General features: G+C 36.4%; 4 protein-coding genes across 4 annotated transcripts; 1 reads left to right on the top strand and 3 right to left on the bottom strand.

The window, feature by feature from the left end:
- Nucleotides 1–5,329: 5,329 nt before the first annotated feature.
- On the top strand, nucleotides 5,330–9,287 carry LOC114165963 (TMV resistance protein N-like). The gene is made up of 5 exons (XM_028050610.1): nucleotides 5,330–5,896; nucleotides 5,983–7,069; nucleotides 7,163–7,366; nucleotides 7,487–8,215; nucleotides 8,704–9,287. The coding sequence occupies exons 1-5, from the start codon at nucleotides 5,385–5,387 to the stop codon at nucleotides 9,082–9,084; spliced, it is 2,913 nt and encodes a 970-aa protein (XP_027906411.1). The 5' UTR covers nucleotides 5,330–5,384; the 3' UTR covers nucleotides 9,085–9,287.
- Nucleotides 9,288–42,262: 32,975 nt separating this feature from the next.
- LOC114166412 (probable LRR receptor-like serine/threonine-protein kinase At3g47570) lies at nucleotides 42,263–45,942 on the bottom strand. The gene is made up of 3 exons (XM_028051145.1): nucleotides 43,234–45,942; nucleotides 42,777–43,121; nucleotides 42,263–42,592 (listed from the first exon to the last, which is right to left on the bottom strand). The coding sequence occupies exons 1-2, from the start codon at nucleotides 45,890–45,892 to the stop codon at nucleotides 42,979–42,981; spliced, it is 2,802 nt and encodes a 933-aa protein (XP_027906946.1). The 5' UTR covers nucleotides 45,893–45,942; the 3' UTR covers nucleotides 42,263–42,592; nucleotides 42,777–42,978.
- Nucleotides 45,943–57,447: 11,505 nt separating this feature from the next.
- LOC114165141 lies at nucleotides 57,448–61,659 on the bottom strand. The gene is made up of 4 exons (XM_028049808.1): nucleotides 61,158–61,659; nucleotides 58,607–61,053; nucleotides 57,573–58,489; nucleotides 57,448–57,463 (listed from the first exon to the last, which is right to left on the bottom strand). The coding sequence occupies exons 1-4, from the start codon at nucleotides 61,657–61,659 to the stop codon at nucleotides 57,448–57,450; spliced, it is 3,882 nt and encodes a 1,293-aa protein (XP_027905609.1).
- Nucleotides 61,660–66,663: 5,004 nt separating this feature from the next.
- On the bottom strand, nucleotides 66,664–70,774 carry LOC114166845 (TMV resistance protein N-like). The gene is made up of 5 exons (XM_028051708.1): nucleotides 70,202–70,774; nucleotides 69,027–70,107; nucleotides 68,706–68,930; nucleotides 67,870–68,595; nucleotides 66,664–67,203 (listed from the first exon to the last, which is right to left on the bottom strand). The coding sequence occupies exons 1-5, from the start codon at nucleotides 70,705–70,707 to the stop codon at nucleotides 66,754–66,756; spliced, it is 2,988 nt and encodes a 995-aa protein (XP_027907509.1). The 5' UTR covers nucleotides 70,708–70,774; the 3' UTR covers nucleotides 66,664–66,753.
- Between the last annotated feature and the right edge of the window lie 1,315 nt (nucleotides 70,775–72,089).

Genomic DNA, 72,089 nt, shown 5'->3' with positions numbered 1-72,089 from the left:
TGCATCGATATAGGAAAATTCCCAACCAAAGAAGATTCTTCTCTCTTTGGACGATCCTCTTGGTGCATTACTTCAACTTGCTGAAATCATAGATGATAAGCCCATGTAGGTTCCTTGGGATTCTAACATTTTTGGAAGAGACCTTAAGATCTCACTTTACTTGCATTCCCAAGATGTCTTGGAGCTTGCACGGGGACAAGAGGAACTGAATATTACCATTATTCAGTTATGAATGATGTAAGTCTTTTAGTCATTATATATAGTTATTTGATATATTTATCTATTTACTTATATCAAATCAATTTTATATTTAGGTATTTGTCTAGTGTCACTGAAACTATGGGGCTAAATGATCTATATGGGTTTATAGACCCCAACTCGCTCATGAAGGCAACAAGTTTGATCACACCCAAGCATATGTGACTAAATGCTTTCAACGCAGAAAAGAAATTTATTTGTCCCTTATGTTGTTGGGTAAGTCATTTTTGTTAACTTCTGAATATAATCTATCATTTTAATGCATAACAATGAAATTATTTTCTTCTCAGACGTCATTGGCAGTTACTTGTGGTTTCCCTAAAGGAGAACCTTGTTGTGTGGTTTTTCTCTTTGCACCATCCTCCCCCAACCATCTTAGACAAGTGATAGATTGGTAGGAACCTCAATTTCAATCTTATGAATATGACATGTTATATAAAAATATCCTAACTTATTCTCTTTATCATAGTTCAATTGTTGGACATAACATGTTTTTAGGGAGATCAACGGATAAGGCAAAATGTCTTGCATGGTGTTCCCTCTAGGTTTGATATTTCTATCCATATATTTATAATTGTTTGATTTGATTTTCTTCCTTAATTAATTGTAATGTTATTGATATAATGTAGTGTAATGGACAAACCTGCTCATATGAGTGCGGCTACTATATAATGCAATGGATGACAACCATTGTGCGTGCTCGTATTAAAATAATTGGGAAACGGTAATATATATTTGAATTAAAAAAAAATTCTTTGCAATATTGTCTTTCTATATACTAACTTAAGTTAATGTCTTATTTTGCAGAATTCAAGGGTATTGTGCCAATCCCCGCGTAGTCCATAAAGTTTGGTAGGATATCATGTGCCAAATTTATAATTCAAATGTATAATAGTATTGATTAGGATATGTATTTGGATTGTGGATATTTCAATTGTCTATTAAATGTATTTGGATTGTGGATATTTCATAAAATATTTTGTTATGATCTGTGCTGGTTTCTGAAAAAATAAGTAGGTTTAAATGTGCGAATGACAATAAAATAAAAAACTATGGCCTCGGTTCTTACCGTAACCGAAGCAAAAAGGTAGTTTATGGCCTCAGTTCTTACCATCACTGAGGCCAAATGCTCTTCAAATTTTAAAATTAATTAAAAATTTTGTGAACCTATGGCTTCGGTTTAGACGAGACCCGAGGCAGAAAAGTGCTTTTATGGCTTCAGTTCACACCTGAGGCCAAAAGTCACCCCCTTTTGGCCTCATCCCAATATGCCTTAGTGCACTGGTGGTGGTGTGGTAGCATTCTAGTAATAATGTAGCTTTTTCTATGAAGATTGATTATGTTGGTTGTAGTTTATTTCTCACAATAAGTAGTGCGGTAACATTCTAGTAATAATGTAGCCTTGTCGGTTGTAATTAAAACCTTCATACTAAAATATTTAATTGATAGTTTTTATTTATTATGTCGATTATAATTTGAACCAGTATAATAAGTGTGTTTTCGATTATTCCTTATTCTTGCTCTTTTGTTTATCACTTCTTCCTTTATAATTCACATTTGGAGAGAAAACAAATTAGTGGAAAACAAAATGCATATTGAAAGCAACAGAAAAAGGACCTTGAAGATGAGACTCTTCCCAATCTTGTCGGTGGGATGGTTCACAACATACTCCTCCTTGGTGAGATGTGACCGGCGCAAGGTTGAAAGGGCAAAACTCTAACTAGAGAGGCATAACCATACCCAATTATTATCTTACATAACAACAATCCAATTATTATCATTTAATGGATCATTATAGTTTTAGGTTCAAGTTCTACTATAAATACAACATGTTCACAAAAATTATTAAGTTTGAGCCTAGTAGAAACTCGTTAGTCAATTTCACAAATGATGTTGTCCTTTGGTAGTCTTTTAGGAGTTTTCGAATCCTTAGGCAAGTTGTTGTGAACATGAGTTTTAGTTATTGGTTCATTGCTACTAGATGGTTCAACATAAACTCCAATTCATTTTTCCCGAATTACATCTTCCTCATTTGCATCAATAAATACTTGATCTTGCAATTTTGAATTAGATTCATCAAATACAACATGGAAAAATTCTTCAACAACCATAAATCTCTTATTGTATATCCTATATGCATGACTATTTGAGACATAAACAACAAAGATTCCTTCATCAACTTTTGCCTTAAATATGCCAAGTATTTCTTTACCAGTTTTTAGAATAAAACATTTACAACCAAAAACTTTTATATGACTAGGTCTTCTTCTTTTATAAAGCTCATAAAGGGTTTTCTTTAAAATAGACATAATCAACACATAGTTTAAAGCATAGCTAACTGTGTTCACAACATCAACCTAAAAGTATTTTGGCAATAATGTTTCATTTAACATGATTCTAGCTAGTTCTTCAAGTGATCTATTATTTCTCTCAACCACACCATTTTTTTAGGAGTTTTAGGAGCAAATAGTTTGTGTTGTATACCATGCTTTTCACGAAAGTTTTCAAACTTTTCATTTTGAAACTCTCTTCCAAGATCACTTTTAATATAAATAATTTCACAATTTTTTTTTATTTTCTAAAACCTTGACAAGTCTTTTGGAAACATGATAAGTATCATTCTAAAAATAGTTTCCATGTGAAACTAGAGAAATCATTTACAATGGCTAATTCATAGAAGTTCCCACCAAGGCTCATAGTTCATGAAGGTCCAAACATGTGAAGTAGTTGTAAAGGTGTATTAGTTGAAACTCATTTCTTAGGCTTAAGAGAAAACTTAATTTGTTTTTCTTTTTGACATACTTCATATACTTTGTCTTTTACAAACTTAGGTTGTGACAATCGTTGAACCGACTGTTTTCTTTTTAACATGTTTAAATGATGCATAAGTATATGACAAAGTCTTCTACGCCAAAACCATGTATCATCTTCTTTTATTAGAAAATAATGTATGTTATTTGATGCATGATGGAGATCAAGCAAGTAAATATTTTTTAATCTTTTTCCTATTAACACAAAATTTTATGATGTCATAATATCATAATTTCAAAATTTTATAATTTTTAAATATTATAATTTAGTAATTTTATTATTTTTGTAATTTTATAATTTTATAATTTTATAATTATATAATTATATAATTTAATATTTTGTATTTTTATAACTTTATAATGGCTTAGTTATGAAATATAAAAATATTAACTGTAAAATCAGATAATTTAAATATTATGAAATTAAAAATATAATTATATTTTATATTTCATATTTCATATTTAATAATTTAATAATTTTATTATTATTTAATTATCTAATTTTATATTTTATAATTTCATATATTTTTTTATCTTTTAATTTTATAATTTTAATTTGTTTAAGAGTAATTTTTGTTAAATACAACAAATCCTTGTAGGAGATACTTGTCATTAAAGTCTTCCATAATGAGGTATTATGTGGCGACATTTAAGTACAATGAGCGTAATTGTCACATCATCCGGTTAACAAGTTAATAGTACAATCTAACGATAAGGACCTAATCACTAACACAAAAAGTGCTTATAACGTCTGTTATTTCCGGCTTTTGACATTTGTAAAAATACCGACGTCATATATGGTGACGTTAAAATTAACGTTTGAAAGAAAAACTGATGTTAGCTAACATCAAAAAATAAGATCCCGACGTTCAACTCGCACCAACAGGGGGCAAAACTACTAAAATTGATGTCTGTTCTTACACTAATAGACGTCAAAGGATGTCAGGCAATGCTACAACCGAGGTCCTTTGACGTCTATCACTGGAAGGACAAACGTCCATTTCAGCAGTTTTTTTAAATGAGGGAAAACCCTACATTTATGCAAAATGGAGACCAAAACAAAATCCAATCGGTTCAAAATGCTTAAATCAGTGCACAAATCAAAACCCAACAAGATTCATGGTCGAAAACTCACCTACGGAGGTTGCGTTGGCCGGCAAAGGCGGCGCTACGATTCAATTTATGAAGGAGGTACGTGGGTTCTGGTACTAACCGACGTTAAGGGACGTCAGATTAGTAAAGAAATCGACGTTACGGGACATCAGGCACGTCAGCAACAGACGTTAAGGGACGTCGGGGATTTTCTAGACAAACGTCAAAATTGACTCTTTATTTACAAAAATGCCACCGATCATTTTTGACGTCTGTGTTTTCTTCGGTAGACGTTAACTGGATGAAGTTATAGGCACTTTTTGTGTCCGTGAATTAAAAAATTTCAGAATTTGGAAGAGTCAATAAACAAAAAAATAATAATAAGAATTTAATTAAAAGTTTTCAAACAAGGACTCGTATCATAATTAAGCCTATATAATACTTGTCATAGTGTAATAAGTTTTCTCCTAAAATTTTAAAAGTATGGAATCTTTTATAATACATGTCTTTTTCTATAATAACTACACTGGTAGTTCAAACAAAGGATGGAAGTATTCTAATTAAACTGCTTTTGCCTTTCTTAATTTCTTTTATTTTAGATATCATTTGCATTTTCATTCTCTCACATAATTTTCCATATTTAATAAAAAAGTGAAAAAAAATAGAATTATGTAAAAGTGGGATGAAACGTGTATTATTTAGGGCTCTAATGGCCTCGAAATTGAATAAAAATACCAATAAAGTGAAGTGATAATAATAAGATTAATTGCGTTAAACAAGATTACATTGATAACCAAAAAATAAAATGTTAATATGCTATTAAGACATTTAGATCACATTAGCCTAACTTAAATCCATTAAGATAAAATATCCACACCACCTTGAAAATAGATTGACATTTCTCAAATTTAAGATTAATTAATTGCACATTAATTATTTTCACTAGTACACCTCTAACATGGTGTGGAATTGTCTTTTTGTAGGGACACTCATTAAGACATCTCAAATAAAGAGTACCTCCTAATAAAAATGCTTGAAAGATAATAATTATAACACAATCTCAACATTCAACAACAAAATTTTTAAAAGTACAGGTCCAAAAGATAAGAGGGATGAAAAATAAAGAGAGATAAGTTAGGGGAAAAATATATAACCGCAACCGCAACTTGGAACGAAAACAGAGGTGACAAAATTAAATATTATTGCTTTCTCTTCTGACCCTTGATGACCTCTCATCAATTTCTTTCCATGGATAACGCCTCCTCCTCATCCTCCAAACTCCCACAGAAGTACGATGTGTTAATCAACTGTACTGGAGAAGACATCCGTAGGAAATTTGTTTCTCATCTTGATTCTGCCCTCTCTACTGCTGGGCTCACTACTTTCCTTCACCACCAGAATGCAACCAAGCCAACGCACATCCAACAACCTATTCTCAACCTCTGTCGGGTAGTAATTGTTGTTTTTACCAAAACCTATTCTGAGTCTGCTTGGTGTCTTCTTCAACTTCAACAAATCATCAAATGGCACGAAACTTATTCCCGATATGTTCTGCCCGTATATTACGAAATTCAGCCATCTGATGTACGTCTTCAAGAGGGTGATTTTGGAAAAGCCTTCAAAGCAACTGCACACCAAACATTTTCAGCACAACAATTGGATCATGGCATGTCCAGCTGGAGCCACGCACTCACCAAAGCTGCAAATTTTTTTGGATATGATGAGAGCAATTACAGGTAAATCACTCACTCAACCATATTTAAGCTTGTACTTTAATATTTTCAATACATGACTTATTCTCTTATTGCTATCGAACTCGAAGGAGTGATGCTGAAGTTGTGGACAAAATTGTTAAGAACATTCTTAATTTATCAGTCTTGTCTGCAACTAAATTTCCAATTGGATTACCATCCCACGTAGAAGATCTGATTCAAACTATAAAATGTAAATCCGCGGAAGTTTGTACAATAGGGATATGTGGAGAGGTAGGATACGGTAAAACCACTCTTGCCAAAGCCATCTATAATCAAATTCATGGTATATTCGCTGAGAAAAGTTTCATCGAAAATATTTCACAAGTTATTCAAACAAGAGGGTATGCTAAGTTACAAGAAAAACTTCTTTCGGATGTCCTTAACACAAAGGTGGAGATACAGGACGTTGATATGGGGAGAAGAATGATTCAGGATAAATTTTATGGGAAACGATTGCTCATTGTACTTGACGATATGAATGAGAGCGGTCCATTTTTAGAGCTATGCACATATCGTGCTAGGTTCAGTGGAGGAACTGTAATAATCATTACAACAACAGATGAACGCATACTCAGGACATATGCAGTTGATTCTGTATTTCAGATAAAGCTAATGAACGAAAAGGAGTCTCTTGAGCTTCTTAGTTGGCACGCATTCAGTGAAGCAAAACCAAAAGAAGAATACAATGACCTTGCAGAAAGAGTAGTTAGTTATTGTGGAGGACTACCTCTAGCTCTTGAACTCATTGGAAGTACTTTATTTGAAAGGACGAAAGAAGAGTGGAATAGTGTATTGTTTAAATTTGAAAAAATTCCTCAGCACCATGTTGTGCACAAATTGAAAATAAGCTTTGACGGTTTGAAAAATCAAATAGAAAAAGATTTATTCCTTGATGTATGTTGTTTCTTTGTTGGTAAAGACAGAAGCTCTGCTACGAAGATCCTAAATGGCTCTGGAGTAGACGCTGATAGTGGAATAAGAGTCTTGATAGAGCGTAATCTCATAAAAGTTAAGAAGAACAACAAGATTGAAATGCATCCTTTGCTACAAGAAATGGGAATAAGAATTATTCGTGAAATTTCAATAATGGAACCTTGGAAGACCAATCAGTTGTGGTTTGACAAGGATGCAGAATATGCATTGATAGAGAATAAAGTAAGAACATTCTTTATATGTGGTTTGAAACTTCTTTTGAAAGTGCTTTGCCCTCTGAAATACATTTATTTTTCTTTGCTCTTTTCATAACAGGGGAAAAATGCCATGAAGTGGTTGCCTCTGAAACTGGATCAAGTAAAAATAGCTGTAAATTCTGAATACCTTTTACAGAAGCTGAGATGGATTAGTTTGCATGGGTTTCCTTCAGAGTACGTTCATAACAAATATTGTGTGCATGATGCAATAACGATTGATTTAAAACACAGTCTTGTTCGATTTGTCTGGAAAGCACCTCAGGTTTTATTACGAGCCATTTTTCTTTATAACACAAAGTTTAATTAAAATAAATTACTAACTCGTACTATTTATTTATTTATTGCATCTCTAATATTTGTCCAAAAAACTATCTTGATGTAGGTTTTGAGGTCGCTAAAAGTCCTTAATCTCAGTCACTCCAAGTACTTAACAATAACCCCTGACTTTACCGGACTACCAAATCTTGAACAACTAATTCTGAAGTATTGTCCGAGATTGTACATAGTACACCGATCTATTAGATGTCTTTGCAATCTTATACTGCTAAATTTGAAGAATTGTAAAAGTCTAACAAATTTCCCCACAGAGATATATGAGCTGAAATCTTTAAGAACTCTCATTCTCACTGGTTGTTCGGAGATTGACCTAATGGGAAATGATATAGCGCAGATGGAATCCTTGATAACTTTAATTGCAGAAAATACGGCTGTGAAAGAAGTGCCTTTTTCAATGGTAAGCTCAAAAAGCATTGGATATATATCCCTACGTGGAATGGAGCGATTGTCACGTAATCTTTTTCCTTCTATCATTTGCTCTTGGATGTTGCCAACAGTGAATCGCACATCTTATATTCATTCATTTTTCATGGACACGAAGGATAATAGTTGGGATGATATTGCGCCATTGCTTAGCACCCTTAGAAATCTAAGAAGTGTTTTGGTGCAATGTGACTCTGAGTTTCAACTATCTAAGCAAGTAAAAAATATTCTGTCTGAAGATTTTGCAAATATTACAGAATCAGAAATTTCAAAGTTTCACACGGTGTCTTCTTTGATTGGTGTTGGAAGATACAACGCATTCTTCAATTCTGTCAACTATAGCATATCTGAGGTTGTTTTCTATCTATTCCTTTCTTGATTACCTTCACTATCATTTAGCTATTAATTAAGAGAACATAATAATAATCCTAATGAAATATATGACTGAAACTACAATGGTAAATTTTAGCACCATTCGCTTTTATTGCCACACAAACCTCATCTAAAACTTTCTGATTTAATTAATTAATCAACCAACCAATTGATTATGCTTTTATTTCTACACTTTCTTACTTTACTTGCTTCACGATTGTTATATTTACAATCATCGTAGAAATATACTAAAAGAGACGAAAACAAGATGCATTGTAAATCCCAAACGACATGATGGTGATATACACACAACAAAACTATTAACTAGATCTGTTTAGATTAATTAGCATTTGTATGTTGGTTGATTATAAATGCCCACTCTGTAACTTTTAATGATAATATAATGATTACAGAAAACAATTCCAATGGCAAAATTAGATAAACTTTGCTTTTTATCTTATGGTATAGGTAATGACAAGCAGTGATTCTTGCGAAGTGTTTTATTGTTTGGCCCATATAGGCGAGGGACACTCGGTTTCTTTCTCTGTGCCTCAAGATCGTGACATGAAGGGAATGGCTTTTCGTGTTGTTTATTTATCAACCCATGAAATCATTGAACCTGAATTTACTACTCCCTTAATTGTTAATTACACAAAGTGTACATTCCATATACACAATCATGGTACAGTCATTTCCTTTAATGATGAAGATTGGCATGGCATAGTGTCAAATTTACGATGTGGAGACAAGGTGGAGATTTTTGTGAGTTTTGGTAATGGATTGGTGGTCAATAACACAGTGTTTTATCTTATATGTGGTGAATCACATAACTTCAGAAAAAGACTCTGATGAGCCAAAGAAAAATTCACTCAAAAGATTCATAAAGAAAACTGTAAGGTGACTTCTGGAAAGCCATTTATCTTCTTTGGAGCAGCGAGATCACTTTAGTTATGGAATTAATCCTCTAGTCCTTGATTGCTATTTATTTTTTCCCACCCTTTCCTTGTTTTTCTTTTGAGTATTTAATAAATTCATGTTTATTTTACCTTGTTTATCACTTCTCACATTGTTTATTGTATTTGTTTTGTTGTTACTTTTTTAATTCTTTCCCCTTTTGGCATATAATATCTCATTACAAAATCTTATGTGCGTTATGTCTTACGGGATTTTACAATTAATAAAGTGAAAAGTCTAAATATTGTTTCCCAAAACTTGACAACTCTTGTAATTCATAACTCATTTAGATAAAAAATCTCACAAAATAAAAATAAAACAGTTTTTGTATTTTTATCAAACATATAGTGTGCAACAATATATGATAAAGGATTTACTAGGGATGAGTTTTATGATTCAATTCAAAGCAAAAACATCAAACAATATACTTCTAGTTCTTCTTATATGGTGCAACAAGTATGCCTTTATATGCATGATCCCAAGGAAGAGCACATGCATGCTCTCCAGGGTATTATTAATTTTGGCTTGAATTTTTCAAATCCAATATTGATAAGCTTTTATTGGTTATTATGAGAAGTCGTAATAAAATAAAATAAAGCCTAGTCCAACTTGATATACATTGGCTTATAAAAGGAGATTAATGTTTTGCCTCTAGGCATAAGGTTCTTTTATAGTAAGTCATCAAGAACATGTGAGAGGCAAAAGAAAGGCAAAGAGATAGATTGAGAAACGGTGATTAAAGAATAGAAAAATTGAAGAACACATTCTCATAGGATCTTTTATTGATCAAGGTTAGTATCTTATTATGATTTATGTATGTGAACGTGTGAGAATCATGAATCTTAAGATCTTGGAGTAGTTTTCTATTATGAATTGATCATATGAAAAACTACAATTTATTTACACCAACTTCCAATTAAAATCACAAAAACCTAAGCGTGAATTGGAGAACAAAAACGAACAAAGTGAGAGTAGGGTACAACAATCAAGGGACTAAAAGTGGACAACAACACAATAGAACAAGAAAATGTGAAACACTCATCTTCTTCCACTCCACCTATACCTTACTGTTTAGGTTTTCGATGAGGGTTGAAGACAACGGATGGTGGTTAGGGTTCAATATAATGCTTTCGATGAGGGTTTGGGTTCCAACAAGTCTCAATGATATTTCCGACGAGGGTTTGGGCAATGATTCAGTGTTTAGGAGGCTCGAAAGAGAGGCCTCGAAGGAGAGGCCCTCGAAGGTGAGGCATAAACGTTCTAAACATGAGAATGAGGGAGAACGAAAGTGAGGGTTCTGGACCAAGGAGTGTTCAATGTGAAATTCTTAGTATGAACGCTAAATTTTTGTTTCTCAAAAATTGATTTTGTTTAAGAGAAAAAAGATTCAATGGAGTGAATTTTTATTTCAGAAACATATAATGATGAGATGGAAGGAATGGCGCGAGGGATGAAAAAATATGTTAGGTATTAAATGATATTTGCAAATGCCATATTATGAATCCAAAATATGGCATTCGGCAAATTATGGTAGCTTTTTAGAAGGCCATATTAAAACTCCCACATATAACACAACGTTGTCGGGTAATTATACTAACAAGAATAATCATAAAAAAGACTTACAAATATGATATTCTATTACATATATTATTCTTTTCATTTATTTTTTATTTTTATTAAAATGTTGCGTAGAACATACACTAGTGCAACAAAGGTTTTCTATGACAATTCTAGACCCGATAGAAAGTTTTCACTTTTCATCAGAACCAACATAGAAAATTAACTTTCTATATCGCTAAATAGAGTGCCCTGACAATTGTTCAAGTCCAAGTAGAACTACCTCAACTTCTTCTTCCAATACATAAACCACTCCCAAACACTAGAATTGACACGCGCCCTCCTTAATGTTGCACGCACCGTCACTAGCATCAGCAAGTCTGGCTTCATCGCTCACAAGATCTCATAGACGCTCGTCTCGTTTAGCGTTTGATTCGCCTTTCTATCTCTAGTTGATGTGCTCCACAACGACATTGAGATCCACACCAACTAGGATGTCCTCGCCCTCATGATCGCGCTCACCTCTGTCGCAGGTAACAAGCTGGCTACGACGTGCTACATGGTCGTGCATTTGTCTCTCTATAAAGAGTTTTGCCCATCCAACCTTGCCTTAGTCACTTCCACCACAATTCAAATGGTTTTCAGGGATACCATGACAATCATGTTCATGGAGGCGAGAAATCTCACCAAGGAAGAGTACGCTACTAACCCTCCCGATTGCAAGATTGGGAAGAGTATCATCTTCAAGGTCCTTTTTCTATTCCTTTGCATATGCATTTGTTTTTTCCTAATTTGTTATTGTCTAATTTGAATTTAAATTGCAGGGAAAAGTGAAACTCAAGAGAAAAGGAAGAAGTGATACTTACACATTTATTATGCCAGTTCAAATTATACCTGGCATAATAAGTAAAAGTTATCAAGGACATATTATTACTATGGCAATTTTAGTTACAATCAGCATAAAAAAACAATATTATTACTATATTGCCACGCATGACTTATTATGACAAGTAAACTATAATCAGCATAATAAAATCCAAATTTTCCATCAGTAATATGTGAAGTGTTAAAGTATTTATTTTCATTATTCTTTGATTATATTAAAGTTTATTTCGTTAATTTTTATAATACTTATTCCATTCAAGGTATATATATATATATATATATATATATATATATATATATATATATATATATATATATATATATATATATATATATATATATATATATATATATATATATATATATATATATATATATATATATATATATATATATTTGTAATCGCCAAGAATGTAACGGTAATAAGGCGAGGGGTGGGGTGTGAAAGAAGTTGCATCATCATAAAGTCGACGTGGTGGTGAAGAGGTGAAGGAGAATTGCATCGTCATAAAGCCGACATGGTGGAGAGGCAGTGTACATCGTCATAAAGCCAACATGGTGGTGAAGCAGTATAGAAGAATTGCATCGTCTTAAAGCCGACATGGTGGTGAAGAAGTCATTAGGTCAGACAAAGGAGGATTGATATTATGTAGTCGGTAGTCTTTAGGTTGGGTCGATTTGTTAAAATAAGGTTGTAAAGATAAGACATGTAATTATTTAGTTAATATTTAGTTTGGTTGATGAGATATTGAGGTTGAGATTTAGGAAGATATTGAGGATTATCTTTAGGATTATTATGTATTCTGTATATCTACAATATTTGTAACTGATTACTCTACTATTAATAAGAATGTTACTCCTATGGTCAAGGGAAAGATTGTTTTTGACCTAAGCAAGTCTTAAGCTAGGGTTAAAAATATTTCTTTCTTTTTGTTTTTAGTTAAGAATTATCTGGCCCTTTTCTTGACCAGAACATTGGTGCCTACCGTGGGGTCCGGTAAAACTCGATCCCAACTGCACCAAATTTCAATAGAAAATGATACAACAAAAAGGAGAGATGAATCAGAATCGGAATGCGACTCAGGAGGGACCTACCCTTCAGGAGATAATGTAGAGTATAAAGGAGTTACAGCGGCAGAATGAGGAGATAAAGCTGAAGGCAGAAGCTGATCAAGCACGACTTGTGGAAGAACGTGAAGAATCTCGCAAGAAAGCAGAAGAAAATCTACAACTCTTAAGGGAGGAGACACTCAAAGAAAGGGACTTACTTCAGAAGGAGGCCGAGGATACCCATCATCCGTTGGAGGAAGCCCTTCGTCAACAAGAGCAACTGAGAAAACTCAATGAAGACCTGCAACAACACATTGCTCAAGGAGGATACCGACGCTCCAGTCGGAATAATGCCGAAGTCACCGACCCCACAACCTCTTTCCAATGATATAATGGGTGAGCCTATTCCCTAGAATTTCGTGATACCGAAGATGACACCCTTTACGGGAGCCTCGGATTGCGAGTCTCATTAAAAATCTTTTCAAGCATAGATGTTGATATCCGAAGGGACCAACGCTATATGTTGCAAAATATTTGTTGGCACATTAACGGGGATATCATTGGAGTGGTTTAGCACCCTGCCCAATGCCTCAATTAATTCATTCTCAGATTTCTCACGAGCCTTTTTGGAGAGGTTCTCAGCTAATAGGGCAAAACCAATCGAGATGGCTGACATGTTCGATGTAAGGCAGAATACAGATGAATCTTTGAATCAATTTCTTAATTGCTTTAGCAATATAAGCATGAAGATAATGGATCCTAATGAAACCTTGTTAGTAAAGGCCTTTATGAAAGGGCTTCGAGCTAGCTCTTTTGGTGAAATGCTACATTATATTCCTCCTAAAACATTAATCGCGAAATAAGGCAAAGGGCAATAATTGTGATATAAACTGAGGAAGCTATCAAGCAGAAGAAATCAGACGATAAGAGATTGGCAATTAGCTCAAAAGCTGATAGGGAAATCAAGCCATTCCGACGGGAGAGGACTCCTCCTAGGGGAAGATTCGATAGGAGGTTCGTTCCATACGTGGCATAAAGAACAAGGGAGGATTATAGGGGAGAAAGGACGCAGAATGCTAAGTTTTAATGTGGCTTTATCAGAAATACTAAAGGATAAAGACATCTATAAGTAGTTACGACTCCCTAATGTTACCAGCAGAGTCCTCGGTTTAAGACCGAGGGCGTGGTGCAAATTTCATCGAACGACAGGACACGAAAAAGACGACTGCCATACATTGGCTAATCAGTTAGTAGCGCTATCGGCCAAGGGTATGTTGAAAAAATATGTCGAGATGGAGAAGGATGATGAGCAAATGAAGAAACTCTCGGCAGCCGAGGATCGTGAAATTCCTATATTAGGGAATTTCAATACAATAGCTGGAGGTTTTTCAAGAGGAGGATTGACGCATGCTTCCAGGAAAAGGTATGTGAGAAGTGTTATGATTGCGGCGAAGATAGAACGATCTATGAAGACTTTGGATATTACATTTTCTAATGAAGATTTCAAGGGAATCATCCCACACGAAGATGATCCAGTAGTGTTGTCAATTGTTATGATGGGGAGGAATGTGCATATGGTGTTGATAAATCAAGGCAGCTCGGTTGATGTTATGTTTTGGGAGACCTTTGTAGGTTTACAGATTCCTATAGATCGGATGCAACCTTTCAATGGTTTGTTAGTAGACTTCTCTTGGGAGCAAGTGGAGGTGAGGGGGTATGCAGATTTGCGGACAACATTCAGGGACGAGAAAGCTGCAAAAACTATAACAGTTAGATATATAGATTTTAATGCTCCATCATCATATAATGTGTTGCTTGGTAGACCCTCTTTGAATAAACTAGGAGCTGTAGTTTCAACTCCTCATTTGAAGATGAAGATCCCTACAGATGAAGGAAAGATATTTATGATGTCGGTAAATCAAGAGGTTGCCAAGAAGTGTTAAGAGGATAGCCTTAGAATTCGTCAGAAAGATACATATTGTGTAATATCCAACAAAGGACCTGTTGATGCAAAATTAGATCATAGAATGGTGCATCCAGAAAGAAGACCTCAACTTGTGGAGGAGGTGGAGGAAGTAAGTGTTGATGGAAAAAGAATTAAAATTGGAGGAGGCCTATCCACAGCAGTTGAAGCACAAATCTTACAGATTCTACAGGAAAATCTTTCCTCATTTGCCTAGACAACGGCTGATATGATGGGTATAGATCCTGATTTTCTGTGTCATAAACTTAATGTGAATCCGACTGCTAAAGAGAAGATTTAGAGACGAAGACATTTAGGGGGTGAAAAAGCTCAAGCTACTACTGAGGAGGTAAAAAAGCTTTTGGACACCTTACATATTAGAGAGATACAGTACCCTACGTGGCTAGCAAACGTAGTGATGGTTAAAAAGTCGAATGGAAAATGGTGGATGTGTGTAGATTTTACCGACTTGAATAAAGCATACCTCCAAAGACTCTTATCCTTTACCAAGTATAGATGCGTTAGTGGATAGTGCTTCAAGATGCGCTTTGCTTAGCTTCCTTGATTCTTATTCAGGTTACAACCAAATAAGGATGCATCCTCAGGACGAGGAGAAGACGAATTTCATGGGAGAAACCTCGAATTATTATAAGGTAATGTCTTTTGGTTTGAAAAATGCAGGTGCTACTTACCAAAGATTGATGGATCGCATTTTGGTTCCTATGATGGGGCGTAATATACAAGCATATGTGGACGACATGGTGGTAACTTCAACAACAGAAATGAAGCATAAGGAAGATTTGGCTGAGTTGTTTGCTACGATAAATAGGTATTACCTCAAATTGAATCCAGAGAAGTGTGTTTTTGGTGTGAAAACAGGAAAGTTTTTGGGTATTCTACAGACGGAGAGGGGAATAGAGGCCAATCTTGACAAATGTGAAGCCATCATTAATATGAGAAGTCCAGCTAATGTAAAGGAAGTTCAAAGGATTACCTTATTTTCAGTGTCTCTAAAAAAATGACAGGTTTCAGTGGACGAATCAATGCGAAGAAGCTTTTCAATAGTTGAAAGAATATTTGAGCAAACCTGTAGTGCTTTGCAGGCCTAAAAAGAATAGTGTGTTAGCATTATATATCTCAGTAACTGATCAAGCGGTTAGTTCGGTGTTAGTTCAGCAGTGCAAGGACGAACAAAGGCCTATATATTTTGTCAATAAGGTGTTGCATGCGGCAGAAGCACGATATCTAATATTGGAGAAAGCGGCGTTAGCTGTGGTAGTGACAGCCCGACAATTAAGACATTATTTTCAAAATCATATTGTGAAGACAATGACGGATTTGCCTATAAAGGCGGTATTACAAGAACCTGATATATCAGGTAGGCAGGTGAAATGAGAAATAAAGTTGTCAGATTATAATATTCAGTATGACGCTAGAGGTCCAATCAAAGCATAGGTGTTGTCAGATTTCTTGGTAGAGCTTACTAATCCGCCTATGGAATCTAAACTTGAGGAGGCTTCTTAGTGGATTTTGTCAGTAGAAGGAGCCTCTAATTTGAAAGGCAATGGAGCTGGTGTGGTCTTGGAAGGACCTGACGGAGTCTTAATTTAATAATCGTTGCAATGTTCATTCAAGGCTAGTAATAATCAGGCAGAATATGAAGCATTGATAGCCAAAATGTTACTAGCAAAGGAGATGGGGGTTACAAATTTGTTAGTCAAAAATGATTCAGCATTGGTTGTAATGCAACTAAAAGGGGAATTTCAAGCGAGAGATCCGCAGTTAGCCAAGTATTTGGAATTTGTTCATACCGTGCCTAAGAATTTTGTATCTTTCAATTTTACACATGTGCCTAAGAAGCATAATTGCATGGCAGATTTATTGTCGAAGATGGTCGCGTACACAAAGTTGGGGCAGCATAAATCGGTGATTCGAGAAACATTAGTATCTTCGCTGGTGGATATGGGGGAGAATTATCAAATTATGGCGATAGACAGTTGGATGATTCTCATAAAAAGGTACATTGCAGATGGATAGCTAGCGGGAGATGATGAAGAGGCAAGTAGAGTTAAAAAGAGTTCCAGTAGATATGTGTTGATTGATGGCAACTTGTTTCGATATGGATATTCTCACCCTTTGTTGATTTGTGTAGATAAAGAAGAGGCCACAAGAATTATGGGGGAATCACATAAGGGTATATGTGGTAGCCATGTTGGAGGAAGAGCATTGATGTTACGAGTTATGAGAGAAGGATTCTTCTGGCCAACTATGCGAGCTGATTGTGTGGAATATGTGAGAAGGTGTGAACAATGTTAGAAACACGCTGATTGGGTTACGGCACCACCTAAGTTTTTGCATTTTATCAATACGCCTTGGCCATTTCATACATGGGGAATAAACATATTGGGACCTTTTCCACGTGCGGTTAGGCAACTTAAGTTTCCTATAGTTGTCGTTGAGTATTTTACAAAATGGATTGAAGTGGAGCCTATAGCCGTGATAACCAAAAATAAGATTAGAGATTTTATTTGGAAAAATATAATATGCAGATTTGGAGTTCTGCGATGCCTCATTTCGAACAATGGCACCCAATTTGTATGTTCGCAAGTGCGACAGTTATGCACAGAGGTGGGAATTAGACAAGTTTTTTCTTCTATAGAACATGCTCAAACAAATGGGCAGGTTGAAGCAACTACTAAGGTTATTTTGCGAGGTTTGAAAAGAAGACGGATGATAGTTAAAGGTGATTGGCTGGACGAGGTTGATCAAGTATTATGGTCTTATCACACCACGCCTTAGACAACCGCAAACGAAACTCCTTTCAGTTTGGTGTATGGCACAAACGCAATGATTCCTATAGAAATTGCTGAAAATGCGGAAATAGTAAGATCCTTTGAAGATGGACTTTAAGAACAGGGGTTGCGTGCTAATTTAGATACTTTACAGGAAGTTCAGGAGCTAACTTAGATATCAAGAGAAGTAGTAAGAAGGAGAGTTGAAAGAAGATATAAAACAAAGGTGAATCCAAGAAGTTTTCGGGAAGCAGATTTAGTGTTAAGGAAGGCTCAGTTGATTCAAATGGACAACAAGTTGACACCTAAGTGGACAGGTGATGAGTGCGTATTTTTGCCCTCATTTAATGTTTAATTCTGGGTATTTAATTGAATTTGTGCTCTTAAAGATTGATTTAATTAGGATTTCCTATTATTGGGTTTATTGAGCATGAGATACAAAAACATGTTAAAAATAGCTTTTTAGTTGCATAAATGTTCTTTGGATATTTTGAGGTGTGTTAGTGCAACTGTAGCTAAGTTGAGCTCATGGAGGTGTGAAAATAAATTGATTAAAGCTTCATGACACCTTAAAGATAAATCCAAGAATAAGAAATTATCAAAAGCACAAAAATCCAAGCCAAGCATTGCATGAAGACGGCAAGAAAAGCTTGAAAAAGTCAAGAAGTTTGGCTAAACCAAGAAGAGAGGAAAGAAAAATTGGACCTTGCGGTTTTCTTTATCTTTATGATAGAAGATAATTTGGGAAAATATATCTTTAGATATTTTATTTGATATTTTTAAATAATTATCTTATTAAATTAAATCATAAAATATTAAAAGATAATAACTACCAAATCTTTTTAAATATGACAAGATCTTCTTGAATCTTTTTAGTTCCACAACAAACAAATATATCTTGAAGATATTGGATTATTTAGAAGATAATTTAAAGAGATTGCAAAGGGTTGATTTGGAAAATTAATACAAATACTAATTGGTGATAATTTGTCATATATCTTTAATTAATTAATTTATTTAATTATATTAGATATTGATATTATCAACCAATTATATTTGTCCAATAGTCTATATCTCTCCAAATATTTTTAAATATTTATCTTTATCTTTATTTTAAAAGATATTTGAGAGATTTTAGCAACAGAAAAGCCTAGTCCAAATCCTATATAAAGAGAACAAGGGAGAAGCAGAAAGGACAAGTTCGGGACTTCAGAGTTTAGGAACCCTTAGGGGAGCATAATTTTGTTTCCTTTCTCTCTTTATTCTTCTTATATTTCTATTTTGTATTTCATGGAGTGTTGAACTTCTTGGGTTGATTCCATTGTAATTTCTTAATTGGATTTTGAGGTTAGATCAATTAATTTGTTTGTTCTTTTGATTCTTGTTGAGATTTATTTTCATCTATGTCTTTTGGTTCTTAATTTAGTGAAAGTAATGATTTTTACATTGTAGCAAGTTAGCACGGTGTTAAATCTACATAACATCACAATCGTATGAGTCCAAGGGTTTTTAAATTTTAATTGAGAAGTTACTTTGATTAATTTTAGAAACTTTCATATGATTGCATGAGGTTTTGCTAATAATTGAGAAGTTACTTTGATTAAAGGTGAAAAATTAGATTAGAATTAATCAAAAAGTTACTTTGGTTAATTAGTTTTTTACTAGATATAAGAGGTAAAAGAATGGACATGATTAGGATTAGTAATATTTAATTGAGAAGTTACTTTGGTTAAATTTATTAAGATTAATTTTCAAAGTTCTTGCTTTTGACTGAGAAGTTACTTTGGTTAAAAGTAAGGACGTCAAAAAATTAATTGAGAAGTTACATTGATTAATTGAAGTCTTAAACAAGAAATCAATAACAATAAATCTTTAGGAAACCAATGATGAATCCTATTTTGATAAAGCAGTGAAATCGACCTATTTGTCTTTACTATTGTTTTTTATTTTATTTTTTTTTATCTTTTCAATTCTACTTCTTTCTTTGTTTATCTTAATCCTTTCATATTTTTATTTTTGTTTTATTTGACTAACTCCTATGTATAGTTTTTATAAGAACTAATTTGTTATAAATCAATTCCGTATTCGTTGGAAGACGACTTTGGGTTATTTTACCCTTTCTATTTTGTTAACTACTATCTTAGCAATACTGATGTTGCTATAGTTTAGTAGTATTATTTTGATCGCATCAACGACAGCGTTATCAAATTTGGCGCATATCGGGTTAAAGAAGTGGTTGGCTTGGGAGCGTATAAGCTGGAGACTTTGGATGGCAAGGAAATTCCTATAACATGGAATGCGGCAAAGTTGCGTTTTTCTTTCAGTTAGTCGGATAGTTGTTTTGTTTGATTTTTGTTTGTGTTTCTCTTGTTGAGAAATATTTATTTTAATTTAAGTCATTAATTTTTACAAAAATAATAATTTCGGGCCCCGATGCTCGAAGACAATTTCGAGACATGACGCTCGATGAAAAATAATTTTGGGCCCCAATGCTCGAAGGCAATTCTGAGACGCGACGCTCGATGAAAAATGATTTCGTGCCCAGATGCTCGAAGGCAATTCCGAGACGCGACGCTCGATGAAAAATAATTTCGGGTCCCGATGTTTGAGGCAATTCTGAGACGCGACGCTCGATGATAATATAATGTTAGAACCCGACCCTCGGTGAAAATTTGAGTTTGATTTTGTAGGGTTTGCGACAAAAATAAGAAGGGGAGATCAGCTCGTGAAGAAACTGAGAACTCCGGTTTCGTAACGAAGTAAGATGGGGAGATCAGCTCGTGAAGAAACTGAGAGCTCCAGTTTCACGACGAAAGTGAGATGGGAGATCAGCTCGTGAAGAAATTGAGAGCTCCAGTTTTGCGACGAAAGTGAGATGGGAGATCAGCTCGTGAAGAAATTGAGAGCTCCAGTTTTGCGACGAAAGTGAGATGGGAGATCAGCTCGTGAAGAGACGGAGAGCTCCAGGTTAGTTTGCTTTTTGCCTTGGTTTTTTACCGACGGTTCTGGTTATATTCACTTAGTAATGCTGAGAGCTCCAGGTTAGTTTAATTTTGATTAATGACTCAGTTTTTTATTACCGATGGTTCTGGTTATATTCACTTGGTAATGCTGAGAGCTCCAAGTTAGTTTGCTTTTGATTAATGCCTTGGTTTTTTACCGGTGGTTCTAGTAATATTTACTTGGTAATGCTGAGAGCTCTAGGTTAGTTTAATTTTGATTAATGACTCGATTTTTTATTGATGATTCTGGTTATATTTACTTGGTAATGCTGAGAGCTCCAGGTTAGTTTGATTTTGATTAATGCCTCGGTTTTTTACCGATTGTTCCGATTATATCTATTTGGTAAGATGGAAAGCTCCAGGTTAGTTTTCTTTTGTTTAATACCTCGGTTATTTACCGATGGCTCTTATTGCGTTTACTTGGTAACATTGAGCGCTCCAGGTCAGTTTGGTTTTGCTTAATGTCTAGGATATTTATCAATGTTCTTATATATGGAACCTTCAGTGAGAATAAGGAATTAAAGAGTACCAGTTGTGTAAGCAAACTAGGGAAAATAAGAGAAATAGTCATCGGCATGTAAAGGGATTAATGCAATAAAACAAAACATAGCTAAAGTTATAAAACGGTAGGGAAGAGTCTGCATCGAGGATGAGCACTCGTACTTGATCGAGGGCTAGTTGGAAGCCCATGTTGAGGGAAGAGTCGATTTGGTCCTTCAGGATTTCAGTGTTTTCAGTCCAAGTCTGTTTTTCTTCTTCAAATTTCTTCAATTGGTTGGTCATGGTAAGAATTTCTTCGTCTTTCTGTTTAATCTTATCATGAACCCCTTTTAATTCAGTTACCTCGGCTTTGAGGTGAGTAATCTCTGTGCATGAAAATTCTAAGGAATTATCTTTTTGCTCCAGCTCTTTGGTTTTTTCTTCTACAAGCTTATGAAGTTGATATGCCAAGATGAAGGTAGAAGCCTCGGCTTTGTGTAGACATTCCAGAATACCTTCGTGAAGTGTATGGGGATCTTTGTTGTGTAAAACCGAGGCGTCTTGGTGAAATAGATTGTGTTTACGCCCGTGAAAGGAGTGGACAAATGTTGGGTTCCAGAAGCTTAATTCCTCGTCGGTGTTTTGTGGTTAGACGATTGGGGGTTGAGAGGTCGAGTTTTGAAAAGTAGTGTCTGCCACTTTTTTCTTGCCCGAGAGAATCTGGAGTTTTGGGTCAAGGGTTTGACCTCGGGCTCCGACGTTTCTTCATGTACCTCGGGTTGAGGTGAAGGAAGTAATGACCCAGCGCTGAGGGTAGAAACCTTTTGTTTATTCAGCAAACGAGCCTATTTCAGCATAACTTTCTAGGAGATAGCCATCAGGTTTTCTGCAAAAATAAGAGGTTAAGGTTAAAAATAAAAGTAGAAGGAAATCATTAAAGAGAAAGAGAAGGGAAGGGGGAAGTTAGTACCGATGTGAAATTTTAGGTATACTACGCGGAATTCCAACTCTAAAAGTTTTCTGGAATCAAGGATGATGTCCAGTTGTTGCAACATCAAGCAATCTCATTTTTCAGAAGAGTCCAGGTCTCCTAATTGTCGAGGGGCTTACAGGTTCGGGAACTGACACCAATATAGAGGAAATCCCTCTAGGAGAGAGGGGTTATGATCAGGTGCTTGTATTTTGATAAAAGGTATAATTATTCGCAACGTACCCAGTTTCGTTCCAATATGTCTAAATGGTACCCGCTTTTAACTTTCATCTATTTAGTACCCAAATTAGTTAATTTGCATCAATTTGGTCCCTTTTAGTTGACTCCGTTAAATGACTTAACGTCTGACCATGTTGACTACTTAAGTGGGAAAAACAATATTACGTGGCATTATCAGGTGTGTGATGTGGAACAGTGTTTCGAAAAATGAAATTGAAAATTAAAAGGGGACTCGATTTGGGAACGAATTAGAAGTTGGTGTTCGAGTGAGAGGCATTGTCGTGAAGTTAGGGTTCAAATCGAATTGGCGATTTCGAGCATTGTGGAGGAATTTGAAGCTGTAATTGACATCAAAGTGGCAAGTATTTCGGACTCCAGGTGCACGAATCATTTTAATTTGTCTTTCATTGAATCTCCCCGCAATGGCAATGTGGTGTTCCACTCACTGACCCAGATACAGTGCCAGGAGAAGAAACACTGTGATTATGTGACCCACACGAACAAGACGACAATGGATGACTAAAACCACGCGACATTTCCCTATTCGCCAGCGACTTCACCACTGCAGCAAGTAAGCTTCACGGTCACTGCACCAATCAAACAACGAAGAAGAAGATGAACATGGGAATGAGAAATTAGGGCTTTTTGTGTGGGGAAAATCAATTGAAATAGGGCATGACACGTTACCCACCCATTGCCACTGTACAATTATTCTCATTGACACGTATCCGTTCTACAATGCCATATCACTGTTCCGTTAACGGCGTTTCTGAAAATTTAACGGGATGGACCACATTGATGCAAATTAACTAATTTGGGTACTAAATAGATGCAAAGTTAAAAACGGGTACCATTTAGATTGGAACGAAACTGGGTATGTTGCGAATAATTATACCTTGATAAAAATTCCTTTGAAGCCTTTGTAGGAGGAATTAAATAAGGTTAAAAGACCTCGGCCACTAACTCCGCTTAAGAGGCCCACATTTGCTTGGGAGGGTTTCTTAATTCGAAAAAGTAGAGAAACATGTTTGCTTGGAAGTGGGTACAGAGTATTTGAAGGCTCGGATAAAAGCCCAGCTATTGGGATGTAATTGGCATGTAATTGGCAGGGGGCGACATTTAGGTTCTTAAGGAGTTCTTTTTCAAAGGTGTTGAAGGGTAATCTTAAACCTAATTTTTCAAACACTATGGTATACATGTAAGTAAATCTTTGGGGAGAGATAGGGTGTCGTTGGCTGTTTCTACATACGAGGGAAAGACATTTACATTAGATTCATTGCTCTGGCAGAGGGTTTGGTGGCGTCTAAATGTAACATCCCGTCAGGATATTACTAATTTATAAATCAAATATTGAATAAATAAAAACAGCATATTTATTAATACCTCATTTTCCCAAAACGCGGGAAAATTTAAAGCTTTATTAATTGTGCAGATAAATTAAAAGCGTTCATTACAAAACTAAAACCTCAATAACATCAAGTCACCCCTCAGGGTTTACAATTGTTTTCAAAAACAAATAGATACATATGAAAGTTTCCCATGTCAATCCCCTCTCCGCAACTAAGCTGCACCAGAGCCACCTGCATCACCAACATCTGCTCCCGTGTACCGCGTACACGATCATCGCCACACACACGCAGATAGGGTGAGCTTAGCAGATAAAATCACATATATATATATACAAAGCTATAAACATATATATATATTTACATGTACATATCTCAACCTGCTTACATATCACAACACTTAACTTAACTTTCCACATTACTCTATGTTTATATTCCCTCAATTCAATCTCCAATACGTTTATTTGTGTTCTACATCGTCTGATGATTACTTCAAGGTGACTTGCTGCCATACCTATCGGCCACAACCGACAGAGCACGTGCGGGAAAACATGCTACGGATCATACACCGCAACGCCAGGTAGAGTTCCCATATACGAGCAAAGCCGTATCGTCCCAAGACTACCAAACTCGTCAGCCAACAACTGAGGAGGGCAATCTATCCGGACCCATCCGTACTGGCCACAACCAGCACACTCATACCGGCCACACTCGCTAACTCGAGCCACAACTCAAGGGTTTCTCGTGTTCATCCGCCATCCCGAGCCACAACTCAAGAGATGCTATTCCGAGCCACAACTCAAGGAATACCACGTGCTTAACCCCTATCCCGAGCCACAACTCAAGGGATACGTTCCGAGCCACAACTCAAGGAACTCCAGCAACCTCACCTCTAAAGCACTACCAGAAGCCTTGTAGAATACCCTATGAAGTCCAACAACTATGACTTACAGCAGCTAAATCGCCTAGCGGGGGACACGTACCGCTAGGCGCCACAGCTTCCAGACCGCTTGGAAGTTATAATGAGTCGAACCTTGGCTCACATTTTTTGTAACATCCCTGGCGCACCCCTCCTCGGGCCCCAGAGGCTGTCAGGTTACTACAACCCAATGCACCCCAACCCCTCACCCTTCTCCGTCCATTCATACTGGGTGGGTTGTTGCCAGTGGGAATCGAACCCCCAACCTGACCTTTAACACCTCTGGCTCACCAGCAGATGCTACCAGTTGCGCTGCAGCACAACTGGTAGCATCTGCTGGTGAGCCAGAGGTGTTAAAGGTCAGGTTGGGGGTTCGATTCCCACTGGCAACAACCCACCCAATATGAATGGACGGAGAAGGGTGAGGGGTTGGGGTGCATTGGGCTGTAGTAACCTGACAGCCTCTGGGGCCCGAGGAGGGGTGCGCCAGGGATGTTACAGTGGCCACTCTATTAATTATAACCCTCCATGCAAAGTATTGGGCTGATGGTAATGCTTTCATTTTCCAAAAGAGTTCGAACAAATTCTCTTGTTGTGTTCCATTACTCTTATTTAATTTCTTATATGCAGATTTCACTGTATACAAGTTTGTTTCGTCATCAATCCATATTCTTTCATCCTCTCTATCTCTAAGTAATGTAGTGCCCTCCACCTCCCTCATGAGGTTTGCCACTGTATCCTTCTCCCATTCGAACCACTCTCTTCTCCATTGTAAGTTCCACTTTCTCCATTCCGATATTCAGCATCCCCTAACTTTGCTATCTTTAAGATTGAATTTGTATATAACCTCGGATACTTATCCTTTAGGGGGATTTCACCTAGCCATAAATCATCCCAAAAATTGATTTTATTACCTATCCCTATATTCCATCTTATATTTCCATCAAACCAATTTTCCTTACACCCTCCCCCCATATTTTCCTAATATCTCTCCACCACCATGAGTCATGACTACAAACTTTTTTATCGTCTAATTTTCTCCAAGACTCATATTTGGATAGCACAATATCTTTCCAAAGTCCAGGTTCTTCCTTACCTAGTCTCCATTTCCATTTTCCTAGCAAGGCTATGTTGAACTTGTCCAAGTCCTTTACTCCCAACCCACCATCTTCCTTAGTTCTGCATATATGTTCCCACCTAACCCATGCAAACTTCCTACCTTCATGGCCCTATCCCCAGAGGAACTCCCTCTGTAATTTTCTAATAATTTTCCCCACACTAACAGACATTTTGAAAATAGATAAGTAATACAAAGGAATGGTATAAATTACAGATTTTATTAACATTACCCTTCCTGCAAAAGATAGATGTCTTCCTTTCCATTTAGACAACCTCTTTCTTATATTTATTATCATATCATTCCAAAAAACTTTTTTTCTATGATTTGCCCATACCTTTATACCTAGGTGTAGAAAAGGTATATTCATAGTCATACAATTCAGCATTATAGAGAATCTTTCAATCATTCTATTTTGCATACCAATATTTCCTAGCTTGGTCTTATGAAAATTAACTTTTAGTCCAGAAGCTATTTCAAAACATCTAAGAATACTTTTTATGACCACTATGTTTTGGGTTTTAGGTGAGCAAACAAATATTGTATCATCCGCAAATTGTAGCATGTTAATCGGTATTTACTTTTTACCCACCTTTATTCCTTGTAATAAACCTTTATACTCAGCTTGTCTAACTACTCCTGCTAACCCTTCAACAACTATGAGGAATAAAAAAGGAGCTAGTGGATCCCCCTGCCTAAGGCCTTTTGTAGGGAAAAATTGGTTTGTTGGGCTACCATTGACTAAAACTGAAATGGTTGATGATTTTAAACAACCCCTTATCCATTTTATCCATTTATCACAAAAACCCAATCTAGCCATCATGTACAAAAGGAATTCCCAATTGACTGAATCATATGCTTTCTCAAAATCAACCTTTATAATGGTGCACTTACCCTTTATTCTCCTAACTTCATCTATGACTTCATGAACTAGCACCACACTATTCAATAGGCCTCTGCCCTCTATGAATGCAGATTGTTTTTGGTCAATTATCTTATGTAAGACTTTTTGCATTCTTTTTGATAAAATTTCGGATATTATCTTGTAGACGCTTCCTACCAGAGATATAGGCCTATATTCCTCCAAACCTTGTGGGTCCTCTGTCTTTGGTATTAAAGTAATAAATGAAGCATTACTCCCTTTAGCCAACTTCCCATAACTACGAAAACTATTCACAGCCCTTATTATGTCCAATTTTATAGTGTCCCAGAATTGTTTAATAAAATTGAAATTGAAACCATCAGGTCCAGGGCTTTTGCCACTATCACAATCCCATATTGCTTCCTTGATCTCATCTTCTGAAAATCTACTTGTTAGTGAGACGTTATCCTCCCTATTAATACTTGTGAATTGTACATTATCTAACCTAACTTTAAAATCCGATTTCTCCGTAAATCTTTTTTCAAAGAAATTTTTAATGTTTTCTTTGACCTTCCTTGGTTCCTCACACCACTGATTTTCGATTTTAACGCCCTTTATCATATTTTTCATCCTTCTCCATTTAATCATCCTATGAAAAAACTTGGTATTTAAATCACCTGCCTCCAACCATTTCACTCTTGATTTTTGTTTATGTAACACTTCTTGTCTATAATTTATCCTTTTTAGTTCTGCAAACATATGTTTTCTCTCACTCATACCCTCTTCATCTAAGCCATTGTCTTCATCCTTTTTATCTAACTCACTAATTTTTGACATTATTTTTTCCTTACTTCTATCTACATGTCCAAACACCTCCTTATTCCAAACCTTTAAGTCCTTTTTTAACCTTTTCAACTTCTCTTTTAAAATCCAAATTTCATTTCCATTTATGTTGTAATTCCTCCACCACTCTTTAACTATGTCCATAAACCCTGCTTTTGTGTGCCATACATCTAGATATCTAAAAGGTTTAGGTCCCCAGTCAATGAGGGGGTGTTTAATTACTAAAGCACAATGATCAGAAACTTATCTATCTAACACATACTGCTTAGATTCAGGCCACAAATCTAATCACTCTTGTGATACTAGTGCTCTATCCAATCTACTCTTTGCAGTTCCATTTGATCTATACCATGTAAATTTTCTTCCTATCATAGGTATGTCCATAAGTTCCATACTCTCTATGAATGAATTGAACTCTTCTATTTCTCTTCTACCTATTCCCATTTGAGATAATCCTTTCCTTTCACTCGGGTTTCTTATTGCATTGAAGTCTCCTAGCATACACCACATTTTATTTTGATCTTGCCGCTTAATCTTAATTATATCCTCCCACATTATTCTTTTTTCATTAAAAGCACACGGGGAATAAACATTTACAATGGTTATAGGTTTTCTTTTAACTCCCCACTTCCCTTCTAGTATTACGAAGCCTTTACTACTTCTTGATTTTGAGAGACAAAAGCTATATTTATTCCATATACATAATATGCCTCCAGCGCCATTCTCTGACCCATGATGAGTCCATTCTATATTATTGTCGCCCCATATTGCATAACATTTCTCATCTGTTATATTTGTTTTTTTTTGTCTCTTGAATACATGCCATATCTATTTCCTCCTTCATAATTATGTCTCTTAAATATCTACCTTTTTCAGGTCCTCCTATCCCTCTAATGTTGAAACTGATGATCCTCATTTATTTTTATCTTTGTTCCCTTCCTCACATTTCTGTCTATTACTTATATCCCTTTCTTCGATTTCTGTTATTCTTTTTATTATATTTGCATCCTCCCTCGTGTATGTAAATCCTAGGTCTTTCCCTATGTTCCATAATCGGAGGGCTTCTAATGAATTATTTCTAATCCAAAATAGCCTATTACAATTATTTATGTCAATATTAGAGACAGAATTACAAGGGGAATGAATAGCTAACCTCAATTGGCTTGTTTGTTAAGGGTCACTTGGCAAGCATAATGCGTTAACATTCCGATAATTATCTTTTCTCCCACGACTTGTTTCACTAACCATTAGATTTCGCCGCTACAACATGATCTCTGGATTGATTTGCATCTTCTTTATAAGCTTCATCTTATTGTGTTTGCCATCTTCATCTTGGGTCTGGTTTGCATCACTATCGCGAGAACCACCAATTTTCCCATATTCTTCCCAGTTTTCAGTATCGTCGTGTTCTACCCTTGTCAACTCTGGTTCTGTTTGCCCTTTTTGCAAAGACGAATACTCTTCTATGCTTTTTTCATTCTCATGGTTTAGATTCATCTCTCTCACACCACATAGAGAGTTGTCTCTCAAGATATTCAGGCTCATGAAAACTTGCATATAGGGGTTAAAATCTAAATGGGCTTTAATGGTCAGGTCCATTTGGTTATTTTGCTGATATATGGGCTTAAGTTGAGTCGACTCTTGAGCCCAATTTTGATATAGCTGTTGTGAGTCACTTACAACAGATTTGGTCCTTGATCTGCGTTGATCATTGTTCAGTCCATTTTCCCCCACCGTTTGATGCTCTGCATTTCCTGCTAGCCAACTTTCCATTGTAGTGTATCTCTGTGTTTCCTTACTATTATCACTTTTTTCCTGTTGAAAACATACTTCTTCTAGAGTGCATATGTGACACGCTGATTGATTGAAAGTTTTTGAGCCACGTGCCTGTCCCTCGGGGTTTGGTGCAGTAGGTATGGCTTCCGGTGAGCCCACTGTTTGAAACTAATATTTTCCGTCCAGGACCTCGATATCGTTGATGCTTGCACATTCTGAATCAGATGGGTGTTGAAAGCCATTTCCTACTAAGGAGTTCGAGGAGGAATCCTCTCTTGTCTTCTTATCCTAACTTTCGCAACAACATCTAGGTAACACCATAAAGGACGACTCTTCTTCAATGGATATCGAACACAATATACCATTAAGATTCATCTTCTTTCTTAGTTTTGGCTCTGCTCTGATGGGCATGCGTATGCATAATCTCGTGTACTCGAGTTCATCCCAATTTTTGGTTGCGCTATCAATCGATATTAATGTGCCAATCGTTCCAACGATCTTCTCAAAGCACTCCTTCCCCCACAAGGATAAAGGAATCCCCCTACATCTAACCCATGCTCGTCTATGCCCTATGACCGTGTTTCTAGTCCATGTAGAAATTGTTTCAAAGATTGTTAACAACCACTCTTTATTTTCCTCAATAGCCTTCGCTATATTAGCGTTCCCTTCAGCAGTAAGGAGCATTGTATTGTCACTTATATACCTCAAACGTATGAAGTCTAGACCATTTAGGATGAAGCTTTCTCGGATAAGCTCAATATTACTCATGTTCTACACCCTTCCAATATAGTTGTGATGGAGCCATTCCTTCTCCTCTTCTTTCACTTGTATCTCCACAACAACCAGTATGCCTGTGTTATTATAATTTGTCGCTTCTCCCTTCACTATTTGGGCATATGTTTGTGTACTTTTCCTCTTCCAGACTTTCTTATAGGTTGGGGATATATTATTCTTGAAACCATCATTTTCACTCCTTTGTCCACCTTCTTTTCTAGATGCATCAACGTATCTGCGATATTTTGGCTTGTTAACGTGGATCTTCATGTTGCCTATCTGAATATTATCTAGTTGTTTTTCAAGAGCTTGTGGGTTAGATATTCCACGGTACCTTACAAACCCAAACCTCTAGCCTCTTTGATTAAGTCTCCTGGATATAAATAGGTTTTGTACCTTTCCCCATCTCTGAAAGATTCTCCACATTTCATATTGTCCATAGTTGGAAGGGAAATGTGTGAAGAAGAAAGAAGTTAGATCCATCAGCTCCTGTGTGTGTTCTTGTTCCACGAGATGTGTAAATGATGATTGTTCTCATAAAACTTGTGAAACCTATTAAGACTGTGTTGGATATTGGCTTTGTCTGTAGGAACGACCAACAATGACATGGGTTTTGAGCATGGTTTGATTGGTTTGGGTATTTAATGGGTAGTAAGTGGGGTGTTGAAACTTTGTTATGTGTGTGTTGGCCGTGAAGGATGGAGATGGTGCAGGGTAGTGATTCTGGATATGGTTATCAGTGAAGAAGATGAAGGATGGAATGACTTATTTGGAGGTGTTCGGTTGCCAGAAAAATAAAGTATGAAGATGGCAGGGATAGATGGAGGGAATTCGTGGCTGTGGGGGTTCAGTTGGGAAGTGAGTGTGGTGGGTTAGAAGATAAAGCACTTGTCATGTTATGATAGGCAAAACTACTGTTAAAGCACATTTTGTTTCCCAGCATTTGAACAACAACATGCATTTGACATATTTGGACTAGGTTTCAAATGAATGATGCAGCAAATCTCACACACAGCCCCAACATGTTATTCAAGCATAGGAGACTGATAAGTGCCAAAATTCAGTAAAGATTCATAACAAACTCTGGCACTTATGCTTTAAATTTGTGTTCATTTCATATTGATTCTCCCTAAACCTAAGTTTCAATCACATGCTTCCAAGTTTTGATTTAAAGAAATCATTTGATCCTATTTTGTGTGTTTTTCAGGAAAGATTAAAGAGAACTCAAGAAGAGTGAAGGAGAAAGTAAGAAACAGAGAAAATAGGGAAGGAATGTTGTTAACTTCGCTCAAAACCAAAGCATTCTCGCCTAAGCTAAAGCCACTACCACCATTCTCGCTTAAGCGACGCAGAATCTCGCTTAAGCGAGAGTTCGTGCAGTGGAGACCCTCTCTTGCCGCCATACTCGCCCAAGCGAGTTCAGATGCTGCCAATCTCGCCTAAGCGAGATCCTTTCTTCAGCTTGAAGTACTCTTGCTCGCCTAAGCGAGATGTTGGCTTCAGCACATCTCGCCCAAGCGAAAGGCTTTCTTTAGGATGAAGAATGATGTCTCGCTCAAGCGAGACTTTGGCAGCTTAAGCGAGACTTCGTGGGTATATATTCTGAGTGCATCAGAAAGAGAAATCAGCTTGGAATTTTGGGAGAAGAACAGGTCCGTGTTGCAGAGCTGCTATCAGGAGCATCACAGTTTCTCATTTTCTTCTTCTTCTTCTTAGCTCATAAAATTTTGTTGGCTACCATGAGTGGCTAATCTTCTCCTTTGGGATTGAATGTAATCTACTCGAACTTGGATGTAATCTAGTGATATTTATATATAGCATTTCTGTTTTACTCAGTATTGGTATTATTGTTTTGCTCTTAATGCTTACTTCTATATGATCAATAGATGTTTTGATTTTGATTTTTAGATCTGACTGGAAAGTATTTCTGAAAATCTGATTGAACAATGATACTTGATATACTGTGATGCTAGGAATAGATCTCAATATATCAATTGCTTTTAACACTCGACCGTAATGCTGGATAGTTTGTTGAATATGTGAGGAATTAATATTCAGGAAACTAATCTTATGAATTTTATACGCGAGGGATCGGTATAAATGATTTTTGAGTATGCATCAATATTGGTATTTTCAGATGTTATATATTATATTCATCCAGATTACAGACAAGGGAGATAGATGAAATTCAATCCCAGTTTCTTTTACTGTATTTTTCTAAACTTTTCTGCTTTTACTATATTAATTTCATGCAATAGTTAATGTCAAATCAAATTAAAATCTTTGTATATATATGCTGATCGAGATAATTGGTTATTTTAAACTGAATCCGTTCCTCGTGGGTTCGACATTCCTACTTTAAATCATTATACTACAGTTGACTTTTGGTACGCTTGCCAAGAGGCCAACAGAGACAAAATACAACACAGTTTCATCATGCTCACCCAAGTATTCATGTGTAGAAGCTTACCTCTTGGTGGCTTGTGCAAGTGTTTTGTGGGCTCTCCACTCCTTCACCCGCTCCTCTTTTTGCAAAATCTTACCCCCTTCTCCACCACATCTCACCCCCTTTGTTTTTGAAAGCCAAGAAAACAAGTAGCCACCACTACTGTGACTGCCATGCTTCGATTGTCATGAGTGTAGTAGTGTCTACCATGCTACGCTACCATGCTACAATCTCCCATATTTCCCTTTTTATGCCAAAACTTAAAAATGGGGCAAAGTATGAAGATGGCCATTTTCTTTGCATGAAGGAGGAAAGGGTGGCAAGCTAAGTCAATTGACTTTCATTTTTTTCATTTTTTATTTTATTTATTTATTTTTATACATTTTTATTTATTTTTTAAGAGAATAAAATAAGATAAAATAAAAATAAGATAAGATAAGATAAAGTATAAATAAAAATAACATAAAATAAAATAAAATTTAATAAAAAAAGACAAGATAAAATAAAATAAAAATAAAACAAGATAAAATTCAAGTTAAAATAAAATAAAAGTAAAAATAGGAATATATATTTACATCCATATCAATGTTTCACTTTTTTTGTAAATTTTTCTTCTTTTTTTTTAAAAAAAAAGATTTTTATTTCTTAACCTGGACGAAATTAGGTATTGACACTAAGAAAAGGTGCATCAGAAAAAGGAGAAGTATATCCCGTTTTAGTGGGTTGAAAGGTAATGGACGTGGCGCCTAAGCTCCATGCGTTCCGCAACAGTGAAAAAGGCATTTATGCTCTGCAACAATGGAAGAAGGGAACCTGCATAGAAGAAGAGAACCAACACGTTATGTAATTGTTAAAGACAAAACACAACAATGAAGACATTGTCGTTGCACCACATGAAGAAGACGCTCCAATAGTGTGCGATTATGTATTTAACCCTAACATGACTTATTTCCTCGATTGATTTAAAATAGAGGCATAAACATGTATATGCCTCAGTTAAGTAGCATTGGTACATATTCCTCTTGAAATATAACCACATATGCCTCAGTTAAAATTGGACCGAGGCCTGAAAGACTATCTACCTTGGCTAGGTGTCCACCTGAGATATAAACCTTTGCATTTAATTTTAAAAATTAAAAACAACAGGAAAGCATAAAAATTTTGGGGCATATATGCCTCGGTTGTCTTTAAAACCGAGGCATAAACATGTATATGCTTCGGTTGTCTATAGAAATGATGCATAAACTTTCTTAAATATTACAAAATGTCACCACATCTTCATACGCATTGTTTGCACTAGAACTGAGGCATATAGGATACTGTAAAAATTCCAAACTGCACTATGTATATGCTTTTTCTCATACTTCTCTAACAACTTCTCTTTTTAAGACATCTATTCCTACTTATTACTCACAAGTTGTTAAAGATATATGTCAAGTAAATGCAATGAATAATAAACTTAATGCTCTACAAGAGAACTTCACATGGAATATTGCTTCTTGGACTCCTGATATCAAACCATAAGGTTGCAAATGGGTGTATTATGTGAAACTAAATTTTGGTGGTTCATTTTATCATTACAAGGAAATACTAGTTGCCATAGGAAACAAACATGAATATGACATTGATTATGATGAGACATTTGCACCTTGTTGCCAAAATGACAACTGTCAGAACTATCCTTTCTAAAACCACCTCTAACGGTTGGTCCTTTCATCAAATGGATGTGAAGAATGCATTTCTTCATAATGAGTTGACTAAAGATATTTACATGCTTCCTCCTCAAAGCCTCCTCTCTTCATCATCAAAGTGTACGATACTCATTCATATCATCAAGTACAATAAACACCTTTTTCCCATAAAGTCTTTCCCGAATCATTCTTCTTCCCATATCAGCGCTACATATCTCCACCTTTGTTTGTAGGACATATGAAAGTTGTTCATGTAAATTAACATACCCTTTCATTTGACCAAGTTGTGAAATATTTTTAATGATAACTTTGTCAAGGGTTATTTTACCAAATTCGAATAACCCAACAATTTAAATGGTCAGATTAGATTTTAAAATTTTAAATACCCATTATGCTAGATTGGGTAGGTTGGATCCAACTTGTCTATTGCTCATCCCTAATAATAATAATTAATCATTATTTTATATCATACATTTTGTTATTATATGTGTTTAATTTTTTTAATATATGTATTTAAATAAAACATGTCTATTCATTCATTTCCATCAACCTTTTCTCTTTTCTCTCTCTCTATGTAATCATAAAAATTACCAATGATTTAAAAATACACTACTAAAATATTTATATTTCCTGCTAATTTTGTTTTGAACTTTATTTTATAAGAAATACTTATAAATTTTATTATGAAAAAAAATTTGCAGAAAATTGCTACCAATTTTTTTGCAAAATATTTTGTATAAAGCACTTTTCGCAACAAATTTTATAGAAAATACTTGTGAATTTTATAATTTTGTAAGAAATAATTACCCACGAAGTAATTACCTGCTAATTAAAATTCTTAGAAAAAATAGTAGAAAAAAATATTTTCTTGCAATTTTTTTTAACAAATTTACAAGAAAATTCTCATGTAATATGAGAACATTTAGTAGTGATAATATAATTAATATTATATGTCATTACTAATTTGTACACATTGTATAAAATTTTTATTAATTATATTCTTATTAAAAGAAACAGAATTTTATGATATAAAATTTTATATCAATAAATATTTATTTGTGATATATATAGGGACTAAATTGAACATAAATAACAAATATAGGGACCAAATTGAATATATAAAATTAACTTTTGACATGCGGCATGCTACTAGGTTGAAACGTGTACATTTAAAAAAATAAAAAAATAAAAAAATTCAAAAAAACCACGAAGTGACACGTGGAAGTCATTGTTCATGGTCGTTAATGATTTAAACGGTGTTAGCAAAAAGAGACTTAATTGAACAAAATTGACAAAAATTGAAACATATTTGAACACAAAACCAAAATTAGGACTTATTTGACAAAGCTTGAAGGAAATTGAAATCAAAAAAGTATTTTAACCTATATATATATATATATATATATATATATATATATATATATATATTGTCACTTTTAATTAAATTTTGTACAAATAAAAAAATAATGAAAATAATATATAAGTAATGAAAAAATTTATATTTATTACTAGTGTAATAGTATGATGACAAAAATATTCTTAATTATATGAAAGACAGATTATACATTCAAATCTAAATAAAGAAAAATTTAATAATTGTCTCACTTATATAGAGACTTATATGTGTGAATCCATTAAATATTTGAAATAAATTTGTAACAGCTATTATTGACAAAAATAATATAAAGTATAGCAAATGAAGAGTTTGTCACTAATAATGAATAACTATTAATTTATAAGTGTTTAATAGTTTGTCACTAATAATGAATAACTATTAAAAAAACAATTTTATTATGTAATTGTGTTTAATAATTATTTATAATTAATTTTTATTTTTTAATATAACTATTGTGACACTGTTTTAATTTGTCAGTATTATAATAAATTAAAAATTAGTCACAAATGATATATAAACAAAATTTATATTTATCACTAACTTTTTGTTACTAAGGTTTATATTTATAGTATAATATTAATATTCACTTTTGTTTGAGTAATCAAAGTTTATTTTTTTAAAAAATAACTAAGTAAAATAACATTAATTTTTGAAAAAATGTAGAAATTATCGAAAAGTAATTTTTTTTAAAAATTAACTAAGTAAAATAGCAAGGACGTAGAAGGAGTTGAAAAGGATAAAAAAGAAAAGAAAAAGAAAAGGATGAGCGGCAAAAATGAAAGCTAAGAAAAACAGATAGCGACAAAAAAAGTGGAAAAAGGAGGAACGAGGGGAAAACTTAGTTGAAGATGAAGAAGACATGATAACATAAAGATGAAAATAATAACATTGTGTTTGGACCAGAGATTTTAACAATTTTGAGAAATTGAAATACCTAGTAATTGAATTACTTATAATTGAATTCTCTTAATTTCTTAAATACTGGGTTTGGATGAAATGATTAAAATATCTTACATTTTAATTTTCTTGTTTAGATAAAGCAATTTAATTTCTATTTTATGAAGAACTAAACTCCACATTTGAGTCTAACTTATAACTTAGTTCAACCTAGGTCGATTCGACTTCAACACAACTTAACTTGGCTCGACTTACGACATAGGTGTCAACATCCAATTTCATCCAAGTGAATAAATTTATTTTCAATAAAAAGAAATGTGAAACAAAATTTTCTTCAAAGATTTTCAAACTTTAATTTTAGAAAAAAAAACGAAACAAATAGAGATGAAAAAAAGAAAAGAAAGGAAAAAAGAAGGAAGACCCCAATTTGTTATTAATTATCACACTCCTTTTCAGAAGCCCAACAACTCAACTTATCTTCTACATTTGCTTTGTTCTGATAGAGAAATTAGTGATATGATTCTAATAACTAAAAGCAATATCTCTTCATATAATTAGAATCAATATTACTAATTAGAATTGATTTTTGTGCTTTGATTTGTTAATGGTTAGAATCAATATTTCCGATCTTGATTGATATTGTGCTCTGATTTGCTATGATTTGATTTCCATAATGTGTTGTTATCATGACCAATTTCTTCCTTATATTGTTCATTACAATTAAGGGATAGGATTGCAATTTGTTAATATAAATAGACAGTCTGTTCCATGGGAAGGGACCAAAAAATATTCTCTACACTTCTCTAATTCTTTCCCATCACCACTCCCACATATACACCTCCTTTTTTTTATCTTTCTTTCAAAAAAAAACATATTGAAGGAGGTAAAAAAAAAGATGTTTTGTACTCTTCCTCTCTTATTCTCATTACCACCCACACACCTCTTTTATTATCTCTCCTGAAAAAAGAGAAAAAAGAGAGAAGATAGTTATCATATACAAAATGAGAGGGTTAGATTGATACAAGAGGAATTGAAAAGTGTAGAAGGTATGTAACTGTCGTTATCCTTTTTTATTTATTCATCCCCTTTTTCTTATATTATCTTTTAATATTGAACATGTTTTTGTTTTACACCTAACTTCGGTCTTTTGCTTAAGGGATATTATTTTCTACTATTCATAAATATTTTATTCTAAAAATCATAAAAAATAGTTTTCTTCATTTTTTTTAGTGTCTGCCTGGTCGCTCGCGTCGCGTGACACCAATTTTTCAAATTTCTTTTTCTAAAAAATGGAAAAAAATATATAAAGAACTAAAGATAAAAAACAATTTATTTTTTTTGTTTAATGTTTGTGTCTGTCTGGCCGCTCGCGTCGTATGACAACTATTTTCAAATAATTCAAATTTCCAAAAACAAACATAAAAAAACAAGTTTTCAAAATTATAAAAAAATCAAATCAACAAGTTTCTCAAATAGTTTTTTCATAAAGAATTAGGTAACCCTTGATTCTCTATTGTGAATGGAGATACGTAGGAGCGATGATTAATCCTCGTTGGCCCAAAAAAATCAAAAAAATATTTTTGTTTCTTTTGTAAATTCATTTATTATTATTTTTGGAAAAAAAATAAATATTTTGAAAACCACATCCTTTTGCATGTTTAGTTAAAGGTACCATCCTAGGATGGACGTTGTGGGGTGCTAATACATTTCCCACGCATAACCAACTTTCGGACCTAAATCTGGTTTTTTTTTACCTTATCTTATTTTGTTGGTTTTTTCGTCGTTTTCCAGAATAAACTATGGTGGCGACTCCAATCTGTTTTTTTTTCAAATTTTAAATTTTGGTTCGTCGTCACGTCACGATTTCGGTTGCGACAATAGGAGACAAGGCTCGACCTTCGACTAGGACTGACTCGATTCAAAGTCATCTCGTCTCAACCTTCAACAAGAGCCAACTCGGCTCAACACTTTGGCCAAGGCCGACCCAGCTCGACCTTCGGTTCAAGACGACTCGGCTTACAACCATCTAGTCGTGACGTTCAGCCCAGGCTAGCTCGACCTTCCACTTGGGCTAGCTCAGCTCGACCTTCACCCTTACCCAACTCAGCTCACCTTCTACTCGAGCCCGCTCAATGGGACTTTTTCCTGAACTGAGTCATCTTCACCATCTACTCGACTTGACTCAACTTTTTGGACCTGTGGACATTTTTTGTCCTAAGCAATGAACAATTTCACAACTTGGAGAATCTTAATTTCCTTCTTTTAAGAGTGAATTTTGAATTCTACTATTTTAGTTATTTGAAATACTTTCTTAAAATTTCTCAATTTTAATTTCCTTTTAATTTCCTCATACAAACATGTCATTTTCCTTGGAAGAATTTCAATTTCTCCAAATAAATGAATTACTCTCTTAAATTGTTTCATCCAAACACACCATAAAGAAAAAAAGATATAAGAGGTATGCTTTTCCTTCATTGTTTTCTTTTCCACTTTTTTTTTATATCATTTTGGTCTATCTGATTTGAATTTACCATGTTGACCACCATTGTAACGAAATCATTTAACTATGAAAGATTTATGTGAAACCCAAAAGTAATAAAAATGTCAATTTTAATAAAAATATTAGTATAATATTTATAAAATATTAAATTTGGTCTCAATTTGGAAGGGACAAAAAATTGTTCCTTTTTAACCAAAAAGGGACCAAATTAAGCAAAAATAACGAATATAGGGGCTGAATTGAACAAAAATAACAAATATAGAGAATAAATTGAACAAAAGAAAATAACATATCCACAAACTAACATATGGCATTAATGTAACGTCTTAGCTGGATATTACATAATAAAATAAATAAAATTTAATAAAACTCAAATCATCATATATTATTATTTCCAAAAGCACAGGAAATTTAAAACTCGTCCATCACGTTAAATTCAAATTCATAAGTCCATTGTAATTACTACAAGTTCCATAACCAACTGAAAGATAAATAACAAAATTATAAATTGCTCATAAAATTCTACCAAGATGTCCTTATCATTGTCTCTACGCATCTCTAGCATCACCTAGAATATGATAGACTACTGTGTGACAAGTCATACAATCATCACCAAACACAAACAAAAAGGGTGAGCTCAAATCAACATAAACACATAATTTAACAATATATACACCTTACCCAAAATACTCTAACACAACTCAATGCTTATTCTTAAACCCTTGTTGCCAAAGGTATTCTCAAACATCGTCTCATTATCTAAATGAAACTAAACTATCTCAAGAATATCATATTATTATCATGGCTTTAGGATATATCATGCTTCCACGAACCTGCTCGCTCGTGGTCTAACCTCTATAAACTTCCCTACTCGTACTTCAACTTTACGGACCTCCCCGCTCGTAGTCCAACACGCATGATCCATCCAACTATGAACCTCCCCACTCGTAGCAACTCTTAATTGTGAGCATGGAACATACGAACCATCTTGCTCGTATCCTCACACAAGAGTATCATTTATATGAATATCCTGGCTCATATTAATCACGCGGTTCATCAATCACATATAGACCGCTTGGCGGACACCCCCACCACCGAGCGCCAAGCAATTCCAGACCCACTATTTTAGTGGTTGTCGCCTGGCGGTTCACTCCTCACCACGAGGCGCTACACGCTCTAGGGATTTCCTTGGTTACTCCTATCGCTTGATGACCTCCCTTGTGCTGCTAGGCACTATACCACTATCGTGAATTTACTGGTTTAGCACCCAAAAATAGGTTATAATCACTCCAATATTATAAAATGCACATCTAGAATCAAGAATATAAGCTCCTTCATATCAACATGACTCAAATGTACTATCTCAACTCATCTGCCTTTACCATACTTATACACACGCGTATCACATTTTAAAACATGTATTTCACCATTAAAGAACTCGTATTCATGGGATCACTTTAAAACAGCAGACCACAACTCATGCCCTTTATTCACAATATAATCCAGCCCAAACATATAAGTTATTCTCCCTTCCCATTTCCAAAGCCCTTTCATGTATAGTTCACCCTTTAAAATTAGCACTTAATCTTAAAAAAGAATAATAATGCTTGTGGAAAGGACACAAATCCAGTATCTGAAAAATAGCATATCTAATGCCAAACTACATACTTTACCAAGACTGCACATGCACAACTTCTTCACCCAAGATCTCCTCCCAATTCAAGTTACACAATCATATTTAGTGCCTTAAACCCACAACATTATAAGTGTCCAATTTTATCCCATTACCACATGCTTAAATCTAATCAAAACTCATAGGAACCTCACTCGCAGCCAAACTAGTTAAAATCATAGAACTGCAACTGCTAAAGATTTGGCATCCCTTCGCTGCCACTAGGCGGGTTTCTGGGCAAAAGCCCAAAAAACAAAATGATCCAGACACAGAAAAATAATTATTTTCACGCCAACAATGTTTTGAACTCACATCCACACAATTACCATACATATGGATACCCAATAAGCTATTACATGATTCTTACTATTTCATGCACATACACGATTATCAATGCACCTCACACGTTCATGCATCGTTGCAAAATAATTAATTAATTAAATTATCACAATAATGACATACATAGGGCTCGAACTCAAGACCTCTTAACACCACTCAACACACTCAAACACTTAAGCTACCATTGTTCCTTGTTATAATTGACCCAATTAATTCCATTAAATGTGTCACCATTTCCTACTTATTGGTAAATTAAATATTTATTTATATTTAATCGTCTCGGATCTTACAACTAACATTGACACGTGACATGATGTTGACATGACACGTGGACAATTTTTTAAAATAAAAAAGATTTAATAAAAAATTAAAAGAACTCGGAATTGACACGTTGCATTCACAGACGTTAACTATTTGAACACCACTAGCAAAAAGGATCAAAGTGACCAAAATTGACAAATTATGACCTAATTGAATGCAAAACAAAAATGAGGACCAAATTGAATAAAGGCAACGAAAATAACGACAAAAAAAGTATTTAAGCCTTCTGTTTTGCATTTAGCATTTTGACCATCATTATAGGGAAACCATTTAACTACAAAAGATTGATGTGAAAACCAAAACTAGTACTTTGCATGATATTATAACTTGTTATTTAAATCCTTCGATTAATAAATGTTCAAGTTTTAAGAAGGGACCTGGATACCTAGAAATGGAAGGAAGATGAGGAATGTGTTTTTTCTGTCAGGTCGGCCTACAATAAGCTACAAGGAAAATTTTGAAGAAGAAGAGGATAAAGTTTTTAAAAGGGTTAAGTACGTTTTTAGTCCCTGAACTTTGATCCAAAATTGGAATTCGTCCATGTCTGAAACTTAAATATATTTTGGTCCCTAAACTTTAAAAATGAATGAATATAGTTCTTTTAACCTAACTACGTTAACTTTTTTTGAAGTGTTGAATGTTTTTCATGTTAGTATTGGAGTTGTTTACACCGTTTGACACATTCCCGGTTCAATATTTTTGATAAATAATTTTCCATTCACATATATTTTAGAAATTTGATTATTATTTTTTCCCTACCATGTCCAATAGTCTCACTTCGCTCAAAAGTTGATGTTTATAGACGATTTAAATACTCTTTCTTCCTTCTATTCTTCGAAGAACATAAGGTTCCAATTGAGGTCTAAGAGAAATAACCGATCATAAAACTTAACGGAACCAATATATTGTTCACTTTTAGAGTATGTAGCTCCGTACTTTTAATAATTTTAAATCTTGGACTTTGATAATTTAAACTTTCGTCTATTTAATAATTCACATAAAAGATAAACAACTTAAAAGATAATCAATCCTAGTAGAACTTAAATAAATAGTTTCATAATTTTCTCTTATAATCAACTTAAAATAATATATATATATATATATATATATATATTTGTTTGGTTTTAGGAGAAATATAATTATTAAAAAAAATTACAATATTTTCACTGTAAGCATTCAATTAAAGGTAACCGTAACAAACATTGTAGGTGTTAATATTTTTAATGATTTTCAACATCCGGTAATAAACTTGGTTACTGTATATATTTATCGATTATCAATAATGGACAATAATAGTTAGTTACCAAAACAACTTGACATACATTTTACAATAAAAAAGTAACCTATAACAAACTAAAATTTAAGACTACAAAAACATATATATAATACACCAACCTATAATAAGGAAACTCACTTCATTTAAACCCACATTTTCCAAGTGACTTCGGTACTAAAACATCATTAGCAAGTAAATATTGATTTGATGATGTGGTCAACCTTCAACATTATCAACACCTTGACTCAGTAAGAAGATTAAGGATCATTTCCCAACACAGAGCGTGGACCTAAGAAGTTCAATTTTTTTGTTAGAATACATTCATCTAAACATCCATTTTGTATTTCTAATATAAATCCAAATACGCACAAGACACATATAAATCCTTATTTTTACTAATTTACGAATTTTAAAAAGAAAAATTTGATGTAACTGTCCAATAGTTATTAAAGGATTAAAAAAAATAAACTCACCAAAAAAGGCTTTTTGAATTCGTTGAAGCTCCCTGCTGACATCAACCACATCCATTCTTTCTTTTGGTGATTCCATGGCACAGGCAAGTCCAATCCTAAAAAGTGAAACTAAGCACTTCTCAACATCTGGATTCAGATTCCAATCATTATCCCCAATTGGAATAAGTCGAAGATCCAAAATTTGAAAAAGTTCACTGGCAAATCACATTGCAACGAAGTTACAAATATTTTGACCATCTTCAAATATTTCATCTGTTGGTCTTCTCCCAGTAAGCATTTCCAACATCAGAATTCCAAAGCTATACATGTCGCCAGAAGTTGACACTTCAGCACCCACTCCATACTCTAACATATATATACAAAACTATGAACGCATAATACTAAGAAATAACAAATTCAAAGCACAAAATTATGAAAATTCAAAGCAACTTAATCATTCAAAAACACAAGAATATACCTGGGGGAGCATAACCAACAGTACCCTTTATTGCAAGTGTACTTGATGATTGTTTGGAGGTGATACCTTTGGTTGTTGAGAGAAGTCTTGCTATGCCAAAATCACTTACATGAGCAATCATGTCATCATCAAGAAGGACATTGCCTGGCTTCAAATCACAATGAATGATCGGTTGCTCACATTCATGATGAAGATATTGTAATGCAGAAGCTACGTCAATCATGATACTTAATCTTTGCTTAAGGCTCAATGTTCTTGGCTGCTCAACACTTGTTGTGGTAGGATGCAACCATTGCTCTAAGCTTCCATTTCTCATGTACTCAAAGATCAAAGCTTTGAATTCCTGACCTTTATAATCTGTGCTGGAACAACATGTCAAAATCTGAACAAGATTTCGATGTTTAATATTTTTGAGTGCATTACATTCGGCCACGAAGCTCTTGTGAGCTCCTTTTCTTTGCAGGTTTAGAACCTTTATGGCAACAACTCTGTCTTCGAGCTCAAGAGTTCCTTTGTAGACAGAACTGAAATTCCCACACCCTATCAAGTTTGTAGTTGAGAAACCATCAGTTCCATTGTACAAGCTTTGGTAGGAAACTTTAGCCAGTTGGTCAATTGTTGATGAATTAAGGGAAGGTTTCTTCCCCTTTTTCCTCGACCAATAGATGGCTAAGGTAGATGATAGTACAATGAGAAAAACAGCTACACCTAATATCACCACGATCAATCTGAACCTGTGGTTCTTTGCATGTTTCTTACTTTTAACAGGGCATGGTGGTAGATGCAATTTAGAAATACCTCCACAAAGCTTACTGTTTCCAGTCACCACCAATGCACTTACATTTCCAAAGACACCTTCAGTGGGTACCTCACCATCCAACATGTTAAAAGATACATTCAAATGTTGTAAGAAAGAAAGGTTTTGCAGGAAATTTGGAATTGATCCTGACAAATGGTTTTGTGACAGATCCAAAAGTACAATGCTTTTAAGTGATGCCAAAGAAGATGGTATGATTCCTTGTAAAGAATTTCCTTGCAAAAAGAGGTACTCTAACATTACGCATTTTCCAACACCAAGAGGAATGTGACCAGATATATGATTGTTTGACATATCTAGAATGTTAATATCGTGTATATTTCCCACTTCATCTGGTATACTACCACTCAATGAGTTATGTGACAAATCCAACTTTTCAAATAGAGAGGTAAGATTAAAAAGCTCTAGTGGTATGGTTCCTGTGAGATTGTTCTGTGAAAGATCTAAATGTTGGAGCATTTGACAATTTCCTATACTTGGAGGAATACTCCCTTCAAACCGATTTGCTCGGAGGTCCAAATAAAACAATTGACTAAAGTTTCCAATGAAGGGTTGTATCTTTCCTGACAACTTGTTTCTATATAAGACTAACACTCCAAGCTTTGTAAACTTTCCAAAAGTTGTTGGGATACTCCCATCAATGTGGGTATTGCCTATTGATAAGACAGTTAAGCCAACTAAATTTCCTATTGACTCAGGGATTTCTCCATATATCTCATTGTATCCGAGATATAGTTCACTTAGTTGAGTGGACAAATTTCCCAAAGAATTTGGCAAATGACCTCCAAAACTATTAATAGATAGACATAAATATTTCAACTTAGTACAATTAACCAATGATTTTAAAAACTCCAAATCATTAGTTGAGTTGTAACCTAAACTGTTTTCACCCAAATTTAGGAGATAAAGATCTTGTAGTTTTCCAAGACTTGGAATTCTTCCCCAAAAATGGTTTTTAGAGAGATCAAGGAGTGAAAGGGTGGATGCATTTGCAATGGAAGGTGGGATTGGACCATAGAATTGGTTGTTATAGAGTAAAAGTACTCGGAGATTCTGGAGGGTGTGAAACATGTTGGGTGGAAGAGAGTTACTAAATTGATTTCCTCCAATTGAGATTACAGTCAGAGATGATATATTATAAAGACAGGAGGGAAATGATCCACTCAGTTTGTTTCCACCTAAAGCTACGGTCGTCAAGCTTTTGAGATGACATATTTCTTGTGGAATTTCTCCTTCTAAGTTGTTATCAGGAAGAAAGACACGTCTTATTGAAGAAAGATTCACAATCGAAGATGGAATTTGTCCTGTTAACTGGTTTCGACCAAAGTTCAAAACCTGAATGTTCTGGAGCAATCCGATTTCAGTAGGTATTTTTCCCTTCAGATTGTTTCCATACAAATATAAACTTTTGAGCTGAGTACAATGTGTCAAATTCAAAGGAATTTCTCCTGCCAATGTGTTATTTTCAACTCTGAATATCTGCAATTGGGACAATCTTCCCACTTCTAGTGGGATATTGCCATACAAACTGTTGTTTCCAAGTTTAAATGTTGTCATGTAAGAGAGGTTACCTATGTGAGGAGATATGTACCCTTTCAACCTGTGTCCTTGCAAGTTCAGCTCAGTAACCCTTCCAAGTGTGGGATGGCATGTGATTCCATACCAATTGCAGAAGTGAGTTGAAGTGTTCCAAGAAACCAAGATTCCATTTGGGTCACTCGATATTGATTCTTTGAATTTGATGAGTGCCGTATGATCGATCTCACTTTCAGAAGCAAAAACAGTGTGTTTGGAGTTGCATGTAAAGTGGAAAAGCAGGGGAACATATATAAACCAAAACATAACATAAAAACGCTTAATTTTTTTGTAAGCAATTTTTGGAGACTCTTCAATGATGGTATTTCTATTCTTTGATACATCTACTTATAGAGGTGAGTTGGAAGATTAAATAAGAAAAGAAGCTATTGCTGTTGAAGTCAAGCTAATAACTAATAGGAAAAGGATAAGTGGGTACTTTGTTTTGTGGCAACCGCTATTACGTGGAAAACATTTTAAACGTAGCTTTTTATTATTTTTTTTTAAGATCAGGTTTAGAAACCAATGTATTCTGATACTATTTAGAGGTTGTGAAAGGAATAATTGATAGGATAGAGAAAATTGTGGAAATAGTAGAATGTGGAAGTTGTAGTTGGAAGGAATATGTAATTGTAGTAGTGAGTGGTGTATTAGATGTGGTCTTAGTTCTTGTCATTCATCAAATGATCGAGTACATGGATATTTATAGACCTATAGAGTATTCTAGAAAGTACTAACCACAACTTGTGTAGAATGTTCTTGATTAGAATGTTCTTGATATTTTCTTCATATCTTAGTTTTTTCTACTTTGTTCTAGAATTTTTATTACATTTCAATATTTTTATCCTAGGATTTTCAAAATTCTTTTAGAATTTGCATTACACTTTAATATCTTCTATATCTTCTATATTTATTAATCTGATATTAAGGTTACAAATCCATGCATAGAAAATATAGAAAATATTAAAAAGTAATTGAAAAGAGACGAGATTAGAAAAGATAGAAAAGTGATATAAAATAACAAAAGCATAGAGGGACAATGGAAAAGATAAAAAAACAAAAGAAAAGGATTGATGTGAAATCACCATTTTTGCTATCATTATGATGTAGATGATTTGTAATTAGCATGCTGATCACCATTGAAGAGAAATCATTTAACTATGAAAGATTTTTGTAAAAAACAAACTAATAGCATGATATTTACAAAATTTTGTTATTTCTATTATACATTCTGAGTGATGTGGTATAGCAGAAAGTAGTCTCGGTTGTGAAGGTCGTAATTTGTTTCGAGTTTGTTTTTATCTGTGTTGGGATTAAAGGATAGATTTGGAAGCGTAGAAATAAGTGGATTTGAAAATAATTGAAAACCTAAAGAAAACAAAGGAAAACCATTATTTTGAAAATTGGAGCTGTAATTCTCATTCTAAATAATAATTTTGAAAATTATTACTTATCATACTAATTCTGGATTTACTTAATCATTAATAATTTCATAATACTTTTAAAAATCAATAATAATTAACTTCTGAACACAATTTAGTTTTGAAGTTGTTTCTTTTGCAAGTTTTTTTCTAAAATTATTCTTAATAAACTATTGTAGTGAGTCTCCTGTGTTTTTTAATGATTTTAAACTTCCGGTAAAGAGCTTAGTTAATATATATATATATATATATATATATATATATATATATATATATATATATATATATATATATTTATCGATTATCAATGATGGACAATAACAATTAGTTCCCAAAACAACTTGAAATACATTATACAATAAAAAAGTAACCTAGAACAAACTAAAATTTTACAAAAACATATATAATAAACCCACCTATAACAAGGAAATTCACTTCATTTAAACCCACATTTTCCAAGTCACTTCGGTACTAAAACAACATTAGCAAGTAAATATTCATTTGATGATGTGCTCAACCTTCAATATTGTCAACACCTTGACTCAATAAGAAGGATTGAATGATCCTTTCCAAACACAGAGCCTGGACGTTAGAACACATTCATCTAAACATCCATTTTGTATTTCTATTAAAAATCCAAATACTTATAAGACACGTATAAATCCTCAAATTTTACTAATTGATGAATTTTAAAAAAGAAAACCTGATGTATGCATGTGTGTATTGTCCTGAAACACCCGTACAAACTTGACGTATGCGTGTGTGTATTCTCTTGAAATCCTAATTAGAAGATTTAGCAGAACATATGTAGCACTACAAAGGTATTCTCCTTCATTTATATTACTTGTTTTGATTGATGCTTGTTATCCAAAGTATTTTGATGGGACTATGCAAGAAGATGAATCTATTAAGTGGTTTCTAGCAATGAAAGACAAGATATAGTTTCTTTAGAAGAATAAAACATGATCTTTAACCAAACTACCAAAATGAAAGTAGGTCTTACAAAACAGGTGCCTCTATAGGTTAAAAGAAAAATCAGATGACAATAAAAGATATAAGCTAGACTCGTAGTAAAAGGGTTCCAACAGAAATAAGGATTTGATTTCACAAAAATTTTCTCTCCTATTGTTAAGATGACTACCATCAAAGTTATCTTGAGTATAGTAGCTGCAACAAATCTTCATTTAGAGTAGTTAGATATCAAAACTGCATTCCTACATGGGGATCTTGAGGAAGAAATTTTTATGACACAACCAAAAGGGTTTGAAGTACAAGGCAAAGAGAATCTTGTACGCAAGCTTCAAAAAAGTTTGTATGGATTGAAACAAGCATCGAGACAATGGTTCAAGAAGTTTAATGAGTTTATGTGAAACTTAGGATTTCACATATGTGAAGAAGATCATTGTTATTATGTGAAGATATGTTGACAACTACATCATACTTGCCTTGTACGTTGACGACATGTTGATTGTTGGTGCTAATAAAGGAGAAATTGACATGTTGAAGAAACAATTGTCATAAAATTTTGAAATGAAGCATCTTTGTCCAACGAAACAAATTCTTGATATGAAAATCTTCGGGGATAGATCTAAAGGTATTCTGAACTTATCTCAGAAAAATTAATATATAGAAAATTTGCTTAGCAGATTTAATGTTGGAAATGCTAACACCAAGAATACACCTTTGAGAACTCAGTTAAAGTTTTCTAAAAGGAAATCTTCTTAGACAGAGGAAGAAGAAAGTCATATGCCTAAAGTGTCATATCCATCTGCAATTTGGAGCTTGATGATTGCTATGGTTTGCACCAAACCTAACATAACACATGCAGTTGGAGTTGTGAGTAAGTTTCTATCAAATCCTAGAAAGGAGCATTGGGAAGGCGTGAAGTGGATATTGAGATATTTGAACAACACTTTCAAAGATGCATGTCATTTAAAAGAAGTAATCTCACTTTACAAGGTTTCTGATGCAGACTTGGGAGGTGATCTAAATGGTAGAAAGAGCACAATAGGTTATGTTTTTACATTGGGTGCTACATCTATTAGTTGGAAGTCTTAACATCAAGGAAGAGTCTCCCACTTAACCACTAAAGTTGAGTGTATATCAATCTCAGAAGCAACGAATGAAATGATAGGGTTGAAGAACCTTCTAAAAAAATTAGGAAAAGAGAAAGATGACTCTCAATTATTCAGTGACAATCAAAGTGCTATTTGTCTTTCTAACAATCCAACTATTCATTCTAGATGGATGCACATTGAATTGAGGTATCATTTTATCAGAAACCTGATAAATGATGGAGACTTGTTTTCGTTGAAGATTCCAAATGCAGAGGATGCAGTTGATACGTTGACCAAGACTGTCACAACAAATAAGTTGAAGCTTTATATTGCCTCAATTGGCCTTCAAGAAAATTGATGATGATGGCACTACCCTAGGTAATAATGTAAATCAAAATCTAAGTGAGACAATTGTTAATATTATGCGTATCACTTATCACTAGGTATTGTGAGATATGATTCTCTATTTTACTATATAATAAACAACCTTATATAAAACTTGAGATACACCGAAATAAAATACTTCCTATTTGAGAATGATATATAAATATAAAACTTTACCTATTTATTTTCTAAAAGTTTTAGGTTATATTTATCTATATTTCTCAAAATTTTGAATTCAAAGTGATATCGTGATTATGTATAGTTAATTGTGTGACTTGGGTCACTAAAGTCATTGGGACCACACGTTTTTAATCATGGAAAAGAAAGGTTTAGTCATGAAAGTCTTTGGAATTACCACAAAACTTCTGCATCACCAACCAAAAGCTTGTCCTTTGGAATTGTTATGCTGAAAATGCTTGGTGAGAGAAGACCTACAGATGAAATGTATGAAGCTGGTCAAAATATTTGTTACTTCGTTGCAATTTCATTTCCAGTAAAGTTTTCCAAATTTTCGGTCCTCAACTTATTCCATATGGAAAATGATTGGAATCTTAATCCAAACTTACATTGTTTATACCTTTCCCAAAATGGCAACTACAGTGGACATTGAAAAAGATGTGTACAAGAATTGTGTTCGTTATGATTAGAAAATTGTAAATTGTTATGTGGGGACAAAAATCATTAAAACAAAACATTTTTTTAAATGGCTAATTTTTCAAAACTTGGCTAAGATTATAACCAACCTCAAGAAAGTAGGTGAATATGAAATTACTTTTAAACTTTTTTACGAGGATTCTCAGTTTTAAAGCATATAGTAAATGAACTCTTCATATAACCGACATAGTGTACATTTTAAATTATCGTATCATATTTCAATTTTACATTCGATATTAATAAAACTGTTGTCCAATAATATTAATAATAGTTGTACTAGGCTAAAATATTTTCTTTTTAATTTTTCTAAAAGATTATATTTGCATATATGAAAATTAAGTATCAAATTATTTTTAACAAAATTATTAATAAGATCATGACTATATTTGAAAGAAAGTAGTTAAAAACTGAATGTATGTCTTTATTTGAAACAAAAACATAAACTGAATGTATGTCTTTATTAATAAGACCATGACTATATTTGAAACAAAAACAGACACTACCAATCAGATGGCAAAGCAAAACACCTAACAAAATAGGACGCAACTATCTTTATTTATTTCATAATGTATGTCTCTTTGTAAGAGGATTTCTTCATGAGATATTATATTGGTAAAAGGGAAAGCCGATAAAAAAAATTTATAAAAGGGAAAAGAACTACCCAAAGTATTTTGGGCGGATGCAATAAGCACATCATCCTATCTCATAAATAGAGGACCATATTAGTTCCATTAGACTATTAGTGACTTAAAGAAGTATGGTCTGAAAATGAGATAAATTTTTAACATCTGAACGTTTTTTGTTGTGCTTTATATTTTGTTAGACTCTAATAGTAGAGATAAACTTGGCCTTTAGGCAAAACGATGTTATTTCATTGGTTATGGATATGACATGTATTGTTACAGGTTTTGGGATGGCCAAAACAAGAAAAGTATCAAAAGTAGAAATGTTACTTTTAATGAAAACATTGGTCTCTAACCAAGCTACTAGAACAAAAGAAGGTCTTACCAGATAGGTGTGTTTATAGGTTAAAAGAAGAACCTGATGGCAATAAAAGAAATAAGGCTAGACTCATAGTAAAAGGGTTGTAACAGAAACAAGGAATTGACTTCACAGAAATTTTCTCTATCGTTGTTAAGATAACTACCATCAAAGCTATATTGAGTATAATAGCTGTAGAAAATCTTCATCTAGAGCAGTTAGATGTCAAAACTGCATTCCTACAAAGGGATCCTGCGGAATAAATCTTTATGACACAACCAAAAGGGTTTGAAGTACAAGGCAAAGATAATCTTGTATGCAAGCTTCATAAAAGTTTGTATGAATTGAAACAAACACCGAGACAATGGTACAAGAAGTTTAATGAGGTTATGAGAAACTCAGGATGTCATAGATGTGAAGAAGATCATTGTTGTTACATGAGGAAATATGTTGACAACTACATCATTCTTGCCTTATATGTTGACAACATGTTGATTGTTGGTGCTAATAAGGTAGAAATTGACAAGTTGAAAAAACAATTGTCAGAAAATTGTCAGAAAAAACAATTGTCAGATCTGAAGGTATTTATATCTTAGGAAAAATATATAGAAAATTGCTTAGCATATTTAATGTTCGAATGCTAAGACGAGGAATACACCTTTCAGAACTCACTCAAAGTTTTCGAAAAGGTAATCTTCTCAGATTTAGGAAGAAGAAAGTCACATTTCTAAAATGCCATATGCATATGCAGTAGGGGCTTGATGTATACTATACTTGGTATCAAACTTGACATAGTACATTCAATTAAAGTTATGAGTAGGTTTATATCAAATCCCAGAAAGGAGCATTGGGAAGGCATGAAATGGATATTGAGATATTTGAATGACACTTCAAATATGCATTTGTCTTTTAAAAGAAGTAATCTCACTTTACAAGGATTTTCAGATGCAGACTTGGGAGGTGATCTGGATGGTATATAAAGAGCATAACATGTTACATTTTTACATTGAGATGTACAACTATTAGTTTGAAGTCTAAACATCAAGGAAGAATCTCCCTCTTAACCATTGAAGCTGAGTATGTAACTATCTCAGAAGCAACAAAGGAAATGGTAAAGTTGAAGAACCTTCTAAAAGAATTAGAAAATAACAAGATGACTCTTCATTATTCGGTGAGAGCCAAAAGTGCTAATTTTCTTTCTAAAAATCCAATTTTGCGTGTATAGTTTATTATGTAACTTCACTTGGGTCATTAAAGTCATTGAGACCACACGTTTAATCATGGAAAAGAAAGGTTTTGTCAAGAAAGTCTTTGGAATATTACCACAACTACTGCAGCACCAACCAAAAGCTTATCCTTTGGAATTGTTATACGTTGAAAATGCTTAATGAGAGAAGACCTACAGATGAAATGTATGAAGCTGGTCAAAATATTTCTAACTTCGTTGCAATTTCATTTCCAGTAAAGTTTTCCAAATTTTCGGTCCTCGACTTATTCCAAGTGGAAAATGATTGGAATCTTAATCCAAACTTACATTGTTTATAACTTTCCCAAAATGACAACTACAGTGGACATTGAAAAAGATGTGTACAAAAATTGTATTCGTTATTGTTTCGGGTGTAGGGACCGAGAACCTACTAAAGAGCCTCTTCAAGCTTGCTCTACCTCCCACTGTAACAATAACTTCCACAAAATCCACTCCTTAGCTCGATCGGCTGGGGTGACGATCGGGGTACTTGTCTAAAGTACTCTGATGCTTAAGTCAGTAAAGGACCGATCGGTGTATCAATATATCTGCTATAATAAATGCGAAATTAAGATCCTCACCAACCTACCTTTGGGCCCTATTTATAGTTTTCTGTGTGGGCCTGTGATTAGGGTTCCTTAATCACGGCCCAATGATCCTTTAATCAAGATTACTGACTCGTTTAACGTTAATTAACTCGTTTGACTGATCCTTTGACCGTGTGACCGATGGCCGCTTGACTGGGTTAGTTATACTGTAACAAGTGTAACCTTCATGTATTTCTGGTCGACCGATAGACGCATGCGAAGGACTACACAAGTCTAAAGAGATTGATCAACCGATGGTTGATTCGTTGATTGTTGCGTTATGGTTGGGTGCAATACGTACTTGTCCGATCGACCAATGTGCCATTAAGGGTCCGTGTCGCTCGACTAGGTGTTACCGATGGACCGATGGGTATGAACATGGTTAGCTCGTGACTTATATGTTCATCCGTTTGACCGGTGGTCTTATAGTTTATTCGTGATCCGTTCGACCGATGGTCCTTTAACGATGCTATGTGGCTGATTGACAGAGCCGATTCGCTATTCCACCGTTCGACCGCTGGCCTTTCATGTATTACTTCTTCAACTTTGGCCGATGGACCTAAGAATTAGATTTGACCGATTGACCGATGGGACGTACAATACACAAGCCCCCCAGCCTCGAGCGATGGGGAAGAAGCGAGGAGGTTTACCAGAGTTGTTGTGCCGATTGGCTGCCCGCGTGTCTCAACGGTTATCTTGCATCGTAGATCGTGCCTGGCAGTTATGATTTGAAGCGTCGCAAAGTATGGACCGTTGATCTGAGTGTGATCGTAGGGTTCTGGGACTGCCACGTGTCACATGGTCCCCCTATAAATAGGTCTGTGTGGCTGTCGTTATTTTCACGTTTTCCTTTCTCTTTCTAGCCGAGCCTCCGATCGTTTTCTTCTATTTGCAGGTAAAAAATGTCATCCAGCGCATCGAGTTCAGATGGTTTGTCGGGTGGGGCGATCGGGACGTCTGGGGGCGGCGGGTCGATCTCCGCCTTGTTCAGTTCTTCCGATTCGGGGACTTCGCTCGGGGGAGTATCGAGCGTAACAGATTCCCCTATCCTCCTAAGTGGCAGCTCGGAGGCTGAGCCACCGGTCGCTGAGGCGATTGAACAGGTCGCCGCTTCTGACGAGAGTGGGGACGTCATAGGCATCGACGTTCGCGACGAGGGGGAACAAGCCAATTTGCCAGAGATACCAGGATATGACTAGGCCCCTTATGAGCCGCGCACACATGCGACGAGGTTTCGATGGGGCAACGACCTTGGGGATCTGGTCGAGCGGACCAAGATTTTTAGCAACGAAGTGGAGGATGGACTTCTTCGGGTCAAAGTGTGTGCCGGCAACGAGAGAGTGTGTCACGGGAAGGGAGAGGCGAGGCTAGATTTCTTCTATGTCTACGCCTGCCTCTTCCATGATTTGGGCCTAACTGTGCCGTTTGCCGATTGGCAGATGGCGGTCCTTCGCCAGATCCAATGCGCGCCGACCTAGATACACCTGAACGCCTGGGCGTCGATGCAGGCGTTCGACGTTCTATGCCGAGCGGCGGGCTTGACAGCGACAAAGCCCTTGTTTCTACATTTCTACAAAACTCGACCGACGGCGTTGAAAGGTTGGGTTTCTTTTCTGGGGGCGAACAAGAGCTTGCTCACCCTCTACCTTGCTTCCTACAAGGGTTTCAAGACCGGCTTTTTTAAGGTCGCGATTCCTGGTAAGGGGAGGAGATATATTTTCGATGAGCAAAATCGGCCGAAGTTCCCTTTGTACTGGACAGCTTTTCCCCCTCCTACTGATGCTTGGGCTGAAGAGCGGTTGACCCCTGCCGAGCGGGCCGACCTGGCTGTCCTCAAGACCCTACCCGACAAGATCCCCCCGCGACCACTGATTCAATGCCTCCGCTCCCCGGATTTGCCGAGGGCGGTTTATGGTTAGTTGTTCTGATCTTCTCGATCATTATATTGGTTGCAGTTAACTTATTTGCTTTTGTTTCGCAGATATTATGGCCCGGACGACCGTTTCTAACGTCGAGTTTCTGGCTCGTGCCAAGAGTCGACGAAGGGAAGAAGATACCGCTGAGGAGGTGGCGCCACTCCAGAGTGTTCCCGCCGCCCCTTCAACCGGTCGTGTCCCTGCCACCACCGCCCCGACCGAGGCTTCGGGTGTCGTCTCCAGACCCCGTTTCATTGTGAAGCCTCCCGGTTCCGACGCTGCTGCTGCTGCGGCGGACAAGGGGAAGAAGTCCAAGAGAGATGACTCTCCCGCCGGTCGGTCGTCCAAGAAAAACAAAAAGGGGGAGGCATCTAGATCGCTGGCTGACGTCCTCCTCGGCGGCGACGTCCGACTCGACGAGGAGGTCTCCTTTCAGCTGGGACCTCGGGTGACGGACATGCTCAAAGATGTGTCCGAAGAGGAGGCCCTTCGAACCGCCGGGGAGCTGACCCTTAGGCTTGCTGCCATATACACCAAGTTTCCTCGCCCCGACCGGAGCAGGATGGAGAGCTTGGAAAAGGAGCTCGCAGCGGCAAAGACGGAGCTCAATGAAGTGAAGGCATCGGCGTTGGACCTGAAGGCTCAGTTCGACCGTTTGAACGACGTTAAGGCTGAACAGGCTAAATGTGCCGGTCTGCTGAATGCTGCCGATGATAGGGCAAAGGCGGAGCAGGCGAAGGCAGGTGAAGCCGTGGAGGAACTTCGCAAGCTCCAGCGACGCTTTGACGATCTGACGCTGGAGCACATGGTTGCCACCGGATCAGCCTCAGATTGGCAGAGAAAAGCCAAGGAGTTTCAGGCCGAGCTGCGAGTGGCCAACGAGCTTGTATTTGCTCAGTACGAGGCGGGCTTCCAGAGTGCTGTTGACCAAGCCGTCTTTTACTACAAATGCTCTCCCGACCGGTTTGATGTCCATTTGGGGGTGGTCGAAGGGAAGTTGGAAAGGGTCTTCGACCGGTTGGACGAGGTCAATGATCCCCCTGCGAGCACTTGATTTTTATTTTTAATTGTATATTTTGACATAACCGATCGAACCCGATCGACCCTTTGGTTGATCGCGTTCGATCGGTTATTAGGTTATTTTTTGACAAACACTTGTGTAAATATTTAGACGCCTTCTTATTTCGTCTGCTAGCTCTTATCTATTTTTGTTTGTTTACTGCTTCGCGCTGGCGATCGGCCATACTTCTTTTATAACTCTTCGCGCTGGCGATCGGCCGTGTAATTGTTTAACTTGTTATTTCTGTTTGGCTGCGTCTGGTATCGAACTAGCCGGGCGATCGGCACGCAATTTTCAAGTTTCTTGTAAAGCTGTCTTGATTATCTGTCCCGGAGGGTTGACCTTTGCGCATTCAATTTCAAGTTTTAGATCGTAGGTGTAATACCTCGATCGGCTAGGACAGCTCGTGTCATTTATTTACCCGTAGGGTTAATTAGATCGCTTAGATCGGTGCCGACGGAGCGGGACTTCCTCTTGGAAGTCCGCGTCTCGTTCGGTCAGGCTTTGCTCGGGATCCGTAGGGAGTCCCGTTGGTCAGTTTGTTAGATGAAGTTGCATGAAACGCTCATTTCATTCATAGTCAACTATAATACATTTTGAGGTGCGACGCGTTCCATGTGTTGGGTATTTCTTTGCCGCTCAGGTACTCCAGCCGATAGCCTCCGTTCTGCAGGCTCTCGGTCACACGGAACGGGCCCTCCCAATTAGGTGCTAGCTTTCCTTGTGCTGACTTTTTGCGTGCTTCATTGGTCTTCCTCCATACCAAGTCTCCTCTGATGAAGCTTCTTGGTTTTACCTTTGCGTTATACCTCCTTGCCACCATTCTCTTGCAGGCTTCAGCTCGTACGGCCGCTCGCTCTCGTCGTTCGATCGTCCAGTCCAACTCCTCGCGCAGGCGTCCACAGTTTACCTCGAGATCTTGCATATCTCGTCGAAGAGTTGGCTCCCCTACTTCAACTGGCAGCATAGCGTCTGTTCCATATGTCAGGTTGAAGGGAGATTCCCCCGTCGTGTGGGGTACACCGATAGGCCCAAAGGACCTGCGGCAGCTCGTCCACCCATGCTCCTTTGGCTTCTCCCAACCTTTTCTTCAGTTCAGCCACTATAACCTTGTTCATGGCCTCAGCCTGACCATTAGTCTGGGGATGCTCGATCGAGCTGGTCACGTGCCGTATCCCCACTTGCTTATAGAAGTCCTTCAGCTTCTTGTCGATAAATTAACGGCCGTTGTCGGTGATGATCGTGTGGGGAAGGCCGAATCTGCATATAATGTTTCGCCAGACGAAGGAATGGACTTGCCGAGCGGTGATGTTAGCCAGGGCCTCTGCTTCGACCCATTTGGTGAAATAGTCTACTGCGACAAGTATGAATTTCTTCTGTGCTCGGCCTACCGGGAAGGGTTCGACGATGTCCATGCCCCATTAAGCGAACGGCCACGGGGCTGTTAGGCTATGTAGCTCGGTCGGAGCCCTCTTCACGTCATTCCCATGGGCTTGACATCCTTCGCACTTGCGTATCATGGCTTCACAGTCCTGTTCCATAGTCGGCCAAAAATAGCCTGCTCGGAGTATCCTCGTTTTCATCGTCCTCCGACCGGTGTGCATTCCACAAATGCCATTGTGGACCTCGTTCATAACATACTCAACTTCGTCTGCTGCTAAGTACTTGAGGAGCGGCGCTGTGAAGCCTCTCTTATATAGATCTTCTCCGATGATCACGAACCGGAGTGCTCGTCGTCTCTCCGTCGGTCTGATCTCTTCTCCGGCCTCGCACCTCTTTAAGAGTTCTCGCACCTCCCCAATCCAATCTGCCAACCGGTCCGCTGCAGCGCATTCCCCCGCTGAGGGTCTCATCAGGGTTTGCCTGATGATTGTCTTCAATTGGCCCTTCTCTTTTCCTTCCGCCAGCTTAGATAGCTTATCGGCTCTGGTATTTTCCGCTCGAGGAATGTGGTGGATAGTGATATCTTTGAACTCCTTCATGGCTTCGACCACCTTGTGATAGTATTGGAGCAACAGGTCATCCTTAACCTGGTATTCTCCCTGAACCTGGCCGACCACGAGCTTCGAATCAGTGTTGCACTTCAATTTCGTCGCTCCTAGGTCTTTTGCAAGCCTCAGCCCGGCGATCAGCGCTTCGTATTCTGCTTGGTTATTCGAGGCTTTAAACTTGAACTGTAGGGAGTGCTCCACCGTGAAATCGCCCGATCCCTCGATGACGATCCCTGCTCCAGCATTACGTTTATCCGATGATCCATCGACGAAGAGAATCCACATATGCTCCGACGGGTGTATCGGTCCGTGGAGTTCAGCTGCAAAGTCTGCCAAATGTTGTCCCTTGACAGATCCTCTGGGTTCGTACTTGAGCCCGAACTCGGATAACTCGACCGACCAAGCGATCATTCTACCAGCTAAGTCGGGCTTCCGGAGTATCTTGGCAATGGGATGATCGGTGCGGACGATCACCTGGTGACTCTGGAAGTACTGGCGCAACCGGCGTGCGGCCGTCAATAGCGCCAAGGCTATCTTCTCTATCAGCTGATATCTCGTTTCTGCGCTCTGCAGTATTCGACTGATGAAATATATAGGTCACTGCTCCGGGACTTCTTGTATTAGAGTTGCACTGATCGTGTCGTCTGACACCGACAGGTATAACTGCAGAGGCAATCCCTCTACCGGTCGGCTCATTATTGGGGGACTGCTGATCATCTCCTTTATCTCCCGAAACGCCACCTCGCATTGATCGTCCCACTTTTCGACAGTTTGCTTCTTCATGATCTTCAGAATCGGTCTGACCTTCTCCGTGAGCCTAGGTAGGAAACGTGCCAGAGAGGTTAACCGCCCTATCAACCGCTGGACTTCCTTCAGATTCTTGGGGCTCCTCATCTCTGCGATGGCGGCGCACTTATCTGGGTTAGCTTCTATGCCTCGGGCGGTCAACATGAAACCCAGGAATTTCCCGGCCGGCACCCCGAAGACACACTTCTCCGGGTTGAGCCGCATATTGTATTTGCGCACTTGGTGAAAAACCTCCCTGAGGTCGCGCGCATGATCTTCGGTAGTTTGCGACTTTACGACCATGTCGTCAACGTACACTTCCATAGACCGACCGATCTGTCCCCTGAAGACCCGGTCCATCAGCCTCTGATATGTCGCCCCTGCGTTTTTCAGATCGAACGGCATAACCTCGTAGCAGAAGTTTGCTCGGTCGGTAATGAACGCCGTTTTGGATCTGTCTGGGCCATACATAGGGATTTGGTTGTACCCTGAGTACGCGTCCAGGAAGCTTAGGAAGTTGTGTCCTGAGGCCCCATCAACAAGCCGATCGATGCTGGGTAACGGGTATGCGTCTTTCGGGCAGGCCTTGTTGAGATCGGTGAAATCTGTGCACATTCTCCACTTCCCGCTCGTCTTCTTCACCATGACCACGTTAGCCAGCCATGTAGTATATTTGATCTCTCTGATGAAACCAGCTCCCTCTAGCTTCCTGACTTCCTCCTCGACCGCCCTCCTTCGCTCTTCTCCCATTTTTCTCTTCTTCTGAGCGACCGGGCGAGCTTCCCGGAAGGTGGCCAACTTATGGGACATCACATCTGGATGGACGCCTGGCATATCTACGCTCGACCATGCGAAGAGATCTTTGTTCTCTAAGATCACCGCCCTTAGGAGCTCTTCTTCTTCAGCGCTCAGGGCTCCCCCAATCTTCGTGACCTGTCCAGGTTGGCTTCCGATCAGGATCTCCTTGGTCTCTCCTTCTGGTTGCAGCCGATCCTCTGTGTTCGTTCGGGGGTCTAGGTCTGTCATTGCTACCTCCGAACAGTGTTGTTTCCGCGGGTGACTATAAGGACTGATCCTCAATCCTGCAGCATAGCATTGCCTGGCGACTTGTTGATCTGCATGCACCGTGCATATTGTCCCCTTGTCCGACGGGAACTTCATGGTCAGGTGCAGGGTGGATACGATCGCTCCGAAGGCGTTCAGACAAGGTCTCCCTAGCAATACATTGTAGGAGGTGTTAGCTTCAACCAAAAGGAATCTAACCCTTACCTCTCGGCCGTCCTTCCGTGAGCCGATCCTGGTACGAAGGTCCAGGTAGCCCCTTGTGTCGACTCGCTCGCCATAGAAACCAACAATTTGCTCGTTATATGGGACGATCAGGTCCTCAGAGAGGTTCATCTTCCGGAAAGTCTTCCAGTATAAGATGTTGACGGAGCTTCCCTGGTCAACCAACACCTTCTCGATCCCATACTCGGCAACCTCTATTGAGATGACCATCGGGTCATCATGATCAGGGTCGGGCGCCTTGAAGTCGTCGTCCGTAAACGTGATGGAGGGCATCGACCGGATCTTCTTCTCCACCAGATGAACCGACTTTAACGCCCGAACGTGCCTCTTTCGAGCTGCTGAGCTCGATCCTCCTCCGGCGAACCCTCCGGAGATGGTATTGATATAGCCCCTGAGGGGTTTATCGTGGCTCCGACTGCGGCTCCTCCTTGGGCTCTGATGCGACCGAGACGGTCCTCTCCTTCGTCTCTCGGGTTCGGGCTCCCTCCGCTCCTCCCGCTGGGCCGGGGCGGTTCTTCTTACGGGACTTCTGTGCCTCACCGGGCTTCGCGGAGGGCGTTTCTGCCGTATATACTTCTTCAGGTGCCCCTGCCGAATAAGCTCTTCGATTTTGTCGCGGAGCGTGTGGCACTCTTCTGTAGTGTGGCCGATCGTCCGATGGTACTGGCAGTGCTTACTACCGTCAGCATCGGGTGGCGGGGGCTTCTTTCTGGCCGCAGGAAGTGATTCGGCGCTGAAAGCTTCTTGTAGGATCCTGGCCCTAGGAACGGCCAGGGGGTGTACGTCGTGAACTTCGGTTGTTTTTTCTCGCTGGGCCGAGCCAGAGGCCTGTTTGGGCGAGGTGCGACCGGCTTTGCGGTTGCGGCATCCTCCTTCTCCGCTCGTTCCCTCATCTCCTCCATCGTCTTCGGTTTCTTGCGGCTTATCTTGTCCGCGAAAACTCCCGGCTGGAGCCCATAGGAGAAGTGATGTCGAGCGATTTCGTCGTTGAGATCTTTTATCTTGACTGACATCCGATTGTATCGATCGAGATAACTCCTCAGCGATTCCCCATCTTCCTGCCGGATGTTCACCAGGTTATCAACCGTCAGAATGGCCGGCTTCAGGGGCGCGAACTGTGTGCTAAACCTTGCCTTCAGAGTGGCAAAAGAGTCTATACTACCGGCCGGCAACTCGGAAAACCATTCCAACGCCTCCCCTGTCAAAGAAGTCGAGAAAACACGACACCAGATGGGGTCACTAACGGCGTGGAACATCATCTTATGCATGAAGACCCGCATGTGATTGTCCGGATTGGTCGTGCCATCGTACTTGTCGAAAGTTGGGATTTTCCACTTCTCCGGCAATGGCGTCTCCAAAATGTACGATGTAAAGGGGGAGAATCCCGACGCGGGGATCGGTTGACGTGATGGGCGACCCCCATCGTTTGCTCCCGAGCTCTCCGCCATCGTGTGCGACGGATTTCCCCTTGAAGCCTGCGTCCTTTCGACCCGAGCCGGCTGTGATTGCTCGTGTCCTGTTGGTGGAGGGCGACTCTCCACCCGTTCGACATCCCGGTGCTGCTGCCCCCGACTTAACCTGAGCGGGTCGGGTACAGTAGGCGTCGATGGGATTCCTTCTTCCTTCCGCCTTAGGATGGCGTTCTCCTCACGCAAGATCTGCATCTGCACTTCATAATTTCTCTACATCTCATCCATCCTCTGCTGCATCGCCCTTATCATCTCCCTAGTGTCTGTTTGATCATCCGCCATTCTACCTCCGTCTGCGTTGCTGTTCCGGTTCCTTGTGGTCACCATAAGGGTGTTCTCTTAAAGAAGACTGCTCGGCCCCACGGTGGGCGCCAAAATGTTTCGGGTGTAGGGACCGAGAACCTACTAAAGAGCCTCTTCAAGCTTGCTCTACCTCCCAGTGTAACAATAACTTCCACAAAATCCACTCCTTAGCTCGATCGGCTGGGGTGACGATCGGGGTACCTGTCTAAAGTACTCCGATGCTTAAGTCAGTAAAGGACCGATCGGTGTATCAATATATCTGCTGTAATAAATGCGAAATTAAGATCCTCACCAACCTACCTTTGGGCCCTATTTATAATTTTCTGTGTGGGCCTGTGATTAGGGTTCCTTAATCACGGCCCAATGATCCTTTAATCAAGATTACTGACTCATTTAACGTTAATTAACTCGTTTGACTGATCCTTTGACCGTGTGACCGATGGCCGCTTGACTGGGTTAGTTATACTGTAACAAGTGTAACCTTCATGTATTTCTGGTCGACCGACAAACGCATGCGAAGGACTACACAAGTCTAAAGAGATTGATCAACCGATGGTTGATTCGTTGATTGTCGCGTTATGGTTGGGTGCAACACGTACTTGTCCGATCGACCGATGTGCCATTAAGGGTCCGTGTCGCTCGACTAGGTGTTACCGATGGACCGATGGGTATGAACATGGTTAGCTCGTGACTTATATGTTCAACCGTTTGACCGGTGGTCTTATAGTTTATTCGTGATCCGTTCGACCGATGGTCCTTTAACGATGCTACGTGGCTGATTGACAGAGCCGATTCGCTGTTCGACCGTTCGACCGCTGGCCTTTCATGTATTACTTCTTCAACTTTGGCCGATGGGCCTAAAAATTAGATTTGGCCGATTGACCGATGGGACGTACAGTACAGTTATAATTATAAAATTGTAAATTGTTATGTGAGGACAAAAATCATTAAAACAAAACATTTTTTTCAAATGCCTAATTTTTCAAAACTTGGCTAAGATTATAACCAACCTCTAGAAAGTAGGTGAATATGAAATTACTTTTAAACTTTTTTACGAGGATTCTCACTTTTAATGCATATAGTAAATGAACTCTTTATATAACAGACATAGTGAACATTTTAAATTATCGTAACATATGTCAATTTTACATTCGATATTAATAAAACTGCTGTCCAACAATATTAATTATAGTTTTACTAGGCTAAAAGATTTTCTTTTTAATTTTCCTAAAAGATTATATTTGAAGATATCGAATGAAAATTAATTTATGAGAATTAAGTGTCAAATATTTTTAACAAAATTAAATTAATTTGTATAAGATCATGACTATATTTGAAAAGAAAGTAGTTAAAAACTGAAAATTAAAAAACTACAACCGAAAACTATAATGAAACTAAAAAATGTAAAATGAGAAATTTGGTATATTTAAATTAAACATACATCAAATAAAATAAATGTTAAAACTAGATGAAATTAAAATATGTTAGGTTTTGTCTTAAATAAAAGAATATGGCTACGGTGCTTATTATCTTGAAACAAAAACAGAGACTACCAATCAGATAGCAAAGCAAAAGACCTAACAAACAACTATCTTTATTTCATAATGTATGTCTCTTTTTAAGGGAAAAGGGAAAGCCGATGAAAAAAAATTGCAAAAGGAAAAAGAATTGACAAAAGTAACCAGAAGAAAACAAATAAAATAAACAGCCCAAGTAAAGCCGAAGAAGCACAATATGAAGAGTGAGAAACAGATTAAACGAAACATGAATTTATTAAGTGGTTTCTAGTAATGAAAGACGAGATAAAGTTTTTTCAGAAGAATAAAACATGGCTTTTAACCAAGCTACTGAAAGTAAAGAAGGTATTACAAAACAAGTACGTCCATAGGTTAAAAGAAGAACCAAATGACTATAAAAGATATAAGATAGACTTGTAGTAAAAGGGTTCCAACAGAAACAAGGATTTGATTTCACAAAAACTTTCTCTCCCGTTGTTAAGATGACTACCATCAAAGTTATCTTGAGTATAGTAGCTGCAAAAAATCTTCATTTAGAGTAGTTAGATGTCAAAACTGCATTCCTACATGGGGATCTTGAGGAAGAAATTTTTATGATACAACCAAAAGGGTTTGAAGTACAAGACAAAGAGAATCTTGTACGCAAGCTTCATAAAAAATTGTATGGATTGAAACAAGCACCAAAACAATGGCACAAGAAGTTTAATGAGTTTATGAGAATCTCAAGATTTCACATATGTGAAGAAGACCATTGTTGTTATATGAAGAAATATGTTAAGAGCTACATCATACTTGCCTTGTATGTTGACGACATGTTGATTGTTGGTGCTAATAAGGGAGAAATTGACAAGTTGAAGAAACAATTGTCAGAAAATTTTGAAATGAAGGATCTTGGTCCAGCCAAACAAATTCTTGGTATGAGAATCTTCGGGGATAGATCTGAAGGTATTTTGAACTTATCTCAGGAAAAATATATAGAAAATTTGCTTAGCATATTTAATGTTGGAAATGCTAACACTAGGAATACACCTTTGAGAACTCACTTAAAGTTAAAGTTTTCAAAAAGAAAATCTTCTCAGACAGAGTAAGAAGAAAGTCACATGTCTAAAGTGCCATATCCATCTGCAATTGGGAGCTTGATGTATTCTATGGTTTGCACCAAACCTAACATAACACATGCAGTTGGAGTTGTGAGTAGGTTTCTATCAAATCCTTGAAAGGAGCATTGGAAGGCGTGAAGTGGATATTGAGATATTTGAACGACACTTCAAAGATGCATTTGTCATTTAAAAGAAGTAATCTCACTTTACAAGGTTTCTGATGCAGACTTGGGAGGTGATCTGAATGGTAGAAAGAGCACAATAGGTTATGTTTTTACATTAGGTGCTACATTTATTAGCTGGAAGTCTTAACATCAAGGAAGAGTCTCCCACTTAACCACTAAAGCTAAGTGTATATCAATCTCAAAAGCGACGAAGGAAATGATAGGGTTGAAGAACCTTCTAAAAGAATTAGGAAAAGAGAAAGATGAATCTCAGTTATTCAATGACAATCAAAGTGCTATTAGTCTTTCTAAAAATCTAACTATTCATTCTATATGGAAGCACATTGAATTGAGGTATCATTTTATCATAAACCTGATAAATTATGGAGACTTGTTTTTGTTGAAGATTCCAAGTGCAGAGGATGCAACTGATATGTTGACCAAGATTGTCACAAAAAATAAGTTGAGGCTTTGCATTGCCTCAATTGGCATTCAAGAAAATTAATGATGATAGCATTACCTTAGGTGGTAATGTAAATCAAACTCTAAGTGGGAGAATTGTTAGTATTATGCACATCGCTTAGTATTGTGAGATGTGATTCTTTATTTTACTATATAATAAGTAATCTTATGTAAAGCTTGAGATACACAGAAATAAAATACTTCCTAGTTGAGAATGATATATAAATATAAAACTTTACCTATTTATTTTCTAAAAGTTTTAGGTTATATTTATTTATCTATATTGCTCAAAATTTTTAATTCAAAGTGATATCGTGATTATGTATAGTTAATTGTGTGACTTGGGTCACTAAAGTCATTGGGACCACACGTTTTTAATCATGGAAAAGAAAGCTTTTGTCAAGAAAGTCTTTGGAATATTACCACAAAACTTCTGCATCACCAACCAAAAGCTTGTCCTTTGGAATTGTTATGCTGAAAATGCTTGGTGAGAGAAGACCTACAGATGAAATGTATGAAGCTGGTCAAAATATTTGTTACTTCGTTGCAATTTCATTTCCAGTAAAGTTTTCCAAATTTTCGGTCCTCAACTTATTCCATATGGAAAATGATTGGAATCTTAATCCAAACTTACATTGTTTATACCTTTCCCAAAATGGCAACTACAGTGGACATTGAAAAAGATGTGTACAAGAATTGTGTTCGTTATGATTAGAAAATTGTAAATTGTTATGTGGGGACAAAAATCATTAAAACAAAACATTTTTTTAAATGGCTAATTTTTCAAAACTTGGCTAAGATTATAACCAACCTCAAGAAAGTAGGTGAATATGAAATTACTTTTAAACTTTTTTACGAGGGTTCTCAGTTTTAATGCATATATAGTAAATGAACTCTTTATATAACCGACATAGTGAACATTATAAATTATCGTAACATATGTCAATTTTACATTCGATATTAATAAAACTGTTGTCCAATAATATTAATTATAGTTGTACTAAGCTAGAAGATTTTCTTTTTAATTTTTCTAAAAGATTATATTTGGAGATATCGAATGAAAATTAATTTATGAGAATTAAGTATCAAATATTTTTAACAAAATTAAAATAATTTGTATAAGATCATGACTATATTCGAAAAGAAAGTAGTTAAAAACTGAAAATTGAAAACTACAACCGAAAACTGTAATGAAACTAGAAAATGTAAAATGAGAAATTTGGTATATTTAAATTAAACATACATCAAATAAAATAAATGTTAAAACTAGAAGTGAAACTAAAATATGTTAGGTTTTGTCTTAAATAAAAGAATATGGCTACGGTGCTTATTATCTTGAAACAAAAACAGAGACTACCAATCAAATAGCAAAGCAAAAGACCTAACAAACAACTATCTTTATTTCATAATGTATGTCTCTTTTTAAGAGGATTTTTTCATGAGATATATTATATTGGTAAAAGGGAAAGCCGATGAAAAAAAAATTGCAAAAGGAAAAAGAATTGACAAAAGTAACCACAAGAAAACAAATAAAATAAACAGCCCAAGTAAAGCCGAAGAAGCACAATATGAAGAGTGAGAAACAGATTAAACTAAACATGAATTTCTTAACTATAAGCTATGCTCTAAAGAAAAAGCATGGAAAGGATGGGAGAAAAGAAATAGCAATGAAGGACACTAGGATTAATTCCATAACTAAAGTGATCACGCTGTTCTTAAAGAAGATAAATGACTTTCCAAAAGTCACTTTACAATTTTCTTTATGAATCTAATGAGAGAATGTTTCTTTGGCAGAGACTCTTTGTCCATGTTATTTGATTCACCACAGATCAGATAGACAACTGTGTTCTTAACCACCAATCCAGGACCAAAACTCACAAAAATCTCGATCTTATCTTCAGATTCTAAATTTGAGTTTATGGCATTCCAATCGTCGTCGTTAAAGGAAATTACTGGGTCATGGTAGTGTATTTGGAATGTACACTTTGTGTAATTAACAATTAAGACACTTCTAAGACATTCACTTACCACGATTTCAAGGGTTGATAAATAAATACACAAAGCCATTCCCTTCATGTCAAGATCTCGAGGCACAGTGAAAAAAACAGAGTGTCCCTCACCTATATGGGCCAAACAATAAGGATCATTTACAATTGGGAGAAAAACATCACAAGACTCTCTGCTTGCCAAAATCTGTACCATCACATAAAAAACTTAGTCATTTATCTGATTTTGCTATTGAGATTGTCTGCTGCAATGCCTATTTTTTATTCAAAATTACAAAAATGTACGTAATGCACCATTTAAACATACCAATGGTAATTAATTTACACAAATTTAGTTAATAATTTTGTTTTGTATAAATATATCGCCATCACGTGAATTTAGAATGCATTTCTGTTTTCCTCTCTTTCAGTTTATATTTGTAGTTCAATTTCCTAGTTATTAGTATAAGCAAAATCACTTGGTTGTGAGCAAAAACAAGTAAGATTCCTGAGAAAAATTTCTCAACTTGTGATCTTTTCTTCATTGCATAGCTTAATACATTATTATAGCAAGGCAAAGCCAACAGCCAAAACAAAAAACTAAACCACTGTGTCAAAACCGCTAACAACTAAGTAGCTAAAATTTAGCTCTTCTTCCCTAATTAAATAAAACATAAATACTAAATATAAACATTGGTTAAATTATTAAACTCATTCTTTTGGACCAAGTTGTGTGGCTGTAAAAGATAAGGGTGCTAAAAGTTTAGAATTGTAGATACTTTTAGATACTTCATAAAGATTATTTTTTGTTCTCTTAATGAATAGCTAAAATTAGGGTGAAGGTGATAAACGAAGGGAAAAGCTAGAGAAGAACCTCAAATATGTTATCGCCGACAGCATTGAAGAATTCATGGTATCTTCCAACACCAATCAAAGAACACCTGAAGTGCTGCTTTGAAATTCCTGAGTGTGTAATATTTGAAAAATATTCGACCAAATCATTTTTTATTTGCTTAGATAGTTGAAACTCGGTGTCACATTGTACCAAAACACTTCGAAGATTTGCGAGGGAGCTAAGCAATGGCGCAATATCATCCCAACTATTATCCGTATCCATCCACAACGAATGAATATTAGATATTGGATTCATTGTTGGCGATATCCAAGACCGAATTATGGAAGAAAAAAGATTATGTGGCAATCTCTCAAATCCAAGAAGGGATATATATCCAATGCTTTTTGAGCTTACAATTGAAAAAGGCACTTGTCTCACAGCTGCATTTTCAGCAATTAGAGTTATCAAGGATTTCATTTGCACTATATCTTTTTCCATGAGGTCAATCTTCGAACACCCAGAGAGAATGAGAGTTCTTAAAGATTTCAACTTATATATTCCTTTGGGCAGATTGCTTATACTCGTACAGTCCTTCAAATTTAGCAGTAAAAGGTAGCAGAGACATCCGATAGATTTGTGTACTTGGCACAATCTTGGACAATCTTTAAGAATGAGTTGTTCAAGACTTGGTAGTCCGGAAAAGTCAGGAGTTTCTCTTAAATACTTGGAGTGACTAAGATTGAGGACTTTTAGCCACCTCAAAACCTACACAAAGAAAGTTACTTGAAAAACATTAGAGAAGAAACAATAGTAGGTTACTATTTTTATTTTAGTTAAGGTTTGCGTTTTAATAGAAAATGAGAAGTAATAAAAACCTGGGGTTGTTTCCAGAGTCGTAGAAAACAGTGCTTTAAATAAATTGCTATTACATCATGCAGACAAAAGTCGTCAGGAACGTATTGTGAAGAAACCCCATGCAAACTTATCCCTCTCAGTTTCTTAGAGGTGTTCTCTGAATTTCCATCGAGTTTCAGCAGTCTTGATGGTTCTATTCTGGCTGAACGTAGTTTCATAAGCAGTGCCTGAGAGACTTTTGTTTCCTGTGATGAAAAGCAAAGAATAACAAATGTATTAGACATGAGAAACCAAACCCTTCGAAATGAAGTTGCAAAACCATATATAAAGATTGTTCTTACTGTATTATCTATCAACACATATTCTGCATCGTCAACACACAGTTGGTTGTCCATCAAAGACTCATTTCTTGAAATTTCATGAATAATTGCTCTTCCCATTTCTTCTACCAAAGGATGCATTCCAAATTTCCTGTTCTTTTTAACTTTTATGAGGCTACGTTCTATGAGAACTCTTATTCCACTATCAGCGTCTACCCCACAACCATTTAGGATCTTCGTAGCATAGGTTCTGCCCTTACCAACAAAGAAACAACATACATCAAGGAATAAATCCTTTTCTATTTGATTGCGTAAACCGTCGAAGCCTATTTTCAATTTCTGTTCAGCATTGTGCGAGGGAATTTTCTCTAATTCAAACAATACACTATGCCATTCTTCTTTGGTCCTTTCAAATAAACAGCTTCCGATGACTTCAAGAGCTAGAGGTAGTCCTCCACAATAATGAACTACTCTTTTTGCCAGTTCATTGTATTCTTCTTTTGGTTTTGGTTCTCTAAATGCGTGCCAACTAAGAAGCTCAAGGGACTCTTTTTCGTTCATTAGCTTTACCCGAAAGACAGAATCGGGTTGACCTCTCCTGAGTTCTAGGATTTCATATCTTGTTGTAACGATTATCACAGTTCCTTCACCAAACCATTTACAGTAATCCCATAGATCTAGGAATATACTAAAGTAAGGAACATCGTCAAGTACAATGAGCATCCTTTTTCCAGAAAGTCTTTTCCGAATCATACTTCTTCCAATATCAGCGTTAGGTATCTCCACCTTTGCTTTTAGGATGTCTAAAAGAAGTTGTTCTCGTAAACGAAGATCCCCTCTTATTTCGCCAACTTGTCCTTCGATGAAACTTTTCTTCGTGAATGTATCCTGAATTTGATTGTAGATGGCTGTGGCAAGGGTGGTTTTACCAGATCCTCCCTCTCCATATATCCCTATTATACAAACTTCTGTGGATTTACTTCTGATAGTTCGAATCACATCTTCCACGCGAGAATGTAGTCCAACAGGAAATTTAGTAGCAGACATAACTGGTAAATTAAGGACGCTCTTAACAATTTTGTCCACTAATTCAGCATCACTCCTTCAAGTTCAATAGCAGTTATGGAAGAAGTCATCTGTTTAAAACAAAAAAAAATCTCAGGTTTTAAAGATGCTTGAGTGAGTGAGTGATTTACCTGTGATTGCTCTCATCCCATCCAAAGAAATCTGCAGCTTTGGTGAGTGCTTGGCTCCACCTGGACATGCCAAGCTCCAGTTGTTGTGTTGAGAATGTTTGATATGCAGTTGCTTTGAAGGCTTTTCCAAAATCACCCTTTTGAAGACGTACATCAGATGGCTCAACTTCGTAATATATAGGCAGAAGATGCCGGGAATAAGTTTGGTGCCATCGAATGATTTGCCGAAGTTGATGAAGACACCAAGCAGATTGAGCATAGGTTTTGGTGAAGACAACAATTGCTACTTGATAGAGATCGAGAATAGGTTCTTGGATGTGCATTTCATTCACTGCGTTCTCCTCGTGAAAGAAAGTGGTGAAGCCGACAGCAGAGAGGGCAGAATCAAGATGAGAAACAAATTTCTTGCGGATGTCCTCTCCAGAAAAGTTGATGAGCACATCGTACCTCTGTTGGAGTTTGGATGATGAAGACGTGAATTCCATGGAAGGAATGGATGAGGCCATCAACTGTTAGAAAAGAATGCAATAATGCTAATACGACACAACCTTTCAAAGAACACGAAGATTAATATGTTCTCAATCATGGAAGCGCGACCATTAAATAATCTCTACGCCATCTTTGAAAATAAAAAAGTATATTATTTATTTAACATTTTTCTTTTGTTCTTTTTTACAGAGTCAGGTTGCCATCTTTGAAAATAAAAAAGTATATTATTTATTTAACATTTTTTCTTTTGTTCTTTTTTACAGAGTCAGGTTCTGATACGGATTCTGCAACTTCACCCCACTGTGTAAACAACAGCAAGCCCAGCTGCTGTAAATAATTTCTTTCATGGACGATACTGCCCCTCAATTGCATCCCAATTACTCTTCTAAATTTTCAGTAATATCATAAACCATAATTAATTAATCACATGCAGTATTTAACAGTAAGAACATGCAGTGGACCATATTCCAGCAATGCCTCCTCACATTATTTTTTAGTCAAAATTGCATGGGTTTGTAAAAAATTCAAAAGCATCATTCTCATGGGTCAATTTTGTCATTCTACCCAAAATTAAAACAAAATTTGCCTTGGAACTAGAGAGTTTCTTCAAAATAATCTCTTGTGCCACCGACCATAGTATTTAAAAAAAATCACGGTCGATAATTTTTATAACAAATATTATATCAAGAAGAAATTGCATTTATTTTTGTCTCGGTGCTGAATGACGATGAGGCCTACTTTTAAATAATATATATTACTTTTACATCTTTAATAAACACATCGAGGTTTCTTCTATTTATAGTAATAAATTTTATTCATTTATTTATAGAAAATAACTTTATTAATTTTTAAAATATCTTAAATTTTATATTTATATAAATTTTTATTAAAGTTTACATCAATAAACTCTGGTGCAATTTGTTGGTTTTACATTGTCTAATAGGTCTCAGTTATTGCAGAACTGAAGTCTATAAGAACGTGGTGGCATTTTTGCAATTTTTTGAACTATTTTGCCTCAGGTCAAAAGTCAACCGAATCGAAGCCTATAAGGCATCAGAGTTCCTTAAAATTTCAAAAATGCCTTTGGCAGCAGAGTTTTTGACCTCGTGTGGAATAGGACCGAGGTAGTATGCACTTTAGGCCTCGGTTCTAAATTGAACCGAGGCCATATATCTTATTTAGGTCCCCAAATCGTGAATTGCAACATTGTTCCTCTTCATCTCCAAATCAAACCTTTGTTGCGTGATTCAGAGTCACCATAGCGTGTTGCGCGTTTTGCTCATTGCAGCTGCTTCGTGGAACGATTAGGGTTTCTGTGAGCATCGAGATGATGTTTCTATGAGCAGGCGCTGACATGTTCGTTCTCGCGATGACGATTTCCGATATGCTCGTGTTGCAG

This window comes from Vigna unguiculata, chromosome 10 (genome assembly GCF_004118075.2).
Source record: "Vigna unguiculata cultivar IT97K-499-35 chromosome 10, ASM411807v1, whole genome shotgun sequence".
Taxonomy (NCBI): Eukaryota; Viridiplantae; Streptophyta; class Magnoliopsida; order Fabales; family Fabaceae; genus Vigna; species Vigna unguiculata.
The sequence above is the reverse complement of the archived record's forward strand: the minus strand, read 5'-3'. Positions and strand labels throughout refer to the sequence as shown.

Excerpts from the sequence above, each read along its gene's own strand:
- LOC114166412 (XM_028051145.1), bottom strand. The coding sequence starts at position 45,892 with ATGTTTTGGTTTATATATGTTCCCCTGCTTTTCCACTTTACATGCAAC. Across the intron at positions 43,122-43,233 it reads TGTTGGTTATGCTCCCCCAG|AGTATGGAGTGGGTGCTGAA; the intron begins GTATATTCTTGT and ends TATATATGTTAG.
- LOC114166845 (XM_028051708.1), bottom strand. The coding sequence starts at position 70,707 with ATGGCCTCATCCATTCCTTCCATGGAATTCACGTCTTCATCATCCAAA. Across the intron at positions 70,108-70,201 it reads TGGGATGAGAGCAATCACAG|GAGTGATGCTGAATTAGTGG; the intron begins GTAAATCACTCA and ends TTGAACTTGAAG. Across the intron at positions 68,596-68,705 it reads GACTCTGGAAACAACCCCAG|GTTTTGAGGTGGCTAAAAGT; the intron begins GTTTTTATTACT and ends TTCTTTGTGTAG.
- LOC114165963 (XM_028050610.1), top strand. The coding sequence starts at position 5,385 with ATGACCTCTCATCAATTTCTTTCCATGGATAACGCCTCCTCCTCATCC. Across the intron at positions 7,070-7,162 it reads ATGCATTGATAGAGAATAAA|GGGAAAAATGCCATGAAGTG; the intron begins GTAAGAACATTC and ends TTTTCATAACAG. Across the intron at positions 8,216-8,703 it reads TCAACTATAGCATATCTGAG|GTAATGACAAGCAGTGATTC; the intron begins GTTGTTTTCTAT and ends CTTATGGTATAG.
- LOC114165141 (XM_028049808.1), bottom strand. The coding sequence starts at position 61,659 with ATGCAGATCTTGCGTGAGGAGAACGCCATCCTAAGGCGGAAGGAAGAA. Across the intron at positions 61,054-61,157 it reads GTTTTCCGAGTTGCCGGCCG|GAAGATGGGGAATCGCTGAG; the intron begins GTAGTATAGACT and ends AACATCCGGCAG. Across the intron at positions 58,490-58,606 it reads CCCCAATAATGAGCCGACCG|AGCGCAGAAACGAGATATCA; the intron begins GTAGAGGGATTG and ends CGAATACTGCAG.